The sequence below is a fragment of the Dromiciops gliroides genome, chromosome 2, assembly GCF_019393635.1.
Source record: "Dromiciops gliroides isolate mDroGli1 chromosome 2, mDroGli1.pri, whole genome shotgun sequence".
NCBI lineage: Eukaryota > Metazoa > Chordata > Mammalia > Microbiotheria > Microbiotheriidae > Dromiciops > Dromiciops gliroides.
In genome coordinates this window covers 622,860,974-622,933,062 of record NC_057862.1, presented here as the reverse complement: position 1 = coordinate 622,933,062, position 72,089 = coordinate 622,860,974, and the positions used below count along the sequence as shown (strand labels likewise).

The window sequence follows — 72,089 nt, the reverse complement described above, 5'->3', positions numbered from 1 at the left end:
GGCCATAAAATATTTCCTTACTAGTGAAACATTTCAGTTAATAGCCTTTTGCACAAGTATGGTGCAATTTTCAGTTTGGTCCTTACTAGTTGTCTCCAGAAGCTACGCTCACACACACATACACACACACACACACACACACACACACACACGCACATAGCACTAAACAAAAATAGCACTCCACAAAGACAGACAAAAAATAAGTACAAAACATATTCTCAAAAGCCATCCTTATAAAGGGAACTGTTGGAGTAGCCACATATCTAGATACTTGCAAGTTCTTAATCCATAATTACAAATCTGGCTGCTTTCCCTTTAGGGAAACTTGTCAGAATCCACCGATATAGTCCATATATCTTTGAACACATCCCTGATCAAAAAGCCAGAAACTCAATTGAAAGAGATGGGAGCACAGACATTTGAGAGATCATGTACTCTAGTCAGACCACTAAATCAAATCCAAATTAACACAAGGGGTTCTGCACTAGTACTAAGCACCCAAGGTCAAAAATGGTGACTGTCCAGTCAGGAGTCTTCAAATGACACTGTTGCCACCAGATATGTCAACCTGAAATTAAAAAAAAAAAGAAATAAAACGGACTACCAAAGTAGATCTTTATTTGAGGCAAAGGAATTGCAATTCAGGATACCACATAGCCCTGGAGTAAAGGAGTGCCCCTGAGTACCAGAAACCTGCCAGCCTTGGGCTTTGCCCTGGGGGTACCAATAAATTAGCACCAGAAAATATAAGTAACAATATTTATTATGTCAATAAATGTATTTGTTGAGTCTTTTTTTTTCTTTTATTAAAATAAACCTTTTGGGGGCACCTAGGTGGTACAGTGGATAAAGCACTGGCCCTGCATTCAGCTTCAGACACTTGACACTTACTAACTGTGTGACCCTGGGCAAGTCACTTAACCCTTGTTGCTCTGCAAAAGAAAAGAATAAAATAAAATAAACCTTCATATGAATGGTATATTTTATAAATGTGAATATTTTAAACTCTTCTTTGTTTTTGCTTATGTCAATTTCCTTTGTTGCTATAGTTACCATTTCTAAAATGATATCATGGTAATGGTGAAAGTAGGCAGTCTTATTCTACACATTTTTAAGGGGAAAACTTATTAAAGCTGAAGACCTTAAGGGTGCAGTTGGTGTTTTCATCTTTGCTACCTACCAGAGGCAAGGGATTCAGAAAAGATTGGTGTATTTGGTAAGTAAACAACTGTTTAAGAAATTTTGGATTGAGACTTCTGGACTATACCTTAAAATGTGGAAATTACAAGTTCATGTCCATGTTTGGCCTAATAAGGACTAGTAAGAACATTTTTGTCCTGATTCTCACAAAGGCTTTAATTGACAGGGCAGGAGTGAGAGTAGGGAGAGATTGCCTAAGTATATCCACCAAACTACATAATACTCAGATGGGGAGCTTATTGATAAAGATAATCCCCCTGTAAGAAAATAATTATGAATAATGAATTTCTCGGAAAGACCCAGAGATCAGTTTCAGTCCTTTCTCCCCCCAACCTCACTCCAGAAAGTCCAGTTCCAGAGGAACTTCAGCAGATTTTATTTGGGACAAATCCAAGGGAACAAAATAAATGGAAGTTGATTCTTTTGTCTAGTTGAGTGATAGGATCAAACCACACCAAGATAATGGACTTTGTTTTAAGGAACTTGAGTGAGGGTCCTCCCTGATAGCATTTGTAGAGTTCATTTTAATTTAGACCACCCTCAAGTCATGTCAACCAATTGCATGATGCTAACCAATTAGCTTTGATGAATGTATAATGACCCACCTCTATCAAAAGAGGATAAAACCCTTGGCCAGGCCAGGATCTCCTTCTCTCTCTTGGCTCTTGATACACTTGGCCCTTGACACTCTTGGCTTACTTTCTCTTGTCTGATGCTTGGTGTGTGCTCCTGGCTTGGCCCTCCCTCTTAAGATAGCATAGAGTCTGATGGTCTGAGACCATGAGTTGGAGAGACAGTCAATCTTTTACTCATATATTATGTTAATAAAATATTACTATGCTTACTGTCAAAACTTGTGCAATAGCAATTTAATTTTAGAAAATACAGTAATAGCAATTAATTATAAAATCCAGTAGCAGCAATAAAAATTATAAACTATAGATACTTCCCTCAACAATGCAAATTGAAATCCATCTATTCTCATCATGTGTACCTATGTATGACCCTTGTCTACAGATCTTGAGCAAATCATTTCAATTCTGAGTCTCAATTTTATCTGAAAAATAAGAAAATAGAATTAGATCATCTTTGCAATTCTTTCCAACCATAAATCTATGGTCCTATGATCCTCCCATGAGTTAGGGGAACCACCCAACATGCTGAGGGCCTTGCTTACTTTTCTTTTGCTATAATAAGGATACCAGTGCAGCACCCCATCAGTCTGTCAATCCATAAACATTTATAAAATGCTTACTGTGTATCAAGTACTCTGATAAATGCTGAGAATACAAGATAAGGCAAAAGACAGTCTCTAAGTTCAAGGAGTTTACAGTTTAATGAGGGAGGCAACAAGCAGACAATAAACCCAGCAGTGACTTTCTAAAGAAAACCCAAAATGGGGGACTTTTGGTGGCAAGATAGTGAAGTGAAGCAAGAACTCCTTGGAATCCTTCCAAATACCTCTCCAAACAAACTGTCTCAAAACTGGAGCACCAAAGCAGTTTACCAGCTAGGCAGGAAAGGCCTGTCTTACTAAGGTGGGAGGGTTACTCTTTGTTCTTGTTGTTCTTATAATATCTATTCCCTCCCTACCCCAAATCTCCTCTATATCCGTCCCAGAGATCCATCCTTTATAACATTTTTAAAAAAGAATAATGGGAAAAAATCAGCAAAAGCAACAAATACATCAGAAGAACATGACATGCAGTATTCCATGCCTATAGATGCCCATCTCTGCAAATGTTGGGATCAAGCTCTTCTTTGGGGACACACTTAGTCTTTATCATTTAAAAACATTCAGTTTTGATTATTTTCTTACTTTATAACCTCACTTGTAAAAATAAAAATGCAATGCTTTCATTGAAATCCATTATTATAAGGCAATAGCAGAGTTGTGGCTAATGTAGGAAATCTTTTGATTTTCTACATTCAGAATCAAAACTCAATTCCATAATCTCTGAAGTTTGATTAAATTCAAGCCAACGTTTTGAAGATTTTGATATTTTGAAACCACCATATATTTAAAGGATCAAATTCTGCAGAAAAATAAACAGCTTCAATAAGGACTGACACATCGCATATATTTTAAAAGTTGATTTGCCCTGAGAAACATTAAGAATCAAAATTATTAGTGAAAATGAGATGTTAGATTAAGTGAGAATAGCGTCTCTTTTTAAGAATAGCAGAAATGCTAGTAATTTGATATGTAATTTTTAATAAGCATTTATATAGTGCCTCCTATGTTCCAGGCACCATACTAAAGTTTTTACAAACTTGATCTCATTTGATCTTTTTTTTGGGGGGGGCGCAGTGGGGGTTAAGTGACTTGCCCAAGGTCACACAGTTAGTAAGTGTCAAGTGTCTGAGGCCGGATTTGAACTCAGGAACTCCTGAATCCAAGGCTGGTGCTTCATCCACTGCGCCAACTAGCCGCCCCCTCATTTGATCTTTAAAACAATCCAGAAAGAGATGTGTTATTATTGTTGCCATAAGGAAATAGGTTAAGTGACTTGCTCAAGATCACAGTTAGTAAGAAGTGTCTTAGGACAGATTTGAACTCATTTTCATGACTATAGTCCCAGTGTTCTTCTATCCACTGTGCCACCAGATGCCTCACAGCTACATATCATACCAATGCTTCTTCCTAAAAAGAAATATACAATTAGAAAAGTGAATCGAAACAATATGTATGGATCAGCTTCTCAGAAAGTCACTGAGGGGCAGCTAGATAAAGCTAGATAGTGCAGTAGATAAAACACCAGTCCTGGATTCAGGAGGACCTGAGTTCAAATCCAGCCACGGCCACTTGACGCTTACTAGCTGTGTGACCCTGGGCAAGTCACTTAACCCCAATTGTCCCACCTCCCCCCAAAAAGTCATTGAGTGCCTCTTAATTACTCCCCTAAAGAGTCCTCAAAGTTACCTGTTATAGTCTTCCCAAAGAATCCCTTGTTTGGGTAGATTCCATCATCCTGAAAGTGATCTTTCACATTCTGATTTCATGTTGTACAAAAACAGGTCAGGAATTTTACAGAATGCAAAAACTTTATGTGGTATGCTATTACATTATAGCATATTAAATATTTTAGTGATTTGTCATGCCTTTTAAAAAAGCATTTTATGTATACTTTACAAAGATATATCATACAAGCATATTGTTTATAATTGAAACATTTAATTACAGAATATGTTTTACATGTTAAAAATTGAACATAAGGACTTTGTCTAAGAATTTGAACCCTAGTATAATATTTTTCCTATAGAAAAATCATATAAAACTTAGATTACTAAAATTTATCTTTTATACACCTTGCTACAAATATGAAATCTATTAATATTTGTTTGGTTCTTTTGTTTTAAAAGGATATTTTTAAATATATGGTTCTTTCTTATGAAACAAACGTGTTTAATAAAGTAATTTATTTTCTTTGAGAAAGTTTAGAATTAAATGGTTATTTTTTAGACCAATAGATTCTCCATTCAAACTTGGACAATTGTACTACTATCTGGTAGCAGACCATATGTTTAAAAGAAGATGAAAATAAAGTAGAAAAAGAACATTTTAATCTGTATCACTACAAATAAAATCATAGTTCATAAACAAATTAGAATGTTTGCATCATAGAAAACCCCATATTTTAAAAGACTTTCCCTTCATTTGTTACATTCCCAAGATTATTCTCCATTTGGATGTCTGTGATGTCAAAGAAGGGCAGACTTTTTCTTGAAAATATTTCTATATTCATTACATCTAAAGGGCTTTTCATCAGTATAAGGGGTGTATGGGGTGCTGAAGGAAGACTAGCATCTCTGCTTTGTGGGCTTGTCAAGCCCTTTTCAGGGCTGCTTATCTACCTGTCACTCAGCTCTCACTTTTGGCTCCACATTGAAGTAAACCATCTTGGCAGATAGGCTAAACCAAGCTGAAGGTAATGGACAAATCTCATACCTATCGGTGACTTAGGGGGTGTTTACTCTAAGCATGTGAAGACTTCCTCTGGTGGAACGGGAAGATGAGAACAATTTGTTCCAACAACCATAAAGGTGACTGAAGCAGGTGCTGTGGAATGTTTAGAACTTGATCTAACATCAAAGCACTAAGCTCATGCACTGCATCCTGAGCCCTCAACAGTCTTCTTGACTTTTATATTACCATCGGACTTTGATGTCTTTGGAAGAGAGAGAGGCTATCAACTTTGCACAACTTTGCCTCACTTAAATCTGATTCACACATGAGTCAAGACATCACACTGTGTTGTCATTGGTCCCCTTTGAAAATAAACAACACCAGCATGAATTTTATTATGTTAAATAAGGTGAGAATTCTGGCTAAAGTATTTTCTATATGCATTGCATTGATTGGTTTTTCTCGAAGATGAATTCAATGATATGCACTAATGGATAAAATCAACTGAAGTCTTTCTCTTATTCAATACTTAATTTTCTCCAGAATGAATTATGTTGATGATGGAGTAATAGTAGTTAATTGTCCTTCATAGTTGAAGAGCATCAAAATGACATCATTATGTAGAGGGTTAATGTAGAGCATATTCAATTGTGGCTGATCAGATCAATATAAGCTAGTAAGACTCTACCACAGGTTGGACACAAGTAGTCCTTATCAATATTTGGAATGGAGATGTCTCTAAACTTGTTCATTTCATGTTTCTTTTCAGTTACAGCAATTGTGCTTCATTAATACAGCACAGCACCTTATTTGATGCAGACACACCATGCTGGGCCATGCCAGTGTCTCCCATGCCTCACAAGCAATACCAAAGTTCTTCAAAGAAACCTTGAGAGTGTCCTTTTATCACTTCTGACTTCACTATGAGTGCCTGCCTTGTGTGAGTTCTTTGTAAAATTATCTTTTAGCTAATCATGTGTTTGGCATTGAAACAGCATGGCCAGCCCATTAGAGTTTTACTCTCTGCAGTAGTTTGAATGTTTGGCAGTTCAGCTCAAGACAGGACCTCAGAGTCCAGTACCTTATCTTTCAAGGTGATCTTCAGAATCTTCCTAAGACAATAGAAATGGAAGTGATTCAGTTTAGAGGCATGTCACTGGTATACTGTCCAGATTTCACAGACATACAATGAGGTCAGTATAACATCTTTGTTGACCTTCAGTTTGGAAGGTGGCCTAATGCTTCTTCTCTCTCACATTTTCCTTCAGAACATCCCAAACACTGAGGTAGCTCTGGCAATGTATGGGTCAACCTTATCATCTATGTGTACATCCCAGAGAAGTACACTGCCAACGTAAGAGAACTTATCAACAACATTCAAAATTTATCCATTTGCTATGGTTTCACATATGGATGGTGTGGTGCTGGCCAGTGGAGAATCTCTGTTTTCTTGCTGTTAATTGTGAGGCCAAAATGAGCATAAACAGCAGAGAATATACCATCATCTGCAGGAGAAAAAAAAGTCGTGCACACACTCTCCACTTTAGTCTTGGTTTATAGCCTTTTCAAGTTAATAATTTACCTCAGTGTGGTAGCTAAACTGGATGCCAATTTCACCCTCATTGAAGGTATCTGATATCATTGAAAAGATAAATTAAAAAGCACAGAAGCAAGCAGATAACCATGATTCCATTGACAACTGGGAAAGCACAAAAGCACTATCCATTTTCCAGAACCTGTGCAATCATGCCTTCATCAAACTGGTGAACAATACTGATTGATGAACTTCTCTGAGCAACCAAATTTTGAGATGATCTTCCATAAGTCCTCATGACTGATAGTATCAAAGTCATTGGTCAGATAAATGAATGTTGTTTACAGACTTGTTCTGCTCCTCACATTTCTTCTGAATTTGTTGGGTAGCAAATACTATATCAGCTATTCCTCAACACTCTCTGTAGCCACACTGGCTCTCAGGTAGATGACTATAAGGTGAAGGAGGACTCTGTTAAAAATCTTGCTGGCAGTGACTAAGAGAGAGACCCCCATGTGATTTTCCCTGGACAAGCTATTTCCTTTTCCTTTATAGAGATGGACAATGGAGATATCCTTGAACTCTGGGGTATGCCCTCTTCTTGCCATATAAGCAGGAAGATTTCAGTCATCTTTTGTATGAGCAATGGATCCCCTTCCTTGTAAAGCTCAGCTGGAATAGAACCATCACAAGGTGCTCTGCCACACAAGAGAGCCTAATGACATTCAGAACTTTTTCTTCATTGGAAGGTCTGCTAGAGAAGGATTGACTTCAACCTGAGGTAAACAGTAAATGGCTTCTGGATTGTCTGTTGGGAAAACTATGGAAGTATTTAACCCTATCTTCCCAGTATCACATCCTTATCACTAATCAATGTGGCTATATCAGTGTTGAGTAGTTGAGATTCACCATAGGTCTTTGACCAATAAAGAGCCTTCTGGTTATCATAAAAGTCCTTGGATTGTTACCATCAGCATAAATATGAATTTCATCTGGTTTCTTACTGAACCAAAAATCCTGTTTCTCTCCAAGCTTAACTTTACTTTACTTTTGATGAAGTCAAACACTGGCTTCTTAGAGATGGACAAACTATCCTGCTGGTAAACCCTGTGGAATTCTCATTTTTCATTTAGGAGCTTCTCAATTTCCCCATCTTTTTCATCAACTCAATCTTCATGTTTCGGAATGTTCCGGCCCAGGTGAGTAAATGTGGTGCTGTACACCAAATCTTTGAAAGCTGCCTACTCCTCTTCTGCTATACTGTTGCCAACCATGTATTGCTTCACCTTTTCCTCAAAGTTAACAACAAACTGTTCACTCAGGGAGAACCACTATAATTTGTTCACTTTAAGGCTTCTTGTCGTCCTCTTCCCTTGGGGCTGCTGCTATTGTTGAATACAAAAATTTAGCAGGGAGAGCATAAGTCTATGATTAGTCCAGCACTCTTTGTCATACATTGTCTTTGTAACTCTCACATGCTGTCTCTTTTCCTTACAATGACAGTCTATTAAATGCCAGTGTTTGCTGTGAGGGTGTATCCATGAAGTTTTATTGCAATTAGATAAAGGAAGACAGTGTTAGTGATAAGAAGGCAATAAGACACACAAATATTCAGTAGTAAGTGATCATTTCTATTGCTATTTCTTTCTTCTTCTTTCCTTGCTTGCTTGCTTGCTTCCTTCCTTCCTTCCTTCCTTTCCTTCTTTTTTTTATTTATTTTTTATTTTTTTTATTTTTTATTTTGCAGGGCAATGAGGTTTAACTGACTTGCCCAGGGTCACACAGCTAGTAAGTGTCAAGTGTCTGAGATCAGATTTGAACTCAGGTCCTCCTAAATCCAGGGCCAGTGCTTTATCCACTGTGCCACCTAGCTGCCTTCTCTATTGCTATTTCTAATTCCTTTCTTCCTGAGAACTCCCTGCCACATATGATAGTCTGTGCCTACTCTGGCATTAAAGTCACCCAGAATTACAAATTTGTTCTTTTTTTGGCACAATGATGATGAGGCTCTCCAGGACTTCATATTTTTTCTTTGACATCATCAGGGTTCATTATTATGAGAGCATACTCATTGATGATGGTGACATGGTACTTTCCTACATATGGCAATCTCACTGTCGTGAGCCTGTTGTTCAGTCCTTTTGGAAGGCATACAAGCTTATTGACTTGATTAGTTTTGATTGCAAAACTTGTGCCAGCTTCATAGTGCTCCTCATCCATGTAGGCACTCCAGAAAAATATGTATCTAGTTTCATATTTTGTAAATTGGCTTTCATTTGCCAGCCTTGTTTCACTTGTATCAGGGAGAGGCTATTTGGATGTGAAATCTGCTTAATTCTCTTGCAACAAGAACAATTCATCTTTCAGGTCTACTGGATTTCATGTTGTCCATAACCCTGTGCCCATTCCTTGTATGAATGGTGAATGGAATCATCTTCACAAAAATTTTCTCTTTTTTTGTACATTTTTTCTGTTTCAGCCACAGGGTAGAATCCCTACCAGTCATGGTAAGCAGTATACAAAGTTAGGTTAGGTGAAGCATGTAATTTTCAGGGCACCTTTTCTAGCCCTTCATGCCAGCTGATTATCAGTGTGGTCCTTTAATAAGGCTGCTTAGATACCCAGGGGGCTGTTGAATCCCACTGCTACTCCAGCTCAGTGAGAAGAAAACCCTAGGCCCTGGGGCCACTTGTATACAGGGTTGTGACTACAGCTCCCAGTGTATCCACACCTGCTGCTTCATCACTTGCCTTTGACCACAGGACTTTGAGGTAGGTAAAAATGTTAAAAGGTTATGGGTAATGTCTTTCAACTCATGTATAAATTGGATTTAAGTGAGGTAGTTGCCTGAAGTTGTCAGCCTCACTCTCTCTTCCATAGTCATCAAAGTCCAGTGGCAAAACAAAAGTAAAAATGACTAGCAAGGGCTCAGGATGCAGGGGATGACCTTAGCATATTTGATGTCTAATCAAGCTCTAAGCTTTTCACAGTGTTTTCCTCTACTCCCTTCATGTTCCATTAGAATAAATTATTCTTATCTGCCCATTCTGCACTGGGGATGTCTACATGCTTGGGATAGACACCCCACCCCATTCTCAGTGGGATTTGAGGTATATCACTTACCCTCAATCTGGTTTAGCCATTCTGCCTGTCTGCCAAAGAAGTTTTTCATGGTTTGGCTGTTGTGTATGTTACAGCTTCTTGGAGCCACTGGTGAAAGTTAGGTAGCAGGTAGACAGCAATGGTGAAAATAGTCCAGAAAAGATCTTGTCAACTCATACCAGAGGTACTAGTTTTCCTTGAAAATTCAAACACCTGGGGCAGCTAGATGGTGAAGTGGATAGAGCACCAGCCCTGGAGTCAGGAGTACCTGAGTTCAAATCTGGCCTCAGACACTTAACACTTACTAGCTGTGTGACTCTGAGCAAGTCACTTAACCCCAATTGCCTCACTTCAAAAAAGAAAAAAGAAAAAGAAAATTCAAACACCTCAGCATCAAACATACCATGGATGTGCTGGAGCCACCTCAAAGTAGGAGAACAAATTGTTCAATTTTCAATGTGAGCATTTCCACTTCAAAAATCAGCCAGAGCAGGTGCAAGTAGGTGACACAGTGGATAAAACACCAGCCCTGGATTCAGAAGGACACAAGTTCAAAGACAGCCTCAGACACTTGACACTTACTAGCGGTGTGACCTTGGGCAAGACACTTAACCCTCATTGCCCCCCCCAAAAAAAAATCAGCCAGAACTACACATCAGGGCTTGATTTATTGACCTGTTGATTTTCTAGATTTAAAGTGATATAATGTTAATGTAAAGTAAAAAGTATATATCATGCTAGGTGGCACAGTGTATAGAATGTCAATCCTAGAGTCAGGAAGACTCATCTTCCTGAGTTGAAATCCAATCTCAGACATTTACCAGTTGTGTGACCCTGGGCAAGTTACTTAACCCTCTTTGCTTAGTTTCCTCATCTGTGAAATGAGCTGGAGAAGGAAATGGCAAACCATTCCACTATCTTTGCCAAGAAAACCCTAAATGGGATCACAAAGAATCAGAGATGACTGAAAAATGACTGAACAACAAACCAAGTACATTTTTTTGGAGAACCAGTCAAACATTTAACAGCATACTGCTGTATATATTCTATTTAACTTATAGAGCTCCATACAACCTAACCCCAAACTATTTTTCCAGCCTTATTGGATATTACTTCCCTTTCTGAACTCTGCAATCCAATTAAACTGGATATTAACTCCATCATTACAAGCTGTCTTCATCTCTGTTCTTCAAAAAACCTTCATTTCCAGTCTTCAAGCCTTTTCATTCGTTGTCATAATGCTTAGAATATACTTTTTTTTTTTACTTCTACCTCCGAGGCCTTCTTTTCCTGATACTTATTGAAGTGGATATATGCATGTTTGTGTGGTTATACACAAATATACATATAAGTATATATTTACATATATTTACTTTGTGCTATATATACACATGCATATATGTGTATATATACATACATGCATTCATGCATACATACACATTGCATTTTTGCATAGAAATATGACCTTAAGCCTCCCATGCAAATAAATGAATCAGGACAAGAGTTTAACTGAGACAAAGGATGTATTTACTTACTTGTTTACTTGGATAAGAATGACTGGTAATTGATGACTTGATTTCAAAGGAAAGTGATAACACTACTGATTTGCCACTAATACCCTTAACACATCTTTACCATAGTTCTTTGGTGTGTGTATGTGGTTGTTGTTTGATTTGGATCTGTAATTTTATCAAAATGGGGAACTGTCATATTTCCTTCTAAGCATATCAGCAACTCATCCATAACTTAAGTCTCAGAGAATTGCCCTGGATTACTGAAAGGTTTAATGGTTTACCCATAGCCTCACAGCTATTTTGTGTCAGAGGAACATTCTATTTGAACCTTAATATAAGGCTGGCCCTCTAGCTCTTAGTTTACAATGCAAAGATACTAGTTCTTGGAAACTTTCTATGAGAACTTTTTCTGGATCATTTCACTTGAAAATACCATTGATATTCATCTTTGTGGAAATTCATAGTAATTTTAAAATTAATTATATGCTTTGAATTTATGAATTCTTCCCCTTCTTACACAAATCAATCATTCAAAGCTCATTTGTGAGTAATGAGGAAATAGGGAAGAAGGGTGGATGCTGGAGTTAGGATACCCATAGGGTCCTATGCTATTCTGTTTTTGTCTTCATCACATTCCCTATATCTCTATATTGCATTGTTAGTTCCTTTTTTCCATCTTTCTTTGTGTCCCTAGCACTTAGTATAGTGCCTTGCATATAGATGTTTAATAAATTCCTCTTAACTTGACTATCTGAATTCCCTGTCTTCTCCCACTCTGATTCCCATGTATGTCCACTGGAATTATACCTTTAAGGCCAAGCCTAAATTCTATTTGATTTGTAAATTCTTTGTTTTTCTTCTCCATTAGTAATCATCTTTTGTCCCTCAGCTCTCCCACAGTATTTGGTTTACATTTCTATCAGAAACTTTTCTTTTAATTCATATATATATTGTAAGAGGTGGTACAACACAAAAAATGTAGGCCAATTGAATGAACATTTATTATGTGCCTTCTATGTGTGAGGCACTAGGGATATATAGTTTTTAAAAATAGTCCCTGTTTTCATGCAGTTTACTGGAAATGAACAAAAAGAGAAGTGGGTTAGTTATGTTTCAGTCAAACAATTCCAAAGCTGTGTATAGCAAAGGATTTTTAGAAAGCTGAAATGATTATAATTATTATTAATAACCAATGATTTGGGGAGATCCAGAGTTCCCCCTTTTTAAAAAGTCCTCATTTCAAAGTTTAATCTCTGAAGAACATTACTGATAATGAGATTGAATTAACTTTCTCCTCCATCTTGTTCAGACCTTACCCAATGTTAAAAGGAATTTAAGCTAAAGTGGGAGATCCCATTGTGCTCTACACAGGTTTGGGTGAGAATAAATTATTTGATTAGATTTCCTAAGGCTGGACAATTTAGCAATACATCCCTAAGCTCTTCATTAGAATGGGTCCACCTCTCATTGTAATATTCATTGTTCTCATAAATGATTGCTACCCTAGGAAGATACACTCTTCCAAGAGCATATAAACTGTGAGGCCAGCACCATGATTCATCTTTGGTCTGAGAGAGAGACGGCCAAATGACCAGTCCTTTTTATTGATAAAATTCTAGCATTATTAATAAAATTAGTAATTACACAGAAACTAAGTCTTTAAAACCTTTAAAATGTCTCAAAGCTGGTCGGGGTGGAGCCAAGATTGTGAAGGAAAGGCAATAACTTCTCAGAGCTCCCCACATGATCAGGCCCAAAACCTCCAAATAATGCCATAAGATAATTCCTGGAGCAGCAGAACCCAGAAAAAGATGGTGTGAGATCATTTTCCCGCCAGAGATGACTTAGAAAATTGGCAGGAAAGGTCTGTTGTACCAGGGTGAGAACAAAGCTGAGCCCCACTCCTGTATGTGCAGGTTCAGTCCCAGGCCACACCAGAGAAAGAGACACCTCCCAGCCCAGAGCCTCTGAATCAGCTGCAGTGCCAACTTGTTTTGGAACTAAGCTCATGGTCTGGTAAGAGGGCTGAGAGGTTGGCCACATGGGGTTGGGGGCAGGGGGAGATTACAGGGGTTTCTTTGGGCACTGAGGCAGAAATCTGTTGCTTTGCTCCTGCTGGGAAACAGGAAGCAGTCTTAAGTGGTGGGCCCAGGTGGGGGAGGGGTGCAGGCTCACCCTGAGCTTGCAACCACAGTAAAACAGAATTTTGTTTCTGGGTTAAAGAGCAAGGTGGCCTGGGGATATTTACAGACCAGAGAATAAGACAGGTGAGTACAGAACATGCCTCTCCTCAAATTGTACCACCTGGGACCCCCTGAGGCTTGGGACAGTGCATCCTGGAAGCAGTGCCCCCGCTATAAAAAGGACTTAAAAGTCAAGACATAGGCTAGCAAAAGGAACAGATAGAAAAAGATGCAGACCCTAGAAAGTTTCTTTGGTGACAAGGAAGATCAAAATACACCCTCATGAGAAGATAAAGTTAAAGCTCCTACACCCAAAGCTTCCAAGAAAAATATGTATTGGTTTCAGGTCATAGAAATGCTCAAAAAGCACTTTGAATATAAAGTAAGAAATGTAATGGAAAATGGAAGAGAGGTAGAGGAAAAATGGAAAGATAAATGAGAGTGATGCGGGAAAGTCATGAAAAAAGTAAACAGCTTGAAAAGCCAAATAGAAAAGCTCTCTGGAGAAAATAATTGCATAAAAATTAAGATTGAAAAAAATGGAAGCTAATGACTTTGTAAGAAATCAAAACACAATCAAGCAAATCCAAATGAATAGAAAAAATAGAGGGCAGTGTGAAATATCCCCTTGGAAAAACAGCTGACCTGGATAATAGATCAGGGAGAGAGAATTTGAAAATTATTGGACTACCTGAAAATCATGATAAAAAAAAAGCTTAGATATCATCTTCCAAGAGATTATCAGGGAAAATTGCCCCAATATTCTGGAAGCAGAAGCTTAAATAGAAATTGAAAGAATCCACCAATCACCTCCAGAAAGAGATTTCAAAATGAAAACTTGAAGGAATATTATAGTCAAATTCCAGAGTTCCCAGGTCAAGGAGAAAATATTGCAAGCAGCTAGAAAGAAATAATTGAAGTATTGTGGAGCCACAGTCAGGATAACACAAGATCTGGCAGCTTCTACATTAAAGGATTGCAGGGCATGGAATATGATATTCTGGGGGTAAAAGGAATTGGAATTACAACCAAGAATCACCTACCCAGCCAAACTGAATATAGTCTTTCAGGAGAAAAATGGAACTTCCATGAAAAAGAGGACTTATAGGTATTTGTGAAGAAAAGACCTGAACTGAAAAGAAAATCTGACTTTCAAATATAAGACCCTAGAGAAGCCTAAAATGGTAAACAGGAAAAAAGAAATCATGAGAGAAGTTAAAAGGTTAAACTGTTTACATTCCTACAGGGGAAGATGATACTTCTAACTCATAAGAACTTTCTTAGTATTAGGGAAGCTGAAGGGAATAGATTTAGACAGCACAGGTAGAAATTGATTATGAAGGGATGATATCTGTAAAGTATTTTCTTTTGTTTATTGTTTTATTTTGTGGGGCAGTCAGGATGTGGTAGCATGTCCAGGGTTGAGCAGCTGGTGGGTATCTTGTGGCCAAGACTGGATTTGGTCTTGGGTACTCTTAGGTCCAGGGCAGGTGCTTTGTCCACTGTGTCACCTAGCTGCCCCATGGTAGCATCTTTAAAATAAAATTATGGGGTGAGAGGATTGCTTCGGGAGCAAGGGAAAGGAAGAGTTTGAATAGATTAAAGTATCTCACATAAAAGAAGCAAGAAAAAGCTTATGGAGTGGAGGGGAAGATGGCAGGGGGTAGGGAGTGGCAGAATAAATGAGTTTTACTCTCATCAGAATTGGCTCAAGGCATAAATAATATACACATTCAAGGGGATATAGTAATATATCTTGCCCTGCAGGGAATTAGGAGAGGAAGGGGATAAGGGAGGAGGGGTGAAGGAAGGGAGGGCAGATTGGGGGAGAGGCAGTCAGAAGCAAAACAGTTTTGAGGAGGGAAAGGGTAAAAGAAGATAGAAAATAGAATAAATATCATTTAGATTGAATAGGATGGAGGGAAACACAGTTAGCAATAGTAACTTGGGAAAAATTTGAAGCAGAGGCAAGAGCAATGTAAGATGATGTGAACCTTAAAAATCTAACTGTGCTGTCTAAAAATCCAATGAGTGGTGGCCTTAAATTAGAAGCTCATAGCACCAATCTTTGGGCATTAAGTATTTATTAAAGTATATTAGGGGTTAGTAAAGAGAACACGTGGAGAAAGAAAGAAAAAAAAAACCTCGCTTCCTGCACGACCTCCAACAGAAAAGAGCCAATCCCCCTTCTCTCAAGTGGAAGCTCCCTGTGGGCCCGCCCAGACACAGTCCCTATACACACAGCTCCAAGCTAATTGGATGGTAGCAGTGATTGACATGACTTGCAGGCATTTCTACGAAGAGATGTAACTGTTTGGATGCTAGTCACATGCTTTTTCCTCAGGATGATGCTGCCCTGGTTCTCACAATGTCTTTCTCAACAGGGTGGATCATGATGGTACTTACTTTGCTGGGCTATTGTGAAGAAAATTCTTTGTCAGGTATAAGGTACAATATAATATGTATTGTTTCTAATATAATATATAATATAAGTAGTTAGCTACTGTTGTTGCAATAATCAACCTCATGGATGTTTTGCATGGAAATCTCCCTTTAAAGTACTATGTAAATGTAGTTTACTATATTAAAAAAAAAAAAAAAGATGAGCAGGATGCTGTCAGAAAAACCTGGAAAGGCTTATATGAGCTGATACAAAGTGAAATGTATTGTATACAAAATAACAACAATATTGTAAGATGATCTACTGTGAATTATTTAGTTATTTTCAGCAATGCAATGATCCAAGACAGCTCTGAAGGACTTATGAAAAATGCAGTCCATACACATAGAAAGAACTGTTGGTATCTGAATACAGATGGAAGTATATATTTTTGTTGTTGTTAGTTCCTTTTGCTAAAGGTTTTTTGTCCACTATGTTTTATATGATTGCACTTGTATAAACATATTTAATTGCTTGAGTCCTTAAGGGGGGATAGGGAGGAAGGAAGAGAATTTGGAACACAGAGTTTTAAAAATCAGTGTTACAATTTGTTTTTACATGTAAGGTGGGGACAATTTCTAAATAAATAAATAAGTTCACAAAGCTAGAGGAAGGCCTCCAACACTTTGGACAGGTCCTCTATAGATGATTTATGGGAAGATGTGAATGAAAATTAAACAAAATAATGTGCCATGGGCAGGGCACAAATTTGGATCAGAAGTACTACCTACATTAGTGAGATCAAGGATCAGCTGAAATGTTGAAGTGTGTGTGTGTGTGTGTGTGTGTGTGTGTGTGTGTGTGGTCCCACAACTAACAAGACTGCAAGCAATATGACAGCAAAGGTCATATCTTCAAGCATCTCATAATAACTCATATGTGTGTGTATATACATTCATATTTTTATGTATATCAGTTTAAAGTTTACAAAACATACATCCATATAATGAGTATGTGGGATAAATAGTGTAAGTACTATTAGTTTATTTTTTACAGATGAAGAATATGAGACGCATAGAGATTAAGTGACTTGGTCACACATATCTTTTAACATGAGGATTTGAACCCCAGTCTCTTGACTATACAATCCATGACTCTTTTCACTTCATAGTGGCTGTTTCCTCTACTATGTACTCTGCATAGTTAATGCTTTGTAAATGTCTCCTGAAGTTAAAGGGAATGAGTTAGCAGTTCTGATAATGAAAGTAAGAAGTTAGGGAATAGAGGACAATGTATTGAGGACAGACAAGTCAAAAATATGTAAATTCTGAAGGTATAAGGTAGGGTAGAATGGGTGGGACAGAGATAATTTCCTGGGTACAGAGGTAAGTTTACCTGTAGTCATTGGTCAATGGTGGCCCAGTAGAGCAACAGACTATGTCTCTCACATCTTTTTAGATGACATCCATGTTCTCTTCCTTCACCTACTCCACAGCTTAAAGGAGAAGGTCATAGTCATCATGCTGAGTTTCTTCTTGGTTTTTCATACTCACATACTGCTTTGGCATACCTTTTTACCCAAATGCCACGTATTCCTTCTAAATCCAGATAGGCTGGCCCACTCAAAGAACATTAAAAAGGAGATATACAGTTTTGCCACCTCTGCCTTGATACGCTGGTTGCAGAGTTGTTATTGTAAAATGCTTAACATGGTATCAGGCATATAATAAACATTTGTTATTGTTATTGTTGTTGTTGTTAACTATAAAAAATGCAACAGATACTGGAGAATGAGATTAAGGGAAAGAAGGCATGAGTTTCCCAAAAGGTCCCAAAAGAAAGGCATCTTACCTTCATTCACTAAAAGCAGTGCCCTAATTGTCTATGCAAGGATCCTAGAAAGCTGCTTTTATTTATTTAACCATCTGTATGCCCAACACTTTGATTGGTATCATGAGGGATGTAAAAATGATAGAAGACATGACCTCTGCCCAAGAATACTTCACTTTAGGGAAAATTTTATCTATCGAATTGGACTATGTAAACCATATCATAATCATCATTCATGTATCACTTTGACTTGTGTTGGGCCACACTGAAAGCCATTCATGTCTACAAGTTTTTTTCTCAGCTTCTTAGCTGTGAAGAGGAATAAGTTTGAGGAGGATGAGAGGAGAAATAAAGCAAATTGTTTTCCTTATTAATAAACCCGACTTCTCCAATTTAGGCCCCACCAGAAATGAAGTAGTTGAGACACTGGCAGGGGAAAAGGGACTAAATAGGGCAGCAGGTGGAGAAAAAAGAAGCATAGATGGAAGTGACACCAGAAATGAAAGCAATTACTTTGGCTATGAAATTGCCAGAGGATGGAGAAGAGTTGGATCTAAAAAGAAGGAAAGAACTCATTATCCCTAAGAATCCTTCCTTGTAGACAAAAGAGAATGCTGATATATTGGGGGGAGGGTGTAGAGGATTGAAGGGACAGTGAATGAGGGAATGATATATTAGTCTGTCACTATGGAGTGGAGGAGGAAGAATTAAGTCACAGAGATCTCTTAATAGGCTGTACCACTTCAGCCGTTGCAGGGCTTTCTTATCTAGCAGTGTTACTATGAAAGAATTCAAGCCCAAAGATTGTATAGGGAAGGATAGGAATGGGCATTAAGATGACCTACATCAATGGTTCTCAAATTCTTTGTAGTAACAGATCCCTTCATAAGAAATGAGACTTTAGTAGAAGGTTTAAATAATAATAAAAAAATAAAGACCTACTGTTAATGATTCTGAATATTTTTATCTCAACTTATGTTTTGACAATGGTTTTATTTAAAATCTTACATATTTACATAACACTGTACCACTTACTAAGTATTTCACATATATATGCTCATTTGTTTCTCTCAAGAAACCTATGATGTAGGTAATAAGTCTAGGTGATAGTGGAAGGGAGGGGTATCCTGTTTACTGTTTACTGCCTGTTTACTGCCCTGGTCTACAAAGGGACATCATCCTTTTCCACTGTATTCAATGAAGGGATATTCAACAGCTGATCTTTCCTTCCCCTTCACATACTTCTCAACCTCTACTTTCTTTGAAGCTACAAAAAATAACATTCCTATTTTTATGTGGGTAACTGTTGCTTGACAATTACTACTTTGAGGAGCACTTTCCCTTTTTGTGATTGTTTTTACTTTTAAGTATTTATGCCTTGTCACTGTTTACATATAGGTACTCCATCCCCAAAGTTTTTGGCTAATATCAACACAGAAAAAGGCTTCTGACAAAGTGCAACCCCTAGTTGTGATACAAAGAATAGGGGTGAAAAGGTTTTCATTAACATGATAAAATAGCATCTATTTGAAACCAAAAGCTAATATAAGATATAAGAGAGAAACATCAAAAGTTTTCTCAGTAAAATCAATTAAAAAACACACATCTCCAATTTTACCACTTCTATTTCACATTGTTTCAAAAGTGCTTGAAATAACTACAATACTAATAAAGGGATTAGCATTGATAATGATGAGGTCAAAACATATTTCCATGCAGATGGAATATTGTATAAAAAGAAAATCCAAGAACTTAACAAAAATTGAGACAAAGAGATCAATAAGGTAGCAGAATATATAATAAAACTGGCAAAGTCATTTATGTTCTTTTATGGTGCTAATAAAATTGCTGAACTAATAATAAGGAAATGCCATCTATAATAATGACAAAAAATACGTGGTTACTTATTTACTAAGACTCTTACTAAAGCTTTGTAAAAATAATTATACAAAATTATTAAGAAACAAACAAAAGAATTAAATAGTTGGAGTGAACTACTTTGTACATGGTTGGGTTGTATAAATATGGAGTAAAAATGTTTATATTTCACCTTTTAATCAATTATTTATAAACAAATTTAATTTACAAATTTAATACAATATCTATGTATAAAAAGGGGTCTTTTCTAGGACTAGATAAAGTAACAACATATATTTTTTTAAATGACAAAAAAAGTATGTGATAACTTGTGGAGGAAAAAGCTCTTAGATGCAGTGGAAACTTGCTCTGCCAGACCTCAAAACATGACAAAGCTGAGAATAGTTCTATTAAAATGAAAAAAAAAGTTGTGAGGGAGTAAAAGGAGTATCCACACTGAGGAAATCATGGATTATGAAATATCTTTTAAAAAAATATGTTGTAAGTAAACAATATGTCCAACATTACAGGCTAACACATATAGGATTGTATTTTGATATAGATTCTTACATAGCCACAAAGGATAAATTTTATTGAAGGCTTTCTCACATGCATCTCATTCATATAGCATCTCTTCACTATGGATTCTTTGATGTTTAGTAAGTGATGATCTAGATCTGAAGGCTTTCCTACATGTATTACATTCATAGGGTTTCTCTCCAGTATGGATTCTCTGATGCTGGGTAAGAGATGAGCGGTGCCTAAAGGTTTTTCCACATTCATTACATTCAAAGGGTCTCTCCCCAGTGTGGATTCGCTGATGCTGAACAAGATGAGTTCTCTGACTAAAGGCATTGCCACATTCATTGCACTCAAAGGGTTTATTTCTAGTGTGGATTCTTTGATGTCGAATAGCATGTGTACTTTGGGTAAAAGCTTTTCCACATTCACTACACTTATATCGTTTCTCTCCAGTATGAATTCTCTGATGTTTAACAAAGGATGAGCTGTTACTGAAGGCTTTCCCACAATCATTACACTCAAAGGGTTTCTCTCCAGTGTGTATTCTTTGATGCTGAATAGCATGTGTGCGCTGGCTAAAGGCTTTTCCACATTCATTACATTTATATCGTTTCTCTCCAGTATTAATTCTCTGATTTTTAAGGAAAGATGAGATGTTACTGAAACCTATTCCAAATTCATTATACTCAAAGGGTTTCTTTCTGGCATGGATTTTTTGATGTTGAATAGCATGTGTGCTCTGGCTGAAAGCTTTCCCACATTCACTACATTTATAACGTTTCTCTCCAGTATGAATTCTCTTATGTTTAATAAAGGATGAGCTACTACTGAATGCTTTCCCACATTCATTACATTCAAAGGGTTTCTCTCCAGTGTGGATCCTCTGATGTTGGCTAAGAGATGAGCTGTGGATAAAGGTTTTTCCACATTTATTGCATTCATATGTTTTTTCTCCAGTATGGATAATCTGATGACGAATAAGAGATGAGCTCTCCCTGAAAGCTTTCCCACATTCATTACATTTATAGGGTTTCTTTCCAGTATGGATTCTCTGATGCTGAGTAAGATTTGATCTGTACCTAAAAGTCTTTCCACAGTTATTACATTCATATGGTTTCTCTCCAGTGTGGATTCGCTGATGCTGAACCAAGTGTGTTCTCTGTGTAAAGGCCTTACCACATTCATTACACTTATAGTGTTTCTCTCCAGTATGAATATTCTGATGTTGGATAAGCAAAGTACTTCGGCCAAAGGCTTTGCCACATTTATTACATTTATAGAGTTTCTCACTAGTGTGGTTTTTCTGATGTTGAGTAAAATATGTGTTTTGGCTGAAGGCCTTCCTACATTCATTAGATTCATATGTTTCACCCCCAGTCTCTATGCTATTACATTGGATAAAGTTAGAGGTTTTATAGAAGACTTCAGAGTCATTATTTTGAGGTGTCTTCCCTGAAGGCAGTTGTTGCAGAATGTCTGAAGAATACTCATTGAGTATCATTTGATGTGTGTCATATTGATGTAACTTCCTTCTCACAGAATCTGTTTCTTGGGCAGCAAAGATTGACCCTAGACTGAAGCTTCCCTGAAATTTATTAAAACTATGGTCTATTAGTATACCAGGAGTTTTTGTGCAGGCAACTCTCTGCCCAGAATACTTCTCTTGATTGCCCTGCTGCTTCCCCAACTTGACATTATATTCCCAGTCTTGTCTTTGGCAATTCTTAGTATCATCCATTATAAGTCTTCTCAGGATCAGTTCTTCATTTGAAGTGTTCTGTTCTGTAACTGACTCTTTGCTTTCAGGCCTAGTCTCCCAATCTAAAAAATAAAATAAAATTTGTAAAAATCTTGTGTTCTTTGTGGTAAGAAAAAAAAACACACCCAACACTGTTGTATGGTGAACTCCATCTCCTCTAAGAAAGAAAATGTCTTCAAATTATAAATTGTAATAATAATCCCTTGTATTTAGTTAAACTATTTGGGACTTTAACATATTTTACTTCATTTTATTCTCACAACACTATAAGTTTTACAGATGAGAAAAAATGAGGGTCAATGAGAATGGGTGACTTGCATTAATCTAGTCAGTGGAAGAACCACAGACAGATCTTGGGTTTTATTGCCCATAATCCAGTGTTCTTTTTCCACTTTGTCAACATGTCTGTCATAATTTTTCTATTTTCAACTTTTAACTTCTGTGGAAGAAGGTACTGAGAGAAACAATAGTAGAAGAAAGAAGTTCTTGGACTGAATAAGGAGAGGTAACATATGAAATTTAACGTGAAGACTTTAAGCTTATAAAGGACAGATATTGAGCTTGAAGAAGAGAAATGTAAAAAAAGGAAAAGTTGAATGAGAAAAGTTGGAGCTAAAGGAAGAAAAGAGATCAGTGTAGAAGAAGATTCAATCTGAAGGAGGACCCAAAATGAATGGGGAAGAGAACTGAGGAGAAAGATTTAAAGAAAAGAAATCAAGGAGGAAAGAACTGGCAAACTAAGGTAAATAAGAAAAGATAAGACAACCAACTGTTAAGTAAAACATGTTAGAAAAGTAAATTGGTAGGTAAAATGTAAAATATGTTAATGAGAAGAAAGTAGGTGCACTTGTCTAGGTAAAAATGGCTAAAGATCTGTATAATTCTGTTAAGGTTTAAAGGAAGGGCAGGGGGTAGAGTAAGAGGTAAATTCCCATAAGCAATTAGAAACAAAGGTGAAGAGCTCTCCATCTCTAGTATTTGAGGGAAAGTAAAGTGCTGATAGATAGATAGATAGATAGATAGATAGATAGATAGATAGATAGATAGATAGATAGATAGATAGATGGATGGATGGATGCCAGGTGACAAGGTAGGAATGGAATTAGCTAGTATACTGAAGAACACTGTGTGAGCTACATGAAGAAAGAATTCCCAACAGCTGGTTCTTCCACCTGCCCCTTGTAATGCATGATATTGCCCTTGACTGCATTCTTACTAACAGGGAAGGGGAAGCTAGATGGTGCAATAGATAAAGAACTTGCCCTGAAGTTGGGAGGACCTGAGTTCAAATGTCACCTCATACACTTACTAGCTGTGTGACCCTGGGCAAGTCACTTGCCCCTAATTTACTTAAACATCTGGGGCCATTTCCATTCATCCTGATATATATTATGCCACTGGACCCAGGTGGCTCTGGGGAAGAAAGTGAGGCTGGTGACTTTGCACAGCCCTCTGTCAATTAAATCCAATATACTGCAAGTCATAACATTGCCTGAATGTCATGGTCCTCTTAGAGAACAAAGGACATAAACAACTAACAGGGAAGAAACTATTTCTGGGTTGGAAAATATGGGCACCCCAGGGTAGAGAATGAGTCCTACCTCTTAAGGTTTCTGATAGTGAATAAAAGCAGACATAATCTTACATTCACCTTAGATTTTGGAGAAATATCACTCACAGAATCTGAGAGTTTGAAGGGAACTCAGTAACCATTTAGTCCAACTCATAGCCAAAAGGAATCCCCACTATAGCATGCCTGAAATGTAAAAAAAAGGAATGTGAAGTTTCAGGAAATTAGAGGATAAAAGAATCTGAAGAAAAATAAATGAATGAAGAACCATTGCATTAGAGCTAAAAACCTCCTGGTTAGAGGGGGAACTGGAATGACTGAGGAAAGAGTATCTGGTTTTCCCCTTTGAGGCAGCAAAGAACTATGGGATTAGCACCAATGTTTAATACCAGAATGACCTTGAACAAGTCACCTAATATCTCTGGGTCCCATTTTCCTTCTCTGTGAAGTGAAAGGGTTTATCCCCATAAAGGTGTAAATCTGTAGTCCTGAGGGGATAATAAAATTGGAGCCACAGAAATTATCAGGTGAAAAATGATGCAGTGTCAAAGGAAGAAGATAAGCAATGGTCCTTGGTAATTTCCTATTCAGAAGCACTGGGGCATCCATTTGTCAACTTGTTAATAATAAGAGAAAAGTCCTGAGGCATGTATTCAATACTGTTAGCTCATTGTAAGTAGGGATAACATCATTTTTTGTATTTGTATGCCTAGTAGTAGGTATGTGATAAATACTTGATGAATGATTTATTGAACCTCCTAAGATTCATTAAAATAGATCACTACTACCTACTTCTGGTGATTCACCAGGGCACAAAATAATACTGCCAGGAAGAACCTAGAAGGTAGTATAAAACATTATAATTTCTTAGACAAGCAATTGAAGATCATAGTTAACCAGCTGGTGCCTTCATCACTGTTACCCACTGAAGGCAATGTATGTAGAAGACAAAACGGATTGGGGATATGAATAGTTAATTTAAATGGTATCTGAGAATGGGATTTGGATTTCTAGACCAAGACTACAATATAGGACTAACACTGGGTAGGAGTTTTTAAGATTAAACAAAAAGGACTTTCAACTGAAAATAAAGATAAAAGGAGAAGAAAGTTACTTATGCATATTTGTCAAGTTATATACCAAAGAAAGTAGCTACAATTAAGGAAGAAAAATGACATTTGAGACATTTGAAAGTTCACAGGAAGCAAAATCCATGAGAGGAATGGTAAAAATGAAAGCTATGACCTCACATATTTATATCAAATTGCCCAAAGTCTAGACAAATGAGAAGAACCAGAAGTTCTAGTAGAAGGAAGTAAATTTGACCTCATAAGGTATCACTGAGAAGATGGAATGAAGAACATATCTGAAATAAAGCTCTCAGTAGGTCTATTGTTATTCAATCATTTCAGTCACATCTAACTCTGTGACCACTTTTTGAGGGATTTTATCAGCAAAGATACTAGAGTAGTCTGCCATTTCCTTTTCCAGTTCATTTTTCACAGATAAAGAACTGAGGCAAACAGGAATAATTGACTTGCCTAGGGTCACACAGCAAGTATCTGAGGCCAGATTTGAACTCGTGAAATGAATCTTCCTGATTTCAAGCCCAAAATCCTATCCACTCTACCACTCAGCTGCCTTAAGTATGTCTAAGACTTATTCAAAAGAAACAGTAAAGGTGAAGCAAGGCAGAGGCTGGCAATTGCATGTTATGAAGATATATTTGTATGAAGAATTATAGTAACTAGAGCAGGGTAAGCTTAGTGGAGAGCATTTGGGTGAAGGTCAGTGGTGGGAAAAATAGCAATTTTGTTATTAGAATATACTACATATCACTGAACAGAAAGAAGAAACAGGGTGTGTGAGAAAGATTATAAGCCTAGCACAGGGATGTGATATAGTGATGTATAAATGGAAGATTTAAATTTTTAAGACATTTGATAGAACTTTCTTCCAAGAAGAAAATAGCAAGTGATTTCTTCATTACATATTAAAAGAGCCACTATAATTGGGAAATGAGCTGGGCCCACAATTAAGTTGGAAAGAGTGGAGATTAAACTTTATGGGTGAAATTATGCAATACTTTATTTTTATTTTTTTGTTGTTGTTGTTTTTGTAAGGCAATGGGGGTTAAGTGACTTGCCCAGCGTCACGCAGCTGGTAAGTGTCAAGTGTCTGAGGCCAGATTTGAACTCAGGTCCTCCTGAATCCAGGGCTGGTGCTTTATCCACTGCGCCACCCAGCTGCCCCCAATTATGCAATACTTTAAATAATATTATGCTTTATTATGCAAAAGCTCATCTTCTCAACACCAATATTCTCAGTGAAGTGACACAGTTAAGAATCATGGAACAGTATGATATGCAAAGAGCAAAACAGTAATTTGCTCAAAGGGCAACAGGAACACACATGGTGGGCATTAGAAACCTGTGGATGACATGAAAGTAGTGGCATAAAAGGTACTAAAAATAAAATGTAGATGGACCAGTGATAGGAAGAGCTAACAGATGGCCAGGCTGAGTGATGCACTGATAACCATAAAATATTACAAGACCTAGAGGAAAATTTTGAGCTTATTTAGCTCACCTTTGTAGGCTTTATGGGAGGGGTTGGGACTTGTAACCAGTAGATATTTTGAAGGTCAATTAATTCAAATTCTTCATTTTACACATTGAAGAATGTTGGCTCAAAGGGATAAAAGCAAAGTCATAGTACATAGTTAAGGGTTTCAAACAAGGTTTCCTGAGTCCAAATTGAATTCTCTTTCCACTACATGACTTTAAGTAGTGATATTCAACGTTTTTATACGTCCATTTTTACCTGCCATGCTAGAAAACAGAGAGATATGTCTCTAACCTCTTAGAAGACCAGCCTATATTTTAAGCATTGATGAGAGGTATTTTCTGTGATAGAAAGACAAATATTATATATTCCATTCAAGTTACTGTAATGTCCTCTTATATTTTCTCCTTTCTTTAAATCTGTGGGAAACAAGATCTAAGAATCTCATTCCTTTAATATTCTTAATTGTAGCTTTTATGGATTTTCCACAGCAGGAGCAATCTCTCCATCTCTCTCTCTCTCTCTCTCTCTCTCTCTCTCTCTCTCTCTCTCTCTCTCTCTCTCTCTTTCTCTCTCTCTCTCTCTCTCCCTCTCTCCCTTCCTCCCTACTTCCCTCCCTCCCTCCTCCTCCTCTTCTCTCTGTCTCTCTCTGTCCTCACTTTTCCTTCTCCCTCTCCCTCTCCTGGTCCTTTTATCTTTCCCTTCCTTCCTTCCTTCCTTCCTTCCTTCCTTCCTTCCTTCCTTCCTTCCTTCCTTCCTTCCTTCCTTCCTTCCCTTCTTCTGAGACTGTGGATCTAGAAAGGAAGAGAGTAAATTAAGGAATCAATGTTCCTGAGGAGGTGTACAGGAAACAGTGTTATATTTAGAAAGAAGGAACATACCTCTGCCTTAAAGAATTAAAGAGGATAGTTGTCAAGCATATAAAATGTTAGGAACACATTAAGACCCTTAAGGACCTAGATAATCTATCTTTTTGCTTATAGTAACCTTCCTCTATATGATTTAAACTTACTCACTCACCTGGAAAAGTAACTTTTGAGATTTCTTTCTTGAATATCCATGATTCTTCCCCTTCATTCATGCAGGATATAACTTCTGGTTTGGAAACTGGAAACCCTGATCATGGGGGGAAATGGGAAATATCTCTTTGAGATGAGGACAAAGAACTATCTCAGTTCTCAATTCTATGTATAAAATCTGGATGAAAGGGAACACAAAAGGAGAACCTAGAGGGAGACACAAAACACTTCTAAACTATATTCAATATTATATTCCAAAGAAAGTGGGAAGAATGGTTCTCAGGCTTGATCTGAACTCATTTTCCCTTCCACTCTTAGGATGATAGAAAACTGCTCTGGCATGTACTTGTAGTGCCACTTGGCCTGGGGGGAGGTTTGGGGTAGAAAGAATCCTTGACCTAAGTGAGTAGATGATATGAAAAAGAAAGTCTGGGGGACAGCTAGGTGGTACAGTGGATAGAGCACTGGCCCTGGATTCAGGAGGACCTGATTTCAAATCTGGCCTCAGACACTTAACACTTACTAGCTGTGTGACCCTGGGCAAGTCACTTAACTGCAATTGCCTCACCAAAAAAAAAAAAAAAGAAAGAAAGAAAGAAAGGAAGGAAGTCTGAGTGATGGTAAAATGAATCAGCCCACTTGCAGTTCAATTTTTTTAAAACCTTTTCAGTAGGGCACAGGGAGAAGAAATAGGCTTCTTCTTGGCCTCAAAGGGATTAGAAATCTTTTTTGCCTTGGATACCCATCTAGATTCCAGCTACTCACTTCAGATGCTTTAAGAAAAGAGGAAGTTTTAAAAAGTTGTACCGTGAAGATCTTGAGTTTTACATCAAAGCTACTCTTACCCAGGTATACCAAGTTCCTGTAATTTTCCAGCATCACTGCCCAATATAGATCCCTCTGAGTTGAATCCAGATTCCCCCATTCTTCCTGGGTAAAGTCCACAGCCACATCTTTGAATGTCACTGATTCCTGTAACATCAAACCCATTCATGCTCATAAATTTCTAATACATGATTCTGGAAAAGGAATGTAAGGGTTAGTTCTAGGGCATTTGAGTGGAATATATAAGTGGTTCAGAGAGTTTCCAAATTATTTAGTGTTTCAAGAAAACTATATTAAACATCTAACAGGTCTGACTTTGTAGCACAGTATGTGTATATATTTTTATTGAAGTTTTGTTGAATGAAGTCTTGTTGACTGATGGGAATTTATATCTTTCAATCAGATCCTACTTGGTATTACACAAGCATCTCCATGGACTTACACCTGGATAGATCTCTTTAGCTGCTTAAGGTTACCCCTGAAAATTCTCATAGAATGGGAATGAGTACCACGAAAAGAATCCCCTGAAGTCTTGAATTCTCCTACCACAATATCTCTCACAGGTTCTCAGAGCTCAATGTTCCACATCTGTAAAATGAGAATAATAATGGCCAGACTCCCCATCATACAGGGTTATTGTAAGGACCAAGTGACATACAAAAAACACTAGATTGATGCCAAATGTTACTGAAATACTCAAATACATGCAATACAACTGGTTTGGAGGCTCCTTTCAATAATGTGGATTACAATCCATCCTATCTCTCTTTCTGCCCATGTTCTAATAGAAATGTGCATTGCTATGTGATCCTTTGATATTTCTTAGATTCTATTTTATGATTTGGAATCTTATCTTATAACTCTGATTTGAAACAGTTTTAATTTGCTGTGGAAACTTTCTAGCTGTTTTCCTTACACCTCTCCCCCACCACACACACACATGCCTTGGCCTTCCCTGTGTGTCCTTATAAATGACCATATCCTAGCCTATTTCTTGTCATGAGGCCATCATTATTACGATGGCCAAGGTCAGAACATTGTGTATTCCTTTGCTTCCCCTGAAGTTGGAAGACACACCCTCTAATATTCAAGGGGAATAGGAACATCCTTGAAGAACATGATAAAAACCCCACTCAAATCTTTAGTCAGTGGAGCTATCACTGCCAGTCCATTGACAGTATCGTTGTTTCTGATGCTCAGCTGATACCTGGGGAATCAGTTTTTCCATACAACAGGAATTACCTAATTCCGTGAATGGGATGCTCCATCCTCAAATTACTCACCACTTCTTGCCTTCCTAATTTCAATTTTGCTGTTGGCACTAATGTCCTCTGGAGCTTGTTTATATTCACTGACTTCTGGTAGTGGAAAGTGTCAATGTATCAATATAAAACCTCCTATAATGATTTTTGAATCATCCCTTTCTTCCAGAATCTAACCAAATTAGCTAGATGGGTAATAAACTGAGCCTGTACCATGGCTATGTCCCCTTAGCTCATGAACTATTGAACAAAAGTGAAACTAACTGACCTGGTAGCCATATTTACATGGACAGAGTGGAATAGGTAGCATTACTGCTACCCTCTACCTTCCCCAAAGAAACCAATGGCCATGTCACTGAACCTCATGCTTCAGAGATACAGAATTCCATTCCTCTTAGATCCATTAATCACTGACCAAGTTTAGGATTAGGGCTGTTGGCAACCAAACTTTCACAAGCAGAACTGCTTACCTTCACCAAAGAGAGCAAAAGCTAGGACCTAAACCCTATACCTCAGTAACAGGTAATTCCCCTCCCACTATGCCTTGTAGACCCAAGAGTTGCTGGCTAGGGCTAGGAATAGCACTTTCAGGTCTACCTCCTGTATCCTCAAAAGTGTTTTGTTTCAAACTAGCCCCTCCCCTATTGTAGGCAAGGCTTATGCTCCCAACCAATACAAATGTCCTAATAAGTTCTCCATAGAATATCTCTGACGTGGTGGTAGTGTTTTTGTTGTTTTTTTCCCTCGTTTTCTCCTAACAGTATAAATATGCTAATAGAGTGCTTGGGTTCTATCATTCTCACATTTGCCACATGACTAGATCTTGTTTTCCTCCTACCGTACATTTCCCAATGAGATCTTTTATTCTCTTCCACAGTTCCTCATTAGTTTGATGTTATAGCCTGTTCACATCCAATATTTTACTTTCTCCATTGCCCTCCATGTGAGATTAATTTTTATTTCTCTGGAGATTGGTGTTCCATGTCTTGCAGCCATATCATACCAATAGAATATTAGTAAAGATGGGTCTTTGTTACTAGGAGGAACTTGGAAACATGAGAGAAAAGTTGGATTGTCTGAAAGCAATCTAGACTTCTCACCCTATTTAATTGTGGCTACTTCTCATATGTGTGTATATGTATACACACATATATATATTGACATATACATATATGTATCTGTGTGTATGTGTGTGTATATATATATATATGTATTGATGGACAAAATTTATATGTTTTCCATTCATTTGCACTATGGGTTTACAAGTACCATAGGACTTTCTCAGGGGACATTCTGCTATACAGAATAAAAGAACATCTGGCTCTTCTGTATTTGAGATTGAGTAGGGTGAGTATGCATTTGTTTGCCTGCAGTGGTACTTGTTTTTCTGAGGCAGCTCCTTTTTCTACTGCTTAAGGGGCTGATGGCTACTTCTTATGTGAAGTTAAGGAGTAAAATAAGTCACTTATTATAGTTTCTCACCATATTTATTTTTAAAATTTTATTTAATATCTTATTTTCCCCCAACTATGTCTAAAACAATTTTAACATCCTTTTTTATCTGAGTTCCAAATTCTCCCTCCTTCTTCCCTCTCTCGTTTCCTCATTGAAAAGACAAGCAATTTTATATAAGTTATACATGTGCAGACATGCAAAACATATTTCCTTATTAATCATGTTGTGAAAAGAAAACAGACTAAAACAAACAACCCAAGAAAAAAAATTTAAGTATGTTTTTATCTGCATTTAGACTCTACCTGCTTTTTTCTCTGAAAAGATGAATAGCATCTTTCCCATCAATAAGCCCTTCAGAATTGTCTTGGATCCTTGTATTGTTTAATAGCTAAGTCATTCACAATAGATCATCATACATTATTGTTATTGGTTATAGTTATATTCTGGTTCTGCTCATTTCACTTTGTATCAGTTCATTTTTATGGGAGAATTCTGTTCATCATTTTTCATAGCACAACAGTATTCCATCACAATTACATACTACAACTCATTCAGCCATTCCCCAATTGATGGGCATTGCCTCAATTTTCAATTCTTTGCTACCACTAAAGCAGCATCTATAAATGTTTTTGTACATAGAAGTCCCTTTCCTTTTTTAAAAAAAATCTCTTTGGGATACAGATATAGTAGTGGTATTGCTGGGTCAAAGGGTATGCATTTTCCCCTTAATAGTATTTTTTCCAGTTACATGTAAGATAGTTTTTAACATTTGTTTCAATAAGATTTTTGAATGCTAGTTTTTTCTCCTTCTCTCCCTTCTCTCCCCTCTCCCCACCCAAAACAGCAAACAATGTGAAATAGGTTATATATGTACAATCACATTAAACTTATTTCCACATTAGTCATGTTGTGGAAGAAGAATCAGAACAAAAGGGAAAAACCTCAATAAAGAAAAAAAAAATTGAAAGAAAAAGTAAAAAATTTATGATTCAATCTGCATCCAGATTCCACAATTCTTTTTCTGGATGTGGAGAGCATTTCTGATCATGGTTCCTTTGGAAATGCCTTGGATCATGGTATTGCTGAGAAAAGCAAAGTCTATCACAGCTGATCATCACACAATGTTGCTATTACTGTGTACAATATTCTCCTGGTTCTTCTCACTTCGCTCATTCTGAGTCCATTTAAGTCTTTCCAGGTTTTTCTGAAATCTGCCTGGTATGCATTTTTTAGTCCTTTGGGAATAATTCCAAATTGCTCTATCAACTGGTTAAATCAGTTCACTGCTACAGTGTTTCAATCCTCACATCCCCTCCAACATTTGTCATTTTCCTTTTCTGTCATATCAGTCAACCTAACAGGTATGGAGTCGTAATTCAGAGTTATTTTCATTTGTATTTTACTCAATAGTGACAGAGCATTTTTTCATATCACTAGAGATAGCTTTGGTTACTTTATCTGAAAACTACCTGTTCATATCTTTTAACCATTTATCAATTGGGGAATGCCTCATTTTTTTTTTTAGAAATTTTACTGTTTTTTTATATATTTGAGAAATGAGGCCTTTATCAGAGAAACCTGATATTTTTCCACAGTTATAATTATGAACTCTATTTCCATTTTTAATATTTCCCCATTTATCCTACTCTCTTTCATTTTACCCTGCCCATCCTCAAAAGTGTTTTGTTTCTAACTAACACCTCCCCTGATATGTCCTATCAGTCCTTCCCCCATGCCCCTCTCCCACCTCTTTTATAAACTTCCCCTCCTACTTCCCTGTAGGGTAAGATAGATTTCCATACACAACTGAATGTGTATGTTACTCCCTCTTTGAGCCAATTCTGATGAGATCAAGATTCATGGGCTCCCCCACTACTGCCCCCATCTCCTCTTCCACTATAAAGCTCTTTCATTCCTCTTCTAAGGGAGATAATTTAGCCCATTCTACTTGTCCCTTTGTGATTCTCCTAGCACATTCCTCTTTCCCACCCCTTAATTTAATTTTATTTTTTGGTAATCATCCTATAATATTCAACTCACACCTGTGCCCTCTATTTATACTCCTTCTAACTGTCTTAATAATGAGAAAGCTCTTGGGAGTTACAAGTATCTTTTTTCCCATGTAGGAATTAAACAGTTTAACCTTATTGAATCCTTTATGACTTATCTTTCCTTTTTACCTTGATTATTGTATTTGAAAATCAAATTTTCTATTCACTTCTGGTCTTTGCATCAGGAATGCTTGAAGCTTCTCTATTTCATTCAATATTCATTTTCCTCAGAATGATTTTGATGAGTAGTCATTCTTGGTTATAATCCTATCTCCTTTGCACTCCTTAATATAATATCATATCCTCTCTGATCCTTTCATGTAGAATCTGGTAAATAATTTGTTATTATTACTATGGCTCTACAACATTTTAGCTGGTTTTGGCTGTTTGCAATATTTTCTTCCTAACCTGGGTGGGAACTCTGAAATTTGGGTATAATACCACCCAGATCCATGTATAGGCAATGCAACAAAGTCCTGCATCCAGTGCCAGAAAAGGGACCCTTGTAATCTTCTGACCAGTTGTCTGACACCCCCCCTTACTGTCTGTGGAGTAGGAGCTTCAGAAGTCCATCACTGCCACCACTGATTCAGTGACCCCCAAGGTCTTCTGCTGGTTTGTTGGGGCATGGTCTTTGCTGATGCAGCCTGTGCTGGACTGTGCTCCAGTCACTCCAGTGCAACAGACCTTTCCTTCCAATCTTCTAAATTGCCTTTCTTGGGCTAGAAAATTGTTTTCTCCTGTCCTTTAGTGGATTCTGCTACTCCAGAATTTGTTTTCAGACATTATTGTTTGGAGGGGAATGGGGAGAGCTCAGGCACATCCCTGCCTTTTCTCTGCCATCTTGGCTCTGCCTCATTGATTTCTTGATTTGGGGCCTTATGTGAAGATTTTTTGCAATCAAAAATGACTTTTAATTATATTATGATTTTTTTACAAATTCCTAAGGTCTTTATTCAAAAGTGTATTCTCAGTTGTATGAACTTTTGCAAGCCAATGAAGGTTTTTTAAAGCTATTTATAAGACTATTCATTACAAACCAGTGCAAAAACCATTCATTTGTTCAGTGCTTCCACCCTAGTTAAGCCAAAGAACTTCAATGACTGAATCTTCAAATGGAAGTTGTACAAAGGAGACTTTTATAGTATCGATTTCACCTTTACCAATGATGTTCGGTCTCAGAAAAGCAAAGTTTTGGTGTATCATCTTGTAGTGATGTCCTTATACCCTTCCCTATCCTTCAGCCTGATGGTTATGTGACATCAGCTGTCCCATTCAAAAAGGCAAAACCTATAACATCTTGAATAAGCGTCTAGTGAAAAATGAATTTCCCATTATTAAGTTTGTGGTATAGTATGGCTGATGGATGTCAAGAAAAAGTTTTTCTTCTGCTAGCTGCTGGCATCCAAGTGCAAATAGTTTAAGATAATGAGTACCTTTGCCAAGAAAACCCCAAATGGGGTCACGAAAAGTCAGACATGGTTAAATAACAATAGAATTATTAAGTGATTAATGTGTTAGTTTCATTTCTCCAGTGGGCAGCTAGGAGGTAAAATGGATAGAAATCTGGCCATGAAGTTGGGAGGACCTGAGTTTAAATCTCACCTCAGACATTTACTAGCTGTGTGGGCAAGTCACTTAACCCCAACTTAAACAACCAGGGGCATCTCCAATTGTCCTGATATATATCTTGCCACTGGACCCAGATGGCTCTGGAGGAGAGAGTGAGGTTGGTGACTTTACATAGACCTCCCTCACTTAAATCCAATTCACTTCAAGTCATGATATCACCCCAATGTCATGGTTCTCTTTGAGACTGAAGATAAGTCAACAGTTTCCCTAGAGACAGTGAAACTTCTTTGACTCAAAGAACTTTCTCTACTACCTTTCTGGCACCCCTTACAGCACCCAGCACATAGTAGATTTGGATGGCTTAATGAATAAGTATGTAAATGATGACTAGAGAAAAGTGGGACAATTTTCAACAATCGGGGATCATTTCCTTTGAAGTCCAACATCCATTAGACTGGCCCCAACGAGGATTCTGGGTTGTATAATGACAAAAGTAAATTAGTCCAAACCCTGGAAACTAATGTGTTATTTCAAGAAAGAAGAAATTTCAACACACCTGGGACCGAGAAGTCAAGCATTCAGGAACCATTCTTTCTTCTTTTTTCTCTTCCTGGAGTATTCTAGAATCCTGATAATTAATAGCTGGGGAGTTAAAAGGAAATATGAATGAGACCAGCTCTGTCTTGTAATTCCAAGATACATGAAGCTAAATATCTCCATATATCACATGGTTCACCCCTCCCCCAACATTCTTTACAAGAGGAAGGTTAAGGAGAACAAAGAAAGTGACCCATCCCTTAGGACCAGAGAAAAAAGTTAAGGACCTTGCCTAAGGTCCTGACTTGACAAATGTGGTCACAAAAGATTCTGATGAAAAAAGCTCCACCCCTGGAGTCAGGTTATATGCATTGAAATCACAGGATTCTCCCCAAATTTTTGCATGATATAGAAGATATAATACTTTTGTCGGGTGATGACAATTTACTTTATTGGCCCAATATATTTTGACCCTTTTTCCAAATGTACTTTGACTCTTTATTAATACTTGTTCCACAAACAGATCTTCAAATTCTTAAACAAGCTTTCCTCTCCTTGTCATTGTTTAACCTATCCCAGTTAAGTATGCTCAGTTCCTTTAACACATTTTTATACAGTCCTGAGTGCCCTCACCAACCTAGTGACTTTTCTCTAGTCACATGGCAGCTAGTCAAAACTCCTTGCTAAAATTTCGAATTCAGAAATCAATACAAAATTCTAGGTGTGGCCTGACAAGGACAGCTGACATAGTACGCTTACTTTCCTAGTTGGGGCCACTGTGCCTCTCTTAAAGCAGCTTAAGTTCCTCTGGCTTTCTCGGGACATGGTTGATGTATTAATTGAACTGGTAGCCCATGAAAATCCTCAGAACCCTTTCACACAAACTGCAATCTAGTCATTTCTCCCCAGTTCTAAATATTTCAAGTTGCTTTTTGAAGTATATAACTTTGCATTTATCTCAATTAAATTTCATCTTTTTAGATTCATGTAACATCTAAAGACATATATTCAAAAGCTGAAAATGTAATCCAGTAAGTTACTTAAACTTCCCAGCTTTCAGAAGGTGAGGGTGGTCAATAGTGTTCTTCCCAGGTAAAAATATGGTAAGCAAGCCATGTATGCCTTTGTAAAAGTCACGGATATGATAAATACCACAGGGCCAAAGACATCCATGGGGAACATTGCTAGAGATTTCCTGCCAAGATAGTACTGATTCATCAATAACTATTCTTGGGTTCTGTGATTCAAGCAGTTCCAAATCTATGTAACTCTACTATCATCAACCCCACGTACTGTGTTCTTGTCTAAAGGATCCCATGAAAGACTGTCAAATGCTTTGCTGAAATTTAGGCATACTATGTCTACAACACTCTTATCTACCGTAACAGTTAAACAGTTCAACATAACTGTTAAAAGAAAAGGAAATGAGGTTAGTCCAGAAAGACCTAGTCTTGATAAAATCATATAATTAACACTTCTTTTCCAGAATGTTCACAAGTCATCTTTGACAAAGAGGTTGCCTTTCTCTTTGATAAAACCAAGCTCTTTTACACGTGCACTTAATCCTATTTTCTCCAGCAGATTGCATCTTTAACTATTCCTCCTCTCTTAAATATTCAACCTCTCCCTATTAACTCTCTTCCCTGTTGCCTTCAAATGTGCCTGAGTCTCCCTTATCCTTAAAAAAAAAATCATTTGCAAGTCCCTACCATCTCCTCAAGCTATCTATTATATCTTTTCTCTCCTTCTCAGCCAAACTCCTTGAAAAAGTTGTCTACATTTGTTGCTACTTCCTCTCCTTTCACTCTTCAACCCTTTACAATCAACTTTTCACGTCAACACTCAACTAAAACTGCTCTTTCTGTTTACCAATAACCTCAGACTAAACTGATGGTTTTTTCTCAGTCATAAACCCTCTTGATCTATCTGCTACATGTGACACTATGGACCAGCCACATTTATTTCCTGGATACTCTTTCAGAGTTTTCATGAAACCATTCTCTGTATTGGTTGGTCTCCTTTGTTTGATCATCATCTATATCATACCCTTTAACTGTGAGTGTTTCCTAAGGTCCTGCCCTGGGTTCTTCTCTATTTTCTTTCTATTGGTTAACTTCATCAGATATTATGGGTTTATTAACAATCATAGCTAAGCACATGATTCTCATACCTTCTACATATATAGTTCCAGATTCTCCCCTGAGCTTCAATCTTGCATCAATAATTGCCTGTCTGACATTTCTAAAAGGAGGTCCTAGAGATATCTTAAACTCAACATATCAAAAACTGAACTCGACCCCCTAAACCTTCCCCTCTTACAAACTTCCCTATTTCTACTGACAGTACCAATATCCTTCCACTGTCTCAAGTTTGTAATATTGGCATTCTCCTGAACTCCTCATTCTCTTTCATCCCATATAGCTAACCAACTGCTAAATCTTGCTGTTTCTACCTTTACATCTCTCTCATCCAAACCCTTCTCTCCACTCACATAGCGAATAATACCTTAATCAAGGTACTCATCATCTTTAGCTTAGATTATTATAACAGCATCTTAATTGGCTTAAAGGCTTCTAACAAGGCTCCAATATTTTACTACTCCAGTCTATCCTACATACTGCTGCCAATATAATTTTCCTTAAGTTCAAATCTGACCATGTAACTCTCCTAACTCATCACATCCAGTGACCTATGATTGCCTCTAGATGGATAAAAGAGAAATTCCTCAATTAAAAAAAAAATCCTACACCTAACCCCCAACCTATTTTTCCATATTCATTGGATATTACTCCCTTCCCTGAACTCTTCAATAAAACCAAATTCTCTCTGTTCCCCAGACATGACACCATCTTTCATCTCTCTGCTTTTGCATTTGGCCATCCCCCATGCCTGGAATGTACTTCCTCTTCACCTCTCCTTCACTGAGTCTCTTCTTTAAGATGAAGCTCAGTCAATGCCTTTCTGAATGAATCCTTGCCTAACCCTGACCTAGTGCCCTATCTCTGAAACCACTTTTCTTTTAACTACTTATATCTTTGTATATATTCACCCTTTAGTTAAACTATACATACACACATATGTAATACATACACTTGCTTGTTTTTCCTCCACTATAATGTAAGTTGCTATTTAGTAGAGATGATGTCACTCCTTACTTGTTTCCTTACTAGTTAGTATTATATCTAGCACATATATGGTGATTAATAAAAACGTGTTTATTGATTGATCGTTAATAAAGCATTCTAGAGTTTTGCCAGGAATTGAAGTAAAACTCATTAGCCTATAGTTTGCAGGGTCTACCTTATTCTCTGTTTTGAGAATATGAAATCTACCTCTTTCCAGATATGTAGCACCACTCCAATTCTCCATGGTTTTTAAAGACAATTGAAAGTTGCTAAATAATAATAGTACCCAGTACTTTAGGGATGCAAGGATATAATTAATTTAGCCTTGATGACGAGAGCATTCAGATGCTATTTTATTACCAACACAGTAGTGTCAAATTCAAATAGAAATAATTGCTGCATATTGACAAAGACAATCACAAATTAACTCTCATAAATGTATATATGTAATTTCCCAATTACATTTTAATCTGGTTTGGGTTACACTCCAGCTTGCTGAAAGTGCCAACACAACCTCTGATGTACATAATTTATTTTCAGTTTTAACTTATTGACCTTTTTATTTTCTATTTTCTCAGCCTGAAGATTATTCTCTTTGATAGAGAAAATAAGCAAAATAAGAATTAACTAGTTCTATCTTATCTCCACTATAATTACCCTATCTACATTTGACATATCACATTACCCCTTTGATATTATTCATCCCAATATCTAAAAAAGCCCTTTCAATTGTCCTCAGCATTCACTGAAAGGCTCAAATATTATGATCTTTAAGTACTTTTTAACACTATTCTTATGGGACAATGACGTTTTTTGTTTCCATTTTTTATCACCTGCCCTTGCTTCCATCTTCTTTACATGTCTTTTAATGCTCTAAGCTGATTGATGAGTTCCATAGTCTCTACAGAAAGTTCCCCCTTCTTCATCATCAAAACTTGTTGGGGGCAGCTAGGTGGCACAGTGAATAAAGCACTGGCCCTGGATTCAGGAGGACCTGAGTTCAAATCCGGTCTCAGACACTTGATACTTACTAGCTGTGTGACCCTGGGCAAGTCACTTAACCCTAATTGCCCTGCAAAAATTTTAAAAAAAAGAAAAAAGAAAAAAAAAGAAAAACTTGTTAGTGATATAACAGTTTTATCCTTGAAATGTTCATTTTTCTTCATGCCAACTTGTTCTGTTGAATTTTAGGCCCTAGGATACTATCTATCCTCTCTGAACTCCTTGAAAGATAATTTTCCAAAATCAATGATATCTGTTTATGCTTAGCTTTCTTTCTAAAGTTTCTTCCTAAAGTTCCCAACAGTTCTGTTTCAGGGAACTTGACTTCTTTCCATGGCTAAATTCTAGAATGGATTATTAAAAGATGGTTATCCTACATTTCATTGGTCCCAAAAGCATAAGCAGAAGTAGAAGTGAGGCAGATTTAGGCTTGATTTAAGGAAAAACTTCCTAACAACCTATCAGAAAGTAGAATGTTCTGCCCCAGGAAGCACTCTCATTGGAGTCAAATAAAAAGTCATTTAAGTAAAAGGTTGTTATAGACAGGATCCCTGTTTGTCTAATATGTTAGAGGATTTCTGAAGTTCCTTAGAACTCTGAAATTCTGGGAATTATATCTTACATAACTTCACTATCAGAGGCACTATAGTTTAGTGGAAAAAGAAGATGGTAGGAAATCAGAAGATTGAAGTTTCAATACTAATTTGTCTGTGAATAAGATACAGAAAATATCACAGAACTTTAGAGCTGAAAGGGAACCAAGGAATGATTTAATCCAGCCTTTCATTTTGCAGATTAAGAAACTAAAGCCAAAAGATGGTCACTTGCTCAAGATCATAGAACTAAAAAGTGTCAAAGCCAACACTCAAGCCTCAAAATTCTAATTATAATCTAGTATTTTCCTCATTATAACCCAATACATTTTCCTACTACACCAAACATCCAAAACCAAAACAAAATACTCAAAAGACAATTTCACTTGAAAATATTCTTATTCAGGTAACACATGCTCCTAACTACAATGGAGCTTCAAAGAGACAAGGGGTTTGATGTGATCCACAGGTACCATAGTAAAGTTCTAAATTCCCAGGAAACTTTTTTTTTCCTATTCACTCCATAGAGCCCTTACTTAAGGAGTCACTTTTACCCTCTTACTTCATAGCCCATCAACTTTCTGCATTTCTCACCTCTGTCCTCAGTTGTTTGGGTCAAGTCCTCCACCAGGCTCACCACCTCTTTGCTATTTGTGGGATGTTGGGATTTCACCCAAATCCTGATATCCCCAGGCAGGATGGTTAGAAATTGCTCTAGCACAAGCAGCTCCAGAATCTGTTCCTTTGTATGAATCTCTGGCCTAAGCCATTTACAACAAAGTTTCCATAGTTGGATGAGGGCTTCTTGGGGCCCAGCCACTTCTGGGTATTGATACCACCTAAAACTCTGGCGAGCAACTTCAACATCTGATTTTTCTCGGATCATATCTTGCCCACTAGGAATATCAACTCTGAGGACTAAGTCATCTTCATGTGGAGTCAAGATTTGGGGCCTCAAGAGAGATGTCATCATTTTAAAGATCAGAATTTGAGGTGGTCCTTATCAATTTTAAATCTGCATTCTGAACAGGGTAGCAGTTTCCTTCACTCAGGCTCACTCACATCCACGAGTTCTTCTAAGAGGCACTGTGGATAGAGACAGATTACAGCCAACAAGAGACACACAGAAGCCTTAGTTATGCAGTCTGAACCCAAAGCCAGTGCATAAATTTTCAAGAGATGCTGCACACACAAATGGCTCACAAGCCTCTAGCAACAGCATGGTCCTATTCTTAAATAGCATGAAGAAAACTTTAGGAGATATCACAAACACACACTTAGATCTACTGATACCTATACTTACTTAAGAATTGTTAAAGTGACTTAGTCCTTAACTTCTCTTTCAACACTAAAAAGTCTTGGATTTTGTTTAGATGCAAAGTTGCCAGAAAGGTTACGAGAGAATTTGGGACCTAAAAGAAAACCAGAACTCTTAAGCAAGAATGAACCATTCCAATTTAATAAGTAACTGAATTCTCCTCCTTGACCCAAAGTAGGTCTGTTAAATAAAGAGAATAAAAATCTCTTTTAATACTTTTAAGCTTTCTATTCAAGCTTGGAATGTACAAGCACTGCACTAGATACATGTGAACAATTTAACCAAGTGTACATCCAAAAAGCAAACAAACAAACAAACCGGAATCAATGGTGATTATGTTTAATATCAATCATAAAAAATGAAGAGGACTAGGAATTTAGTCCATGTTTATCTACTTTGAGAGAAGAAAATAGTTAATTTGGATTTTTGAGTGGTCATATGAAATCCACACATTTCAACTGGATTTAAAGAATTATTTGCCATTGTCTGCACTGAAAGGAAGATAGCACTGGAAATAATTAGTGATTTCAAAGTGCTCTCAGAAGAAACAACTATAAAATAATGTAAGAAGGAGATCTGGAGGGGAAGACAGGAGAATGAGAGGTCTAAGAGAAGCTTATCTCTTAGTAACCTGTGATTCTTTCAGTGTAAGAACTCTCTTAGATTACAACAAATCTATAGAGTCCAAGAACTGCTTGAGTGGATTATGTGTCCTAGATTTCTTGACTCCAAGTCCAGCAACTACTACACAACACTGCATCTCATCTTTTAACATACTCTGAGAGAAGTGATTGTTTTTCTATTGTATTAATAATCAATTATTAAATTGGGGTCCAGGCTTTTCTTTTCCTATTTCCTCATTTAGAGACCAGCCCCTGTAGGCCGATCAGTCAGTCTTTGAAGGACATTGCTAATAGATGAGATTGCCCCAAATCCAAATTGTAGAAAGCATCTAAGTCTCATCATCAAACCACATTCTTAGCAGGAGGAGCTGAAGACTTTTAGCCCACTCCCTCATTAATTATTCACCAATCAGTTTTTATTTTTTCCTCTTTGGAGCATTCTCTTTGAAAAAATGTAAGGCATTCAATGTCTCATTTAGGGGCCTTTGGTTACCAAGAAAGATGAATGTATTGATTATCAGCTAGTTTAATTAATAAACTGATTCATTCATCTCATCTCCTGAAAAACTGGATTGGAAGTGCCAAAACAAGAATCAAAGCTACTAGAAAACTTCAAAAAAGTAAATCTACTTAAATAAATGAAAGAAATAAAAGTTCTGACATTTAAATATTGATTAAAAGAAGCTAAGGTACATTAAATTATTATTGCACTATTGATATCTTGCAGCTATGTGACAGTGAATAGAATGACCTCAGACACTTACTAGGTGTGAGACCTTGGGTAAGTCACTTAACTCTAGTTTCCTCAGTCTCCTCATCTATATGAATAGAAGAAAGAAATGGCAAACTAGAAGGCAGCTAGGTGGTGCAGTGGATAAAACACCGGCCTTGGATTCAGGAGGACCTGAGTTCAAATCCAGCCTCAGACACTTGACACTTACCAGTTGTATGACCCTGGGCAAGTCACTTAACCCTCATAGCCCCTCCCCCCCAAAAAAAGAAATCCCAAACTACTCCAGTATCTTTGCCAAGAAAACTGCAAGTAAGTTCACAAATAGTCAGACTTGACTGAACAACAATAATATCCATATCTTATTGCACTTAACTTTTCCTTTGTTAAGTTAGATACCATGCTACTTGGTATATATGAGTTTAATATTAATGTTTCATTGTCTCCTGTTCATTTAAGCTTAATATAGTATCCTTGCTTATCTCTACTAATATTGTTAATTTTTATTTTAATTTTAACTTTTTTCCAATAGCATGATATATTCAGCATATCATAATTAAGTCTTCATTTAGATCCATATATTTTGCTTCTCCATATTCATGTCTACTTTATTGTGTTATGGTCTATAATTAATGCATTCAATATTTTTACATCTTGAGGTTTATTTATAATTTCTCTGTACCATAGTACATGATCTGTTTTTGTAAAAGTTCCAATGGTATTGAGAAATATTATTTAATGTTCCCATCGAAATGACAACCATATTTCTTTCAACTCTAAAGGCTCTAGTAGTTTGTTCATGCCTATATTTGCTTTTTGTTTATCTCTCTTCTTGATTTGTATGATACTGGTAATGCCTGGGTTTTTTGCAGATTCAGATAATATCTAGCAAGTTTTGTTCCAGCATCTCATTTTGGTTCTGTGTATCTTTTTACTTTTTTGATGTTTCTTGTATACACCAGATAGTTAGGTTTTATTATTTTTTGAGGTTTTATTTTCTTATACATTTTGCCACTCTTTCATTTGGTTAAATTATTAGTCCTTTCACATTTAAAGATATTCATATTTGACTTGTGTTTTCCTCAATTTGTTTAGTATTGCTTAAATACCTTTCTCTTTTAAGTGTAAATACTTTGTCCTGATGATTAGTTTTACTTAAACTACTTTGATTCTGATCCATTTCCATAGTCTCTCCCATCATCTGAACTCACCTGCCTACTTCTTACCCTATTTGAAATTGTAATTAATTTTTCTTGCTTTTCTTTATATTTAGTTATATATTTCTTCTCCTCCTTTATACATTTTATTTCTTTTCTCATATAAATCCAACTTGTTATCTTAGATTTGTTTTATTGCAACTTTTTTCTAAAAAGTTTGTTTTTCCTTTGTTCTTTTTATTGTTTATCTTTCCTTCCAAACAATTCTGAAATGTCATTTTCTGATTTGTGGACTATACTCTCATGTGAATCCTTTAAAATTTTCGTGTTTATAATGAAATTAAACATTCTGAAATGCCAGATTTGAGCTTCTTTTTTAACCAATTTTTATGAAACTGTGTTTATGCATCTTGCCCCATCATCCTTTCTCCCTATTTTGCCTTAGTCTTAGAAGTACCAATTCATGGGGAAGGAAGTGTTTGACAAAAATGGTACCACACAGATAAACATTACATTGCATCTGAAATTGTGTGACAGATCTATTATTTCCCCATACACTCATGATGATCAGTTTCCTTCCCAAGGGTGATGCCATCACATCTCTGGATCTATGTCCCCCCCTACACCATTCTGATATTACCTACCCATAGGATGTCAGAATTTAACAAATCAATTATAAACATAAATAAAATGTAAAATACAGACCTTAAGAAGTTGAAGAATTTAGAGCTAAAAGAGCAACTTCTGAATGGGAACAACAAAGAATATACACATTTCTTAGCATCACTTAGTCACTTTATAAAAATTAATCACAGCACAAAGGAATTATAAACAAATTCCTAAAAAGTAGAAATGTTAAAGACATCCCCTAGGCATCATAATATAATAAAGGTAATAAAGGGGAGAAGAAGCAAAAGATATAGACCTATATAAGGACTTACCTATCACATCCTGAAAAATGGATGTCAAAAAACAAATTATCAAAGTACTTTATTTTTTAATAATTTTTTTGTTTGTTTTTGTGGGGCAATGAGGATTAAGTGACTTGCCCAAGGTCACACAGCTAGTAAGTGTCAAGTGTCTGAGGTCAGATTTGAACTCAGGTCATCCTCAATCCGGGGCTGGTTCTCTATCCACTGCACCACCTAGCTGCCCCTCATTAAGTCTTTAGGAGAAAATAACTGGATGATCACTTATCCTTACTTCTCTAAAGTGAATCCATCTTAAGGTATTGTTTGGAATATTTGGCCTCTGAGGTCTCTTCCAACTCTTAGTTTCTGGTAGGTTCTAATTCTGAGTAAAATTGAGTAAACAGTGGAATAATGGTACAGTAGGAATTCAATATTTTATGGTGACCCTTATTTTCACATCGCAGGACATGAATCACGATCAGTTAAAGTCCATGAGAATTTTAAGCCTGGAGAAGGGGAAAAGTGTGTTTGTCGGGGGTGGGAGGATTACATCTACCATCAAGAATTTGAAGCATGGTCATGAGGAAGGAAAACGTGACTTGCTTTGGATGTCTACAGAAGGTAGAATTGGAAACATTAAGGAGAAGTTGAAGAAAAACAGATGCAGGTTTAATCAGGGGGAAATAAAAGCCTAGCAATGAGTGGTGGCCCAAAGTAAGAAGCAGAGAACTTGGGAGATAGAAAGTATTCCTTAACTGTAGAGTTCTTTGAGTAGAATGTGGCTTATCATTTGTATTGATGTTATAAAAAGAATTGTTCACAAACAACTTAGACCACATGGACTTTGAGGTTTCTTTTCACTCTGGGATTTCATTCTGGGATTCACTCAAGATCTTGCCAAAAATTCTTCAGTGGCTCTTTATTTATCTATTGAGTTGGTTCAAATGTCTTTATGTGATAGTGATGATGCTCCATAACTCCAAAGCACCTGTACTTTTCTAGCTTTATTTTATACTATATCTCTCCACACACTTTATACTCTGGACTCAGTGGATAAATATGTTCCTTGAACACAACCTGCATTTTCCTATCCCATACCCAAGAATCCCTCTGACTACTTCCATCACTTATGTTTGAACACTGAATACCCACACACAATTAAAACAAATCTCAATGCAAATGCAACTTGTCCCATGAAGCCTTCTTTCTTTCCCTCCTGTCAGTAATGACTTCTAGGAACTTACAGAAGTCTTGCTTTTGAATGTGACTAGTGAATTCACTTATCATATGTTATTTTCTATTTTAATAATTCTTGGATATGCCACAACCCTAAACAGGACTATGATATGCATTACAGGTAGCTGGGTGCTATCTCTGCTCCCTATCCTCAGTGGCTAAATTGTTGGGCTTGGAATTAGGTAGAGTTGAGTTCAAATCTTTCCTCAAGTCCCTTCCTGGGGACTTTGTAAAATTGTCTTTTAGCTAATCATGTGTTTGGCATTGAAACAGCATGGCTAGCCCATTAGAGTTTCACTCTCTGCAGTAGTTTGAATGTTTGGCAGTTCAGCTCAAAACACGACCTCAGAGTCCAGTACCTTATCTTTCAAGGTGATCTTCAGAATCTTTATAAGACAATCAAAATGGAAGTGATTCAGTTCAGAGGCATGTCACTGGTATACTGTCCAGATTTCACAGGCATACAATGAGGTCAGTATAACATCTTTGTAGACCTTCAGTTTGGAAGGTGGCCTAATGCTTCTTCTCTCCCACATTTTCCTTCAGAACATCCCAAACACTGAGGCAGCTCTGGCAATGTATGGGTCAACCTTATCATCTGTGTGTACATCCCAGAGAAGTACACTGCCAAGGTAAGTGAACTTATCAACAACATTCAAAATTTATCCATTTGCTATGGTTTCACATACGGATGGTGTGGTGCTGGCCAGTGGAGAATCTCTGTTTCTTGCTGTCAATTGTCAGGCCAAAATGAGCATAAACATCAGAGAATATATCATCATCTGCAGGGGAAAAAATGACATGCACACACTTTCCACTTTAGTCTTGGTTTGTAGCCTTTTCAAGTTAATAATTTACCTCAGTGTGGTAGCTAAACCGGATGCCATTTTTATCCTCATTGAAGGTATCAATATCATTGAAAAGATAAACTAAAAAGCCCTGGATCTATCAAATGGAAGTGGTTAATGACACAGTTGCCACCTGCTCCTGTATCTTGCACAAGTTTAAGCCCCATCTGTGCAACATCTGGAAGCCCTTCCTTTAGTATATCACAGCCTTTCCCTGTGCTAACATGCTCTAATGGGGTGAGGTGGAGAGGGGGAGGAGGGGGGGGAGAGAGAGGCATTCTTGGCCAGAATCTGTCTCTAGTGTCCATAGACCTAACAATGCTGAACTCAGCTGGAAAAATTAAGTGATTTAAAAAAAAATATTGATCAGGATTTGGTCCTTTTCATTTTCTAGATCTCTTCGAAGGAGTTGGGGGGGGGGGAGAGTGAGTGGAGATAAAGAGTGCACTACACTTCTTCCTGCTCTTTTACCATTTTGTTTCTACCTCCTGCATGATTTTTTTAAAAACCGTAACTTGGTTTGTCCCTATACATTGATATCTTTAGACAGTGCACATGCCTGTGCATCCATAGACATAATGGAATATATGGACATATGAACATGGACATATGGATATAAGGGAATTGTCTGAGTAAATGATAAATGTAAAGAATACAAAGAAATATCAAGAACATAAATACAATTGGAAAGTTATATGAAGGCATATAGGATAAAGATAGCAGTATGACAACAACATATAACTATGTAAATAATTATAGAGCAGCAAAAGATGGAAAAATATAGAGAAGAAAAAGTTCAGATGGTAAAAATATCAAAATGATATTTTTGTTAAATATATAAATATATACACACATATTAAGAGCACTAAATAATATAAGTTTACAGTATGACCCTTTTATTCTATTTTGTGTGATGATTCTTTTTTTACCAATGATTAGCTTTAGAATATTTTAAGGATTAACTAAAAAGTACAATAAAACATTAAGCAATGACATTCATGAAACTATTTATTTATATGAAAAATTTAAAACAATCCAAATAACCAATCGGGAATTTTAAAGCTTAAATGTGCTCTCATAACAGATACTTTATACTTATGACAGCAGCATCAACCAATCCACAAACATTTATTAAGTGCCTTCTAGGGACTATGGATACAGAACAAATAAAACATTTTTTTTTTTTTTTTGGTGAGGCAATTGGGGTTAAGTGACTTGCCCAGGGTTATGCAGCTAGTAAGTGTCAAGTGTCTGAGGCCAGATTTGAAATCAGGTCCTCCTGAATCCAGGGCAGGTGCTCTATCCACTGTGCCACCTAGCAGCCCCCAAATTCATTCATTCATTCATTCATTCATTCATTCATTTAATTATTTAATTATTTGTGGGACAATGAGGGTTAAGAGACTTGCCCTAGGTCACACAGCTAGTGTCAAGTGTCTCAGGCTGGATTTGAACTCAGGTTCTCCTGAATCCAGGGTCCATGCTTTATCCACTGCACCATCCAGCTGCCCCAATAATACAATTTTTACTCTCATGGAGCTTACATTGTAGAAGGGGAGACAAGTACATATGTAAGCATATACAGAGTATAAAGAAAGCAATTAAAAATAAATACAACGTAGTAATATGCAATGTATTTTGAGGGCTAGCAAAAATAGCACTAGTTGATCCAAGGATTCATGAAAAGTGGTACTTGAACTGTGTCTTATGGAAGACAGGGGCTCTATGTGAATGCATTCTAGGCATAAGGGTTGGCCATTACAAAGGAACAGAAATGGTAGAGGGTTATATATAAGGAACAGAGAAAAGGGAATAATGTACAATAAGGCCAGAATGATAGGCTGGTGCCAGGTTGTCTGGAGCTTCAAAAGCCAAACAGGAATTTCTATTTGTTCCTAATGGCAATAGGAAGCCATTCGAATTTACTGAACTCTGTCCCTTGGTTTTTGGCTTCTAATTGATGAGCGTTTGCCTTTTCTTGTCCAGAAACATGCCTCCATGTCTTTTCCCAGTTATTTCCAAATCATACTGCCTTGATCCCAACATCTTTCTCATCCCTCTCCACAGGATCATGAACTCTTTCAATGAGACTCTGATAGGTGAGTTTGTGCCTAATCTTGTCCATATCTAGGCCTCCATGTCACTTCCCTACCATTTTCAAACCAAGATACTATGAACTCTCTCCACACTTTGGCTTTCCTTTATGTGTTGTCTCTCACCATTAGAATGCAAGTTCTTTGACTGCAGAGATTCTCTCTTGTTTGCATATGCATCTTTAGAACTTAGAACATTGCCTGTTACACAGTAAACACTTAATAATGCTATTCCATTTCATTAATTCATCAATGAGTAGAGAAGTGACATGGTTAAATATCTGTGCCTGAAAAAAATCACTTTGGATGCAGTATGGAGATTGGACTCTTGGAGATGGGGAGAGACTTGTGGATCATAATAATAAAGAGGGGTTGGGGCAGCTAGGTGGCGCAGTGGATAAAGCACCGGCCCAGAATTCAGGAGGACCTGAGTTCAAATCTGGATTCAGACACTTGACACTTACTAGCTGTGTGACCATGGGCAAGTCACTTAACCCTCATTGCCCGCCCCCCCCCCAAAAAAAAATGAGGAGGAAGAGGAAATGGAGACTTGTGGGAGATCAATTAGGGAGCTGTCTCAATAATCTAGGCAGAGATAGACTGGGAGAAGAGGGATGGACCAAGGAATTGAAAAGTCATGGTAAAACTAAAGAATAGGTTTATCATGAGTCAGAGAATAATAAAGGTAAAAAGGATAGACAGTTATGGTAGGAGAATGACACTTCCAAATTCCAGATTTTGGATCTGATAGTGAAGTCTAAATATTAATAGTTCTATTATGTGGATGAAGAGAATTAAAGAAATGTTGGAGTTGTTGGAGTTGAACACATTTAGGAATTGAAAGGTCATATTGTAAGAGCAGACTTCTATATAAATATGGAGACCTGCCACAAAATGGAGAGGAAAAAAACAACATGAGCCAGGTATTACAGTCATTTAGAAGGTTGAGAGAGTTGCCTGGAGGTCAGTAGGTGATAGCAATATGGATGGAAAGAGGGTGTTACATACAGATGGCATGAACTATGAGTATTTTCCTCAAAACAACCCTATGAGGTTGGTAGTGTACACACACACACACACACACACACACACACACACACACACATAAACACATACACACATCTTCATTTCATAGATGAGCCAACTGTGGCTCAGATATATTTACCAATCATCATGACCATATGGCTTGTATGTGTTCGATCTGGGACTGAAGTCCTGATTTCCTGACTCCAAAGTCCATTACACACCACTTGGGACACTTGGCTACAGCTTGAGTGAAGCAGCTATTATCTCTCAGTATCCCAAGGTCACCTACATCCTGTAGTAAGAGAACTTCAGTAGAAAATGCTGCTCTCCAACAACTAAACTATTCTCAAGTACTTGCAAAGGGTTCTACATTCCAGCCATTTGGGAGCTGAGGGATGAGGGATGATTCTGAGAATTGAGGATTTGGTGGGTGGTGCTACAATCCAATCTCTCCAGCCAACCCATCCAGTTCAACACTAATTGCTGCCCTGTAAGCCTACCTCCCTTATCACAGATAAATGCTTCCCCTCCTAGGAGGGCAGCTTCCTTTTACTCAGGATAACTGATGCCATATTCGAGTCCATATCCATGTACCTGGGATAACTGCTGCCCTGTCTAGAATGACTGATGCCCTGCCAGCTAGCCTAGCAGCTTCTGCTCAGCATAACTGGTGCCCTGTCCTCGAGTCCAGCTCCTCTTGCCTGGGTTAACGGCTGCTCTGCCTAGGCTAACAGTTCCTCTCCCTTGGATAACTGCTGCTCTACCCGGATTAATGGTCACCCCTGTCCGCGAGCCCTGCTTCCTCTGCCCGGGTTAGCAGGTGCCCTTCCCTGAGCCCAGCACCCGTCCAGGCTCTAGCCCCCTTTTGATCGCCAATCTGGTCAGATAGCGATGACCCGCGGGGAACCGGGGCAGAATCCCCGAGCTGTACGTACCTGTAGCCTGGGTGCGTGACCCAGCCTGACAGCAGCGCTCACAGCCGGGATGCGAAATGTCCTTGGGAGCAGCAAAAGGAAGCACAACCTGCCAGTACTCAGACAAGGAGTGCGCCTGTGCAGAAGAGAACCTTCCAGAACTACAACTCCCAGAATGCGTTATTCCCTCACTTTCCATTTTCAAAGGACTCGTTTTCTAAAGGTTCTAACTGCATGGTACATCATATCCCTTCATTCCTAGACTCAATTCATGCCAGTCTTGAGCCTCCACCTATAAGAGAATGAATTCTTCCCTCCCATTTCCTCCCCCTCCCCCTTGCCAGTTCCTTTAAAGAGCCCCCTGAGTGTACATTTTGACCCTCTTTCCTTTCACCCTAAACTTGCTCTCTTTAGGGAATTCAAGGTTTCATTTTTTAGGGTTCAGAACCTTAAGTAAGTTTTGTTTGGAAGATTGAATAGTCCCACCCTGGGTCTAAAGAGATTAGAATGTTTCAAATAGCAGGGTTTATTGGAAGATGCTGGACTATTAAATAAGGGGAAATATGGTCAGAACTGCATTGTAAGAAATCACTTTGGCAGCTATGTGGAGGCTACAGGAATAGTTTTTTTTTTTTTTTCAATATGATTACAATCATGTTTCTAGCACAGATTTCTTTCATGCACACTAAGTCAAATCCAGCTGCTTTTCTTGTTATTCTCTTTAGAGCCATTTCCAGTCCCGCACAAGTACATTCATATCGTGATGTTAGAATCCAGGTATAGAGGGTCTCTTGTCATTGTTGGTGATAACAGTTAATTTTATATATATATATATATATATATATATATATATATATATATATATATATATATATATATTTTAATTCTTAGAAAGTATTGCAAGAGAGGCAGCTAGGTGGCACAGTGGATAAAGCACCGGCCCTGGATTCAGGAGGATCTGAGTTCAAATGTGACCCTGGGCAAGTCACTTGGCCCTCATTGCCCTGCCAAAAAACAGTGGTCAACTGAAAGAGATTACAAAATAATTAAACTTAAATAACCTAGGGGGCAGCTAAGTGACGCAGTGGATAAAGCACTGGCCCAGGATTCAGGAGGACGTGAGTTCAAGTCTGGACTCAGAAACTTGACACTTAATAGCTGTGTGACTCTGGGCAAAGGGCTTAACCTTCATTGCCCTGCAAAACAACAACAACAACAACAACAACAAAAACAAAAACAAACAAAACCTTAAATAACCAGATCCTAAAAAACAAGTGTGTCAAACAACAAATCATAGAAACAATCAATACTTTCATTAAAGAAAATGACAATGATGAGAGAACATATAAAATTTATGGAATGTAGACAAAATGATACTTAGAGGAAAATGTGTAACTCTAACTGCTTACATCAATAAAATAGAGAAAAAGCAAATCAATGAACTGGGCATACAGAACTAGAAAATGAACACAAATTAAAAATCCCTAATTAAACATCAAAAATCAAAGGAGAGATGAATAAAATTAAAAGGAAGAAAACCATTGAAATAATAAATAAAACTAGAAGCTGCTTTTTTGGAAAAAGCAATAAAATAAATAAACCACTAGTTAATTTGATTTTTTTTAAATGAAAGAAGAAAATCAAATTACTAGTATCAAAAATGAAAGGAGCAATCTCATTACCAATGAAGAGGAAATTAAGACTATTGTTAGGAGCTATTTTGCCCAATTGGGTTCCAATAAATTGGACAATCTAAATGAAATGATTGAATATCTACAAAAATATTAATTACACAGATTAACATAAAAATAAATAAAATAAATAATCCAATTTTAGAAAAAGAAATTGAACAAGCCATCAATGAATTTCCTAAGGGGGAAAAAAAACCAGGACCAGCTGGATCCACAAGTGAAATCTACCAAACATTTAAAAAAGAATCAATCCCAAACTATATAAATTATTTGGGAAAATAGGTGAGGAACAAGTTCTATCAAATTCCTTTTATGGGATAAATATTCAAACCAAGAAGAAGCAAAATGGAGAGAGAAATTTATAGACCAATTTCCCTAATGGATATTGATGAAAAAATTTTAAATAAAATACTAGCTAAAGCTAAACTACTTGTTATTCTCTTTCCTTTACTTTCTTAAATGAATTAGAGATGAGTTTTCTTAGCTAGATATTATGTCAAAATTTCTTTAACTTGGTTGTGCCCTTTACTACTTCTCTATGCTTTATAATGGAAGCATCCATTATTCTGCTTTGTAAGATTTTACAGATGAGTTCATATTTTAAATTAGTGTTTCCTTTGGCTGCCATCTACCTTCTTAGTAATTAAGCCAAGTATTTACTGATAAAGGTGTTTTGTGTGTTATTTTGGACTCCTTGTTATGAAAATTAATTTATGTCATTCAAAATACCCAAATCATTTCTATGTAAAGTTATAACTAATGTAATTTTAATTTCTGCTGTCACTATTTTTTATTATCACATTGAATTAGTCCTGAGGCACTTTAGTTTCTGGATTTGACTTAGAATGAACAAGCTCAGAAACAATGAAAATGGTAGTGAATACCTTTTCTTAGAATCATCAAAGAATATAGGAATCAAGGATACATGGTGAAAAATCAGATCCAATAACACACATTAGATAGATTTAATAAAACTGAGAATGTAAGCATATGAGTTGGCACTTGCTGATCTAATCCTAATCCCACTCTAAAAAATATTTTAATTTATTTTAATGATTTCTCAATTACATATAAACATTTTTAACAATTATTTTTAAAATTTTAATTTCCAATTGTCTTCCTTTCTGCCCCCACCTTCTCTTTGAGAAGGCAAGAAATTTGATTTTGATTATATATGTGAAATCAAGCAAAACATATTTTTATACTAGCCATGTTACAAAAGAACACACAAAATAAAACAATAAAATATAGAAAGTTTAAAAAATATGCTTCAATCTGCATGTAGACATCATCAGTTATGTCCTTGGAGTTAGATAGCATTCTTCATCATGAGTCCTTTGTAACTCTTTGATTATTGTCTTGATCAGAGTAGCATTCTGCCTTCTGTGACACTTAAATTAATTATTTTTTGTTGTTATTTGATTTCTTAAACATATCAACATAATTTGCTAACTCACATTGTAGAAAGTTGATGATAATGGAGTTAATGTCAATTGAGACAAACACTCCGCCCTAACTTGCATATTTACTTCGGTAAATATTAAAACTTTAATTGGAAGGGTTAATTTTACAAGTTAGATTCCATAGATTTTTTTTTAAGATTCTTCAGCCTGTTTTTTGTAATGTTTATATCAGGAATAGGGTTTAGAATAATATAATAGAAACTTCAAGAGGTATGTAAAACCTTAAATTCTTTGAAATTTCAATTGAACTATGTGTTGCTACTTTAATGATCTTCTTATAGCTCCATTGCTAATAAGATTATAACTACAATATTTGAGCCTGTTTTCACCACATGAACTAACTATTGGAGAAGTAAAATTTAAGAAGCTGTAAAAAAGTGCATTAAGATCTATTTTGTAAGAGCTATTAGCAGAAATATTTGTAATAAATATTTATTAATAATCACTTTCTTGGGGGAACCCAGTGATCACCCCTTCTCTTTTAGTCCTCCCCCTGACAAAGGTCTAGTTAGTTTTCCTTTACAGTAGGATTTATCTGGGTCAACCCAACCCAAGCTTACAAGAAGTCTTGGGTGAAGACAGATTAGCTTATTCGGATAGCTGAAAGAATATTACAGATAAGATTTGGCCTGTAGGAACCAGTTCTAGGTGGGAACCATTATGCCCCCATCAGCTGGGGTCTAGATTCTTTCTTGGATGTAATTCTTGCCAAGATTTGAGTGACATGAGTCACATAGACTTCACCCAGATTCATTTTAATATAACACACCTCCAAATTATGTCAACTAATTTGATTTGATTTCTATGTGATGGACCTCCTACAGTTAAAAGGGTATATACACTGTGACGCCACCACCCTTAAGGGTCTTTACTCTGAGAGACAAACAATTAGCATCTTTTTATTAATAATCTGCTGGGCCTATTAGTAAAATTATTAATTGTGCAGAAACTATGTCTCTCATATTTTTAATCATCATACATCTCAGAACCTTCAAGTGATATGGAAACAGAGAAGCAAATCTAACTGAAGAGGAGCCCACTTGAGACTGCCCTGAGAATGATATCTATTCCAGAATGTCCAAGAAAAGATGTTACCAGAAGACCAGACAACTTCTTGGGACATCTGAAATTCAAGATGAAATGTCCTGATTAAAAGGACATTGGGAGTAGATTACTAGAATAAAAAGGAATTTGACATTAGTTACTGCTTATGATCATTATTGTATTACTTTGTTTCTGTTTCATGATATCTATTTGCTGAGTTTTCTTGGTTATCTTAGTGACATGAACATTCCCCCCTCTAGTAGTAATCCATGGTACTAGATATTCTTACTATGACTTATGACATGATTAATTAATCTTGTCATTCTTACATTAACTGGTCAATAGAAATTGTGACAGCCCTGCATGAGATTCAATAATTTGTAGAAGATAAGCCCTGGTGGAATCCTTCTCCTTGTTTCACTTGGCTGCAGGAAAACAGCCTGTTACCCTTCCCCCTTGGCGAATGGGCACATATTGCCCTCTGTTTTAATATTCTTTAAGGCTTTGCATTATTTCCTACATGAATGCTAATTCTGACCCTACACTGGAGAAACATATGGTGGTCTTCTCTACTAGTAATGATTATGTTAAAGATCTTATACAATTATATATAAAGGATTCATTGGAGATTGGTCTGTCTCCCATCAAAGAGGGGAATTGTGAAAATTAAATATTGATCCTGTATTTCCCATAAGCACATTCTGTTTTTTTATATAAAAAGCCAAGCTTCATCTTTGTCTTTGACTGAAGAAGCTCATGAGTTCAAAAGTTCAATCTCCCTCTCTCACAGTTAGAGGTCAGAAGTTTACTCTCCCTTTCCTATCACTTTTTATTAAAGAATAACTCTGAGCTAAAGTTTAGAAATTCAACCCTCTTATAAAACACTTTAATTAGAAGTGAACTGTTGTCCTAGCACCACCTGCTAATCACTTTGTGCCAAGAAAGTTTGTCAACCCTTATAATATTATCTCCTGAGAAACTCTATGACATTTGTATATTATGCTTTAGAGCACACAAACTGACCCAGTCCTATCTCAGCTTATCATTGTCCAATTAAAGGTGGTCTTATCTTGTTCCCAGGAGCCAGTGAGTCTAAATACCTGGCCCACTCTCAATAACATCAGGATGCAGCTGGCTCCCATAAATCCTCAAAGCATTCCCCTAAGACAGAGAGGGGTGGTCATTTGTGCACATGCGTGCACGTGTGTGTGTGTGTGTGTGTGTGTGTGTGTGTAAACTCCTTCCCTTAATGTAAGCAATCATGTTTCCTTCATCCTCAGGATGCTAGAAACCCTATAAACAATTGTATATTGCATCATCTTGTCTGTTCTGTTCTTAGTTCTGTGCTTCTTAAAAGGAGCTCTGTCTTCAAATTTTGCTAACTGAAGCAGTCATTAGACCTCCTCTAATAATAAGTATTATCTTTATGCTGCCACACTGTTGACTTATATTAAACTTACATTTTACTGAATCTCTAGGGTGTTTTCAGTCTGGCCATATTACTCCCATGACCTATTTGTGGACTTCATTTCTTGAATTAAATGAAGGACTTTTTATACTCATCCCTATTAGATTTTATTTTCTAGGGCTCAGCCAATCATTTTAATTCATTGACACCTTGTATTCTAAATTCCATAAGCCAAAATATCCATCCCAATTACATGTCATCCATAATTTTAATGTCTCCCATTTATGCCTTCATATTAATTCCTACTAATGGGGTTGAATAAAAACAGGGCCAAGAACAGATTCTCTGAGGCACACAGTCAGGGACAGTCATCCAGTTTGGAATTAGCCTACTAATAATCTCAGAAGTAACATTAAGTCCAGGTTGTGAAGGAGAGGTTTTGAGCTATTTTCTTACTCTATTTTTCAGCTTCTTTTTAGGCTTTGTTTTCCCTATTTGTAAGTTCCTTGAGGGCAGGAACAGTCTCTTTTCTTTCTTATTTGTATCCCTAATACCTGCACATAGTAAATACTTTATAAATGTTTATTGTATTGTACAGTAGTAAAGGGTAGGTTTGAAGGTCTTGAGTTATTATGACAAAGGGCCAAATATCCTGCTTTTAATAAGAATCCTCAGGGCTGCTTTCATGTCCCGGTTCCTCAAGCTATAAAGGAAAGGATTCAGCATTGGGGTGGCTACTGTGTATACCACAGAGATCACAATGTCATTTTTGGAGAAGGAAGATGATGGAACAAGATAGACACTAGAAGTGGTGCCATAGAACAAACAGACAACAGAGAGATGAGAACCACAAGTGGAAAAGGCCTTGCGCCTCCCTCCACTCCCTGAAGGAATCCTGAGGATGGCTGAAACAATTTGGATATAGGAGGCCAAGGTGCACAGGAAGGGAATCATCAAAACTGGGGCAGCCAGAACTAAGACCATCAACTCATTGATATGTGTATCAGAGCAAGACAGCTTCAAGAGAGGGCTGATGTCACAGAAAAAGTGTGAGATTTCCCCACGTACGCAAAAAGACAGTTTTGACATGAGGATGGTGTGTATGAAAGCATGGATATTAGTCAGGACAAAGCAAGCACTCACTAGCAAGACACAGAGCCTAGGGTTCATGACTGTGCTGTAGTGGAGTGGATGACAGATGGCCACATAATGATCATATGCCATTACACCCAATAAAAAATTGTCCAGGTTGCCAAATGTCAGGAAGAAATAGAGCTGCATCAGGCACCCTGTGTAGGAGATGGTGTGATGCTGGGTATACATATTATGGAGCATCTTCAAAACTACACTGGAGGATAGACCAATATCAGCAAAGGAAAGACAGGCTAAGAAAAAGTACATGGGGGTGTGAAGACAAGTTTCTGTGACAATTGCCAGGAAGATGAGCAGATTCCCAGCCAGAGTGACTAGATACATGGACAGGAACAGCCCAAAGAAGAGATCCTGGTGTTCTGACCACTGGGAGAGTCCATGAAGGAGGAACTCAAAGATAGCAGTTTGATTTCCATGTTCCATGTTATTGATGCATTAGGGAGGCATAAAGTAAAAGACCTAAGGGAAAATAAAAGAATAGTCCTTAAATTATATGATATAATAGAAAAAATAACCTGGAAGCCAGGCTAGTTGTCTCAACAATTTTAATAAGAAATAAAGTTGTTTATTTGTACCCTTCATTAAATTTGTCCCTATCTTCAAGTGATTGCAGTGTTAGTCATTCTTCTTTTATCTTTAAACTTTTTCTACCTACTGGATTCTGGTGGGGCAGCTAAGTGGCACAGTGGAAGACCTGGGCTCAAATCCCGCCTCAGACACTTGACACTTTCTAGTTGTATCACGCTGGGTAAGTAATTTAACCCTGAATGCCTCAAACATCCAGTGCCATCTCCAGTTGTACTGATATATATCTTGTGACTGGACCCAAATTGCTCTGTTGGAGAGAGTGAACCTGGTAACTGCATAGCCCTCACTAACTTAAATCCAATCCACTGCAAGTTATGATATGACCTTCTGGTGTCATGGTCCTCTTTGAGAACAAAGGACAAATAATAACTGGATTCTACCCCCACTATCTAAAAATATGCTAAGGATTTTGCTTTCTCTCTCTCTCTCTCTCTCTCTCTCTCTCTCTCTCTCTCTCTCTCTCTCTCTCTCTCACACACACACACACACACACACACACACACACACACACATACACACACACACACACACACACAAAACAAAAACAAAAACAAAAACAAAACAAAACAAAACAAAACAAAACAAAAAAACCCCATACCTTTCCAACTGCCATTCCATCAAGTAGTAGTTATCATATTGGCCTTATATATAGCTTCCCTTCCATTTCTCTCCTTCTAGAAGGCGTCATCTACATGTGATAAGTTTATTTCCTCACTAATCATTCTTTTCCCAAATCCTTGCAACCATATTTCTATTGCCATCCTGTTACTGAAACAGTTCTTTTAAAGATGACCAAAGACTCCATGTCATTCCCCATTATTCATTTCCTTGACTATTTGGTAATATTGGAAACTGTTGACCTTGGCAGGGGTGTAGGATGTCATGCTCCTCTGTCCCCCAAGTGTGGATGTCCCTCAAAGCTCTGTCCTGAGCCTTTTCATATTCTCTTTCTACCTTATCCTTTGATAATCTCATCTGCTTCCATTACCAGTTCTTTGAAAATGACTCCAAAATCTATATATTCATACATTCATTTTTTTATTCTAGTTATACATCTGCATTTGCCTATTGGATTCATACCTTAGATGCCCTGCCAGCATCTTAACTCTGCTACTTTTACCTCAGTGTTCTTGAGAAAGTCACATAAGTCCTCTGGAGCCTCCATATCCTCATCTGTAAAATGACGGGATTAGTCTAGATCAGTGGTGTCAAACAAAAATAGATATAGTAATGTCAGTAAAGTGCATGTAATAATCCCTGCAGACTGCATAGTGATTTAAAAACACATTAATATGTTGTATTCTATTTTTATTTATTTTGTTAATTATTTCCCAAATACATTTTAATTTGGTTCAGGCTACACTTCAGAATGTTGTCAGGAGCCTTGGGTTTGACACACCCGATCTAGATTACTGCTAAGAACTCTTCTAGTTCCAAATTTGTGATCCTACAACCTCAAACTCAACAAATTAATTCATCATCTCCCTCTCTGAACTTGCTTCTTTTATCAACTTTTCCAATTATCTTTTGACTCTTCCCTCAACTTCCATCCAATACATTACCTAATCCTTTCAATTCTACATGGGATTATAACAATATATATATATATATATATATATATATATATATATATTATATCCCTCTAATTAAATGATACACTACAGTTACAGTAAAGCAGTGGGGGCTATTATGGCATTCTGAATATGTAACTTCCTTTTTTCAAATTTGATGTTTAAGAGATCATATGATAGTGGCATCAATGGCTGAAGGGTTGGGAGGAACTCTGTAAAAGACCCATTCCAATTCCCCAATTTTGTGGATGGGAAAATTGAGTTCCAGAGAGATGAAATAGTTTTACAAAGCCAAAGAGGTAGTGACTAAGCCAGAATCTGAGCCCATGCTCAGACTAACTCTTAATGCATTCCTCTTTCCACTACAGCAGACAATAAAAGCACATTTTTTTTTTAAAAAGCATTTGTTAGCATTTTTCTAAGACAAAGAAGTATGCTTGAAATATGGCATACAGGTTAGGGTCCAGGGTTGGTTATGATTTGAGGGAGTCTGAAGATTCTTAAATTATGTTTTCTCAAACTGTTTTCTAGGGGAATTGTTTTCTATACTGGATGCCTTACATTTTCTTCTAATTTTTCAATATAAGAGCCATAGTTTCAGGCCTCCTGAACTGCATGGCGGATTAGGTACCCCTGCCTTATCCTGTCTTACCCTGAAGTGACTTTTGGGAATTGAGTCTGCTGCCTGCTGCTGATTAAATATGCCAGGACTAGATGCCACTGGCTTTAGATTCCATCATAGGAATTTAATGCTGGCTTTTGCTTCTCAGGTGTTGTATCTCCTCTCTGAGTGTTTCTGGCTATCCTTTGTCAAAGCTATGCAGCTTGTGTGGAAGAAATTATTGGTATTACTCTTTGGTTGTTTGTTTTCTTGATCATTGTTCCATTTGGTGTTCTTTTAGATTACTGCTTGGCTGTTTGTGGGCCTCCTCTAGGACCTTTCACATCAGCTATCAACCAGAATAACCTACCCTAACCAATTGGGAGCCATGTTATTTTTTCCACTATAACTTCATCATAAAATCCATTAAGATGTTCTCAAATTTATCAACAAGCACCTTCTGAACTGTACTTTCCAAAGCTGAATTCTCTAGTGTAAGTACTATGTATGTTAATTTCTATGGTTAATGCAAGTTTCCAGTCAGCTTTGAACTTAAATGTTTTTCACTGTAAGTATTTGATGGAGGTAGGGAATTTGCAGAAGACTTTATGTGCAATGAGAAATTGAACCAAGGGTCTTCCTCCTGGTTTCCAGTTAGAATAGTGACCATTTCTGAATCCTCTCTCCTCCCAGTGGAATTAACAACACCTGCTCAAATCGGGTCGTTAATCATGGCTGGAACTTAGTAGAAGGAATGGACTTCTTTATCTGTAACTGCCCAGAGATCTTGGAGATAATCTTGGTTGCATATAAAAGGGAATACCCTTATTAGCTTTATATGTGTACACACACACACACACACACACACACACACTTATTGGTTTTATGTATATCATCTTCTTCTGAGTGTTGATGATACCCTGGTGAAAGAAACAAGGCAATACATTGATTTTATTCCCAGGTGTGTGTTTAGCAAAATGACACCTTAAGTTAGGATAACTCACATGAATATAGCACTTGCCATGTGATGCAACAATGCTGGGAGGGAAGTCATGAAAATATTTTAATGATCATGTTTTATCTATGTTGTTAAATAAATCCTAGTTACATTTTAATCTGGTTCAGTACTCACTCTAGAATTTTGTGGGCCATAAGGACTGTATTTGACACATCTGATCTAGGTGACACCTCATTTTCCTGCTGAGGAAACTATCAAAAGAGTTATGTTACTTGTACAGCAGCTTATAGCCACTAAATGCTAGATATTCTTGACCCCAGGCTCAATACTTTTCTATCATATCATTCTGCTTCTAAATTCTACCCAAAATGTAATAAATGTATTGGTTCGACCACATCATGGTAGTTCATTTCAAAACCCTTATATGTTCCTGATTCAGGGATATATCACCTATTCTATCATGGAGTCAACTGAAATTAAATCCAGTAATTATCAATGGGGGATCCTTGCCTACACATAATTCCTTGGTGATTTTATTTGCTCCTATGGTTTCAACGATTACATCTCAATGGATGATTCCCAAATCAGTGTCTTCAACCCTGATCTAAACCCTGAGTTCGATACCAACATAACCAAATCTCCTACTGAACTTCCCCCTGCCCCCAGTACCTATTAGCAAGTCAAACTCAGTGTAGCCAAAAGAAAGAAAACAAAAAACCCAAATTTATTTGGTTTTCCCAAAGACCTGCCCCTCCTGGTTACTGTGCTAATCTGCTAAAAGATATTCCCATCTTCATTTTCTCCTTTGCAGTCAATCTCAATGCCTGTAGCACTCATCCAAACTCCCAAATTCAAAACTTTGAAATTATTTTTTCCTCATTGCTCTTTCTCCCTTCTTGCATTATGTCCAATACATAAATTCACATCGGAAAGAATTCTTTACTAACACTGCCACCACCTTAATGACTGTCCTCACATACCTAGTTATTGGATTTGTCCTGTTAAAAGTTCTTCCCATTTCTTCTTTCTTTTAAAAAATTATTGTTTAACAAAAATCAATTTTTCCCCTCTCACTTCTTCCCCTTTAGTGAAAAAGAAGAAAAAACCCTTAAACATATGACAAATGAAACAAATCCCCACACGGGTCATGTCCAAAAAAATATATCAAATTATACCATGAGTTCATCACCTCCCCAGATTCAATTCTACTTTGTCCGTGTTCTTTGTCCATGTTCTGTTGTTGTTGTTGTTGTTTTGTGGGACAATGAGGAGTAAGTGACTTGCCCAAGGTCACACAACTAGTAAGTGTCAAGTATTCAAGGTCTTATTTGAACTCAGGTCCTCCTAAATTTAGGGCTGATGCTTTATCCAAAGGTGGCAGCCTTTTTTATTTTTATTTTCTCTCTCTCTTTTTTTTTTTGGTGAGTCAATTGGGGTTAAGTGACTTCCTCAGGGTCACACAGCTAGTGTCAAGTGTCTGTGACCAGATTTGAACTCAGGTCCTCCTGAATCCAGGGCCAGTGCTTTATCCACTGCACTACCTAACTTCTGCCCAGGCAGCAGACTTTTGTCCATGTTCTGATACAACTTTTCATAACCATCATGACACATCTTTTTCCATAAATCTGTTACTCCTCTAATTGAAATCCTGACATGTCAACAATACACCGAAATCAAGCTGAAAATAGCCTGTCATCCAAACACCTCTTTAAGAGGGTGTCATTCTACATTTCTGACCTCATCTTACTTTACTCCCAACCATATACTCTTTTTTTTTTTTTTTTAGTGAGGCAATTGTGGTTAAGTGACTTGCCCAAGGTCACACAGCTAGTAAGTGTTAAGTTTCTGAGGCTGGATTTGAACTCAGGTACTCCTGAGTCCAGGTCTGGTGCTCTATCCACTGTGCCACCTAGCTGCCCCCCAACCATATACTCTAACAACTAAACTGGCTTACTTATCATTTGTCAGCTGGTGGACAAGCACTTATTAACTGTTTACTTTGTGCAAACACTGTGCTAAATACCTGTTTCACAAAGAGGTCCTCTGCTTTTTTTTTTCTTATTGCCTCTGCTCAATTTGTTTCCTATGAACAGGTTCAACCATCCAATTGGCTTTAGTAAGTGCTATATAAATGCTAGTCATTGTTATTGTTGTTATTTCTATGCCTCTTGAATTCCTCCCCAACAGTTAAAGTACACCACAAATGCAGTGTATCTCAATCCACTTAATAAATAGTACTCTTTCATTCCTTGGACCTCACATAAAATTATATTTATATCTTCCTTATACAATTATGATATATTTAATTTTTTAGGTATTTATGCATTTTTCTTTTTATCTTATACTAAACTCTGACTGTACTTTTCAAGTCTAACATTCTAGGATTTATTGATATAAACATGTAAACAGACAACTGGAGTGCTACAAATTTTGAGACATTGTAACTCATAAGTCTAGTGTCTTTTATTTCAGCCGTGAGCTTTCCTTGTTCATGAGTAGCTAGGTGTCACAGAGCTGGCCCTGAAATTAGAGGACCTGAATCCAAATATGGCTCAGTGATACTTCCTAAATGTGTGAGCATCAGTTTCCTCAATCACAAATAGCACCTACCTTCCAGGGTTGTTGAGAGAATCAAATAATATACTAATTGTAAAGCACTTAGCACAGTGTCTGAAGCATAACAGATGCTTAACAAATGCTTGTTTCCTGTCTTGTTTCCTATGTTTCCCAGAGGTCTACTGGTTTACTACAGAGTGAATCCACAGTATCTATGTTCCCTATGCTGCAGAATACTCAGACTTTGGACTGAACTCCTGATTTTCTGGTCAGGATGTAGGATTGATCCTACTCATATTCTTCCCAGCAATTCCACAATATTCAATCACTTTCAACACTCTCCATTAACTCAGTCATCCTCTCCCAGCCCTGGTTAGTCCTGGACCATATAGTCTAATTAGTACTGGTCAGCCAACAGCTCACCTCGACACAACCCACAGTTTACAGTCTAATCTAAGCTTGACCAACCTAGTGTGACAAAGTTCAGAGACCAGAAAATAAATCCTAAAAGACCTCTGGAGTATAAAGGAGAGAAGGGGGCAGCTAGGTGGCACAGTGGGCAAAGCACTGGCCTTGGATTCAGGAGGACCTGAGTTCAAATCTGACCTCAGACACTTGACACTAACTCCATGACTTTGGGCAAGTTACTTAACCCTCATTGCCACCCCCACCCCCACAAAAATAAATAAATAAAAATAAAGGGGAGAAGGCATTTTAGGGTTTTATTACCATCTAGACCACAGTCCAGTTTACCAAAGCCTAAGCAAGAGCCTAGTCCACAGTCTAGCACCCAGTCCATCCTAGCTCATAGTTTAAATCTTATTGCAACCTGATCCAAAGTCTAGCCCAGAGCCCTCTTCTGAACTCTTGCATTACTTATTGCCTACTGCACAAGTTAAGGCATTAATTAAAATTTTTTGTTATTTACCTTTTTATAAAAAAAAATAAATGCAAACATTTATTAAGCGTTTAGAGTATGTAGAGCACTTTGCTAGCCCCATGAATAGGTACAATATCTCATTAAAATATTATCCCTGGCCTGATAGAGATAATAACCCATTTTTCTTCATACCTATACTTCCTCCCCTTTCCACTATCCACCCCCCTCCCAAGATCTTAAGTTATAGAAGAAGAACAGAGTATCAAACTTTTATACATATCTATCTAGCATCCAGCATATTGACCTAACTGTAAGTTCATCGATAGGGCATGTTAGAAAGAGCAGATTATAATCAGATTTAATCAGATTTGAAACCACATAGAAGACAATTAAAGAATGCTTGAGAATATCCTGGATCTGATCCTAATTAAGGAACAAGGGCTCTGTGTGTGTGTGTGTGTGTGTGTGTGTGTGTGTGTGTATGTGTGCATGAAAGAGACAGACAGAAAGACAGACAGAGACAGAGAAAGAGACAGAAACTGAGAGAGATACACAGAGAGATTGAGTCAGCGACAGAGACAGAGACAGAGACCAAAAGAGAGAGAGATACAGACAGAGGCAGAGGGAGAAATACACACACACACACACATACACTGAGAAATAGAGAAATTCTTCTCAGACTGTTTGACTTATACTTACACTGTTCTAGCATATGAAGAACTCAGGTACTATTTCTGAAGGTTCTGGTTGTGACTTTCCCTCCTCCATATCCCATATCATAACAGAAGTACCAGAGCTGGTTAGGGTCCCAGGAACCTTCCTTGTCTGAATCAGGGGATATTGCAGCCAGAATTATTCCCTCTGATAAAAGCTGGGAGGCTGGAGGTCAGGGGCCTGGTTCCTCAGTTCCCATATATATGGAATCCTAAGTTTCTTGGGTTGGTTAGTTCCTGGGCCATCTATCTCATCTATCTCAAATAGACCAGAGTTTTTAGGATATGCTTTGATGGTATCAGGGAAAATGCTCCCCAAAGATTCATTAAAGGGAACATGAGTAATTTCCTGGTCACCTATGTCCCTTTTGTGACAGGAAAAGTGGCCTAAGATGCCAGCATAGAATTGGGGACCTGAGGGCATTATTATTGTTCTTGTCCTTCCTATTATTGCTCTTTTCCCCTCCCAGGACTAAAGATCATTACTCACCCCAAGGGGATTCCATTTTTTGCTTCTCACACAACAGGACAACAAAGTACAAAATAATAGAGTGTTTCATACTTGGATATTTCCATGATTTCCTGATCTCCCAATGTGGGTGCTCCCTATCCCAGTACAGATTATAACCCATCATTGCCTTTTTATCCTATATGATTCCTATCCATTCTTCTTCATATAGGAAGCAGTATGGCATATAGGCTCCCCTCAAATGTAGGTGGCAGCATGATAAATGATAAATAATAAATAGTATTTGTAAAGTTTTTAGCATAGTAGATGGCACATAGTAAAGACTATATAATTGCCATCATTATCATCATCGTTATTGTTGTTGATTTTTTGTTGTTGTTTATAGAGTGAAAAGAAAGCTGGGCTCACTTGACCTGGTTGGTATAAGGAGTGCCACAAATCCAAATTCAAACTCATTTATTAACTAGAGATGAAACTTTGCAAAGTAGTCCTGCAACTTCAACTCCTCACTCTCAGGCTCCCATAAATACAACCTAATGTCCAATTTTGTCAGTTCTACCTCCACAATATTCCTCTTATATATTCCCTTATTCTCACTTACACATATACAGTTTACTTCCGGCCCTTATCACCTCTTCCCTGTCCTAAAACAAAAGTGTTCTCATTTGTCTCCCTGCCTCAGATCTTTTCCCAGTTCATCCAGGCACTCAACTGCTAAAGCAATCTTTCTAAAGCATAGATTTGACAATTAGATAATAGATAGATAGATAGATAGATAGATAGATAGATAGATAGATAGATAGATAGATAGATAGATGATAGAGTGATAAATGATAGAGAGTGAATAGTTGTTGTCTGTAAATTCTAGCTGGTCTGTCTAAAAATTTAATGAGTGGTCACCAATAAATTAGAAACTTTAGCAAGAGTTTAGACTTTTAAGCATTTATTAGGGAGCATAAGAATTTGGTGAGGCTAGAGAAAGAGGCCTATCTAACTATCTCAGGGAGTCAGCATTTTTTGCTCCACTCCCCACGAGGTCCAGGCAAAAGAGAGAGAGACAGCCTCACCCCTTCCTCATCCCACAAGCCTCCTGTCTAAACTGGAAAATCAAACATCACTTCCTGATGCCAAGGAACTGACCTTCCAAGCCACATGGCTTGACCTCAGATGCCTTTTCCTCATGGCAGAGCTTTCCTACAATATCTCTCCAGCAGGGGCGTCACTCCAATTGTCACAAGAGATAGATAGATGATAGAGATAGATAGATGATAGAGATAGATAGATGATAGAGATAGATAGATGATAGATAGATTGATAGATAAAGGCTAGATAGATCATAGATAAATAATAGATAGATAGATATAGTTGAGTGTGTGAGAAATTATTTTTCATAACTGATATCTTGGGGAGATTCAGAGCTTCTCACCTGTCTTCCAAAAGTACTTCAGTTTTTCATAAAAAGACTTCACTTAAAAAACTGTATTTAGCTCTATTCATCTTGGTCAGACCTATCCCAAGCTTGCAAGGAATTTAAGGTGGAGAACCTCATTGTCTTCTACTTGGACTTGGGTGGAGATAGATCATTTTGTCTAGATCACCAAAGACTGGGCATGGTCTGAGTAAAGATAATTTCTCCATTCAGGGGTCATTCAACTCCCTACACACACACACACATTGTGAAGGATATATATCCTTTCAATTGATAACCTAAAGCTATGTCTGGTCTGGTATAGCTCACCTCCAATTACATTAACCAATTTTATTTGATTGCTGTTTGATAAACCACCTACTGTTTGGAAGAGTAAATGAACTGTCATGATTGTCTTTGGTCTGAGAAGGACTGCCAAAATACCATAATTTTTAATAATAACCTGCTGGTTTTATTAACAAAAATTATTAAATTACTCAGAAACTATTCCTTTCATATTTTTACTGTCACAAATGGATAGCTGGATAGATAGATAGATAGATAGATAGATAGATAGATAGATAGATAGATAGATAGATAGATAGATAGATAGATAGAAGCATTTATTAAGTTATTATGTTCCAGTAACTCTATTATTCCCCCTACACCCTCTGAGGACCATTTAGGTTTAAGGACCAGTGTGATGGCACATCTGATCAAAGAAATCTAGTCCTTGAAGGCTGCATTCCAGGATTTCATCCAAGTTCCCATTTCTGCTGTTTTACTTAATAAACAGAACATCAAATTAATGTTACATTCCTAAGAAATTCCATTTCATACACTAAACTTTACTGCTTAGAACTTAAAGTAGGATACAGTTGTCTTTTAACAATAATGCCAATAAGTTTACAATTAATGACATATTAAAAATATTCATCCTGTGTGTTTATTTACCATATACAAAAGTCTGTCTAAGAACTCTTGGTCTTTTTTTTTTTCATTTCAGTTTAACACATACTGATGGAAGAAATCAACAATTAGAAATTAATGAAAATAATCACATTCTAGGATTTTACAAATTTAAACTCATCCAAAAGTGAAGAAGTCCTGATTACAGTTAGGATGGCTTATATTAGCCTCTTGAGCAAAAGCCTCTTTAACTTGGAGTCTATGAATCCAGGGATGAACAACTACACTCAAGGTCTGGAGTGGCTAATTAGGTTGTCCAGCTTCAGGGTTATTGAAGTAGAGAGGCCAGGCATCAGAATGAAAATATTTAGACTTAACAGCAATTAACAAACATGTCAAAGGCAGGTTCTTTTTAAAATAGAAGTGAAATTTCTTTAAATTCTTTGGAGATATAACACATACATTTGGTTTGGGCATTGCAATGTACTACTCCCAAGTGAGGAAGATAATCCCATTGAAGGCAAATCAGTGAAGTCTGTTTCAGATATAGGAGGATAGGTAATTTGGGTATAGACTAAACATTTCATTATATGTTTCCCAGGATAATATTGCTGACACACTAGTGTAACAGGATCTAAAATATGAAAAAGAGTACCTCTGATGCTACTTACTACATGGAAAACTTTAGGGATCCTGTTTTCAGGAGAGAAGTCATGATTTAGTCAATTCCATGATTATCTTCAGCTGTTTTCTCTAGGTTTTGTTCCATCACTAATGGCATCCAGTAAGAGATAGTGGTGTAAGGGCCCAGAAAATAGTCTTGGGTGATACCTCTGGTTAGTGACTATGACCTAGAAGGCAATTCAGTGAAAGTGGCTAAGGAGTGGTCCTACATGTAGGTGGAGAACTAAAAGAGACTAGTCCATAAATCCCAGAAAGAAGGGAGTATTCAGGAGGAAATGGTCAGCAGGATCAAATGCTACAGGGAAGTCAAGAAAAGTCAATATTAAGGATGGACCTTTATGTTGGACAATTAAAAAATCAATGGTAACTTCGGAGAGAGAATTTTAGTTAAATGATTGATCAGAAGCCAGATTCCAGTGGATTCAGAAGAGAATGAGAAGAAAGGAAGTGAAAGCTTTATCAAGGAGTTTAGCTGAGAGAAGAAGAGATAATGGATGATAACTGATGGGTTTGGTAGAATCTAATGAGTGTTTTGTTTCTGTTTTTGTTTTTTTTTCTTGTTGGATGAGATGAAGGATATATATACATATACATATACATATACATACATACATACATATATATATATATATACATATACATATACATACATACATATATATGTTTGAAGGCAGCAGAGAAAGAATCAGAAAATCAGAAGATGCAGTCCAGGGAATTGAAGCTTAGAGAAAGGTGAGGGAAATATACTACAGAAGACAAGAAGGGAAAGGATAAAAGGTTTTGTGTAGAAGACTTGTTCCTTGACAGAAGTAGGGCCAGCATATGATCAGAACCTGTGGTGATGGAGACAGTAGTATAGCATGGTGTCAAAAGGAAATGAGATTGGGAGAAGAGAAGAGGGAGTTCTCAACAAATGGCCTCAAATTATTTAAGAAGTAAGAATTGAAATATTAAGCTAAGAGAGTTGTGTAGGAAGCTTGAGGAGAGAATAAAAGGTTTGGAAGAGTTGCTAGGATGTGTAACGATTGGAATGACGCCACCTGCTGGATACTTACTGTAGAAGAGTTCTGCCCATGAAGGGAAGGTCTTTGAGGGCAAGACCAGGAGTCAGGAAGTGACACAGACTAGTGGGAGGAGGAAGGAAGAGACTGGCGCTCAGTCTCGGGCTCTTTCCTGAGGACGCTGGCGGAGAAGGGAGCTAGAAATGTGCTCTCCCTTTAATAGATAGGAATCTGGGCCTTTCTCTCTCTCTTTACCAAATTCTTATTCTCCTTAATAAATGCTTAAAAGTCTAACTCTTGCTAAAGCTTATAATTTATTGGCGACCACTCATTAGATATTTTAGACAGTTTAGCTAGAATTTTAACCCTTAACAGATGGCTGACCACGAAGAGGAAAGCTGAACCTCACTTCTGATCAACCGGTTGGGTAAGAAATTTCCCCTACCCTTTAAACTGCTAAGTACTGGTGTACTGGCTGTGTTTTCCTTTAAATTTTTTCGAATGGACCTTTTAAACTCCCTAATTATCCTATTTTTGATTTTAGTCTGTTTAACCAGACAAATGGGAGATAAGATCATGTTAATGCTTTGTTTTTGTGGATTTTCTATTTTTCTTTTTATTTTTGTTAAAAGAGCCAGCAACTTACTCACACAAGGAAATATCTCTCCCTCTCCCAACCATGCTTTTTCAGAGAAACCTGTAGAGATTCCCGCAGCTTTTCCCAGTTCTAACACTAATTGTTGCTCTAATTTTGCATGCCTGGAGGCAATGACCCACCCTCTAGAAGCTTTTAATCCCCTAGCACCTGGAGGCAAAGTGGGGGAAGAGGAATCCAGGCCTGAGTTCAAAATCAAGTCTGATTCAAATTGCTCTGGTCCCTCCCCTCCTCTCCAGACCCCACCCTCTACTCCTCCCATGGCCAAGCCCATTGCTTCCCCTGCCTGGGAAGTCCAGAGAACTGATGCGCATGCTCAACTTTCTCTAACTACATTTGCAGCTTCAGGCTCAGCCCTTCCCCAGCCTGGCTGTGCTTCTGAGACAACCTTAGAAAGCCCTTTAAATTCCAGATATGCTCGTTTTGTTCATAATTTTGCTAACCTGCTTTTGTCTTTAATTAGTAATCTTATAAAGCATTTGTATGGTGAAAAGCCCGACAGACAATATAGAGGGGTTAAAGAAGAAAAACTTAAGCTGAATAAGAATGACAATCAACATAGTTCAAGACTCTGCTTCTTTTGCCATGGAAGGGTATATATTTTACAGAAATGTAGAAGTAAGCAGCAAGGTATTGATATGAGTATTGGGGATTTTAGATATTGGAATCAAGAGTGTTCTGAATTCACTCAGATTATTAATGTCAGTTCAGAGGTTACATAGGATTTCTATGCTATTACATATACATTTTGAAATTAATGGTATGGGTTTATTTTCATAGAGATTTTCATGCTTTTGAGATTGTGTCATACTTAGTTTTTAAAACAAGGAGAATATTTGTAAAAGCTTTTTATAGTCATGTGATCAAGTTTATATTTTATAATACTCTTATTAATATTAAATTCATGCTCATTTAGATTTCCTTAGTTTGAATTTCACTGTTTTTTTATTGTTCCATGTGTATTTTCTTCTATTCATTTATCTAATTTAAAAAAAAATTGAGAGATGGTTTTGATTTCATAATACAATGTTAATTCTAGGAGTATTGTGCTCCCATATTCTGAGGAGTTTGTTTTTGTTATTTTTTCTCAACTGATTATTTGATCAAACTCTTTAAAGCATTTCCCTGGCAAATTGGTTGCCATGGCAAGTGTAAATTGATTCTAGAAGTATTATTTTTGATAAGCATATTCCAAAAAAAAAAAAAAAAGAGGGGAACATTTGTAAAAGTTTTCTTTTTTCAAAAAAAAAGTTTTCTTTGAGATTCTGTTGTGCTTTAACTTGTATTTAAATATGTTCAGAATTTTCCAAAAAAGTAATTGTATACTAAGTTTAAAAAAAGGGGTATTATTTGAAATTGTTGCATAATTATATATTGTTCTGAGTCAAGATGTATTCACATTTTTTGCAATCATTTATTATCCTCAATTTTTAAATCCATATGAGACTTGGATTATGGGAACTTATCATTTAAGACATTAATTGCCTTTATTCTGAGTTATCAGATGCCAGTTGGCCAAGATGCCATCCAATCACAAGAGGAATACATGCAAAGAGCAGACATTGAACTGTTACATGAGGGCAGACATGCACGAAGTTAAGGTATGGCCGAGGGAATGGCTTTTGACAAATGTTGAGGTTGGATTCTCTTGGTTTAATATTTATTTTATTTTTCCCCACAATATTGTACAGATGGCTGGAAGTATTCATCCCACCCATCTCACTTCTACACCTGGCTTCTATGCTCCCTCCTATATGCCTGATGCCATGGACATCTCAATCCCATGCATCTGATTAAGTCTGACTCAGTTTCCTCCAATATGTTCGGTGGCATGGACATATATTCCATCCACCTATTTTAAGCCTGGCATACTGCATGGACAGTACATATTGCTCAAGTGTGGGAATGCTCATATCCCATCATTTCTCTGTTCTTTTATGGTAACCCCCATAATTATCTCAGGTGTCATGATAAATAACAGTGTTGAATTTGGCCTTGACACCTGTTACCAATTATATTAGATTTTCTAATTTCTCATAATGGCATGAGGATAATTAGGCAGATGATGCAAAAAGTGATGAAACAAAGATAAAAATTATTTTTATTAATTAATATTGC

The 72,089-nt window shown here is 37.1% G+C and overlaps 2 protein-coding genes across 4 annotated transcripts; both read right to left on the bottom strand.

Moving 5' to 3' along the window:
- Positions 1-17,903: 17,903 nt before the first annotated feature.
- LOC122740394 (zinc finger protein 883-like) lies at positions 17,904-50,351 on the bottom strand. 3 transcript variants are annotated; one of them, XM_043982521.1, is made up of 6 exons: positions 50,242-50,351; positions 39,959-40,450; positions 34,664-34,749; positions 27,788-27,914; positions 26,944-27,039; positions 17,904-21,850 (listed from the first exon to the last, which is right to left on the bottom strand). In XM_043982521.1, the coding sequence occupies exons 2-6, from the start codon at positions 40,335-40,337 to the stop codon at positions 20,124-20,126; spliced, it is 2,415 nt and encodes an 804-aa protein (XP_043838456.1). In that variant the 5' UTR covers positions 40,338-40,450; positions 50,242-50,351; the 3' UTR covers positions 17,904-20,123. The 3 variants fall into 3 exon arrangements, with proteins under 3 accessions (XP_043838456.1, XP_043838457.1, XP_043838458.1); XM_043982522.1 differs by lacking the exon at positions 39,959-40,450 and having other exon boundaries at positions 50,242-50,339; XM_043982523.1 differs by lacking the exons at positions 39,959-40,450; positions 50,242-50,351 and adding an exon at positions 43,898-43,916.
- Positions 50,352-56,456: 6,105 nt separating this feature from the next.
- LOC122739415 (olfactory receptor 1N1-like) lies at positions 56,457-57,401 on the bottom strand. Its single transcript, XM_043981173.1, has one exon. It carries the CDS (start codon positions 57,399-57,401, stop codon positions 56,457-56,459), a length of 945 nt encoding a protein of 314 aa, XP_043837108.1.
- Between the last annotated feature and the right edge of the window lie 14,688 nt (positions 57,402-72,089).

What these genes read in the sequence shown, in the direction of transcription:
- LOC122740394 (XM_043982521.1), bottom strand. Translation starts at nt 40,337, where the DNA reads ATGATGACATCTCTCTTGAGGCCCCAAATCTTGACTCCACATGAAGAT. An exon ending in GCTTGACTTCTCGGTCCCAG is followed by an intron (nt 27,915 to 34,663) that starts GTGTGTTGAAAT and finishes TTGATGTTACAG; the next exon opens with GAATCAGTGACATTCAAAGA. An exon ending in CAGGAACTTGGTATACCTGG is followed by an intron (nt 27,040 to 27,787) that starts GTAAGAGTAGCT and finishes CCCCATGATCAG; the next exon opens with GGTTTCCAGTTTCCAAACCA.
- LOC122739415 (XM_043981173.1), bottom strand. Translation starts at nt 57,401, where the DNA reads ATGGAACATGGAAATCAAACTGCTATCTTTGAGTTCCTCCTTCATGGA.